Consider the following 72,089-nt stretch of genomic DNA (forward strand, 5'->3'; position numbering starts at 1 on the left):
CCATAGTGGACCTGACACATGACGACATAGTGAGCCACATAGAAATCCACCCCGCAATCCCCCCTCGACTCAAGGTAGTGTTTGTACTCAACTTCCTTGCCACAGGCACGTAGCAGCATACAGTGGGGCACATGCATGGCATACCACAGGCCATAACTTCACAGATACTCAAACAAGTGCTGGATGCCCTCCTGAAACACACAAGGGACTACATATCCCTACCCCGGACACCCCAGGAGATATTGGATACATGAGTTGCCTACCATGCACTGGCAGGCATGCCAAATTGCATGGGTGCCCTCGACTGCACCCACGTGGAATTGAACTGTCCACATGCAATGGAGGTGGGGTATTGCAACTGCAAGCAATACCGCTCCATTGACGCCCAGATGGTATGAAATGCCAGTAAAGATATCACACATTGTGGTGCCCAATACCCCCGAACAAGACATGACCCCCTGGTCCTGCGAAGCCCCACGCTACCACGCTAGATGGAGCTACATGCTGGACAACGTGCCTGACTGCTTGGTGAGTCACCTGATTGGGCCATGGCAGTGCATTGGTGCCATGATTGGGATGGATGAATACCCCAACTTGGTGGGAAAGGGTGGGGGTGCATACCACACCTGTGTGGGAATGTGGATGCCAGTGCACGATGTGCACCCCACAGAACACAGTGCCCCAAGGCAATCAACATGGCACATGACTGCCTAACCTCACAGCGATGCCAGAATGTACAAAACACAGCACTACTCGTCCGACAGGTAACTTGGCCCAATAACACAACACAAGCACCACTCATCGGCGGAACACACACACCGTAAGGGCATCCTGCACCATGCACTGCATATGCACTACCTCGCAGCCTCCTGCATCCCACCACACAAGACAGACGTCCCTGGGAGTGCATAGAAGTGAGCACAACAGGGATACCGCAGCGTGTCCCTGGTTCCGCACATCCATAGTAGTGGTGCAAGTCACCATGATACTGATCAGTACAGCAAGACGAGTATGCTACTGACTGCAGTCAACACCCCCTGCCACCAAATCACACAGAACCCAACACATCAATGAATTCAGGCCAACACTGCTGCACGCATATACAGTGCACGTGCAACAAGATGTGAGTGCACACCATAAGCCACCTTTAAGAAGCTACCCCCTCCACCATTCCATGGCACAGGAAACATAGCCGGGACAGTAATGGGGTTGATGCAACCAGGGACATGTGTGTATGGCCAGGAATCACCAGCTGCCATGCAAGACTGCTACAGTTCCCCACCATCAATGTACAAACACTTACCTTCATTCCCCTTCCATGCAGGTGATGGTGGCTACCCTTGGAAGCCGTGGCTCATGACCCCTATCCGCAACCCACAGAACAGGCATGAGGAGGACTACAATCGAGCCCATATCCGTACACGGGTGGCCATAGAGCAGACATTTGGCCTGTTGAAGGCACTATTTTGTTGCCACAGCCGTTCAGGTGGAGCACTCATCAACAGCCACGAGAAGGTGGCCAGGATCACCATGGCATGTGTAAAGCTGCAAAGTGCGTGAATCCGTCGGAACGTGCCACTGCACCCTGACCTGGAACTGCTACCACCAGATGATGATGAGGGGGTGGAGGAAGAAATGGCAGGACAGCATCACGGTGCAGGTGCACAGGAGGGATGTGCCGTGTGGCAATCATTGATTGGACAATATTTCTGACACTCAAGTCAGCTGAGGGTGTCAGGATGACAGGGCATCGGGCAGTGGTTGTGGGGATACATGTACACCATGCACTGTGAGTCATTAGAAGACGCATGCACATTGAACAATGTCCACTCTGATATTTTTATGCACAACCGGTGTATTGTATTTGTAGGTTCCAATGTGAACAACAAAACCTCCACCCTCACCCCCCTCCCCCCAACTCCCATACACACCCTCACCCCCCTCCCCCCAACTCCCATACACACCCTCACCCCCCTCCCCGCAACTCCCATACACACCCTCACCCCCCTCCCCCCAACTCCGCAACACTAGTCCCGTGTAGCACATTGAGTCCACATGTGCCAGCATTGCCTATTCATCCATGCTCCCAGGGCCTGGGGGGGCATGTTCCTGCGCCGCTGAGAACGCAGCGAGCGGCGCACCGGGCTTGCCTGTGGTATGCTAGAGGGGGTGTCCTCCTGCTGAGTCACATGGGTGGGATGTGCTGCCACAAGGGCGTCTGCAATGCGTCCAAGTGCCTCACACACACGGTTGGTGCCTTCCGTGAACACCTGACGCATTTGCCTGAGCTCCTCCAGTAACTCCAACCTGCCCTGGCGGTTCTCCTCATTGAAGTCAGTAATGAGGGCAGTGAGCTGTCCTGCATGTAGTGCATCCTGGGATGGCGTATCATCCCTGCAGGGGATTGGGGCAACATGCCCTGACAGGGCCTCAAATGGGGTACTGGGCACGGGATCTGCGCCTCCCGGTGCATCGCCACGTGCACTTCGGACTGGTGTGTCACCCTCCCCTGAGTCACTGCATGACACCTGGGGGACATTGGAGGGCTCGGGTGTGTGTACAGTGGGGTAGTACTCCTCCTCAGACGCACCACAAATTGACAAGGAGCTGTCCGCAATTTGCAGAGGGGCCGTGGCTGCCACCTCCCCAGAGATGCTGGAATCCTCTGACCCTGGTGTGGCGATGTTAGCAGGCGCAGATGCAGTGAGGGATGGGGGTTGTGCAACCTCAATGGGCCTTGAAGGAGCTGTGGTGGTTCGGTCCTTCCTGGCCGGTACGCGGTGGTCCCTGCCTTTGGCACTCGATGTGGTGGGATGGCTTTTCTCAGGCTGATCGCCCTCATGCTCACTGCCTGTGGGTGTAGAACAAAGGTACAAAATGAGTGGTTGTGTGAGACGGTAATGTAATTAATGGCAGCATTCACATTTCAGTCATTTTGGGTTGGTGGCATTTTGGCCGTTACTACATCACTGGATTTTACGCATGTGTTGGATATGTACGCAGGTGTTGGAGTCACTAATCCTGGCCAGGTCATGTGCAGTCTGACTCGCACACTGCCAAGCCTGCTGCACAGTGTGCTTATTGGGATGTGCTACTTACTGCACTGTGGTTGGTGGGCATTCTGTGGTGGCACTTGTCCCTTGGTGGCAGTTGTCTTGCCATTATCAGGATGGGTGGAGGGCAGTATGACAAGGTGCACTGGACGTGGCATGGAGGTGTATTCTGCATGTATTTGCCATTGGCGGTGTTGACTTTGGACACTCACCTCCATCAGCAGACGACGGAGCCCCACACTCCATTTCGCCGACGCCCTCGATTGCTTCTGTGCCAATCAATGCAGCGCATGTTTCCTCCCATGGCTCTAGTTTTGCTGGTGAACTTGGTCCACCTCCAGTTTGCAGTGCCTGGCTGCGATTGGCTGAGAGGATGCTCCGCACCCTCAGCCGCAAGTCGTCCCACCTCTTGCGGCAGTCCCTGGGGGTGCGAGGGGTGGTGCCTATCGCGCTCACCCTTTGGGCAAGTTCTGCCCATATGTTTTTTTGCGGGCCCCTGCCTCTCTGCGCATGTCGTTGCTGAACACGACATCTGCGTGCTCCTCCAGGTGGCCCACCAGGGCCTGCAGCTCCTCGGGGCTGAAGCGCTGCTTGCGGAGGCGGTCCGCCGACTTCTTGGGTGCTTTGGGGATAGCTGGCGGTTGTGTGGGCCTTTTCCGAGGTTCAGGTTCGTCCCAAGGGTGCTACCTGGACAGGATGGCAATGGATTGTGTTCTTAAAGATGGCCGCCGCGCTCCTTCCCGTTCCTGTGCGATGACGTAATTTCCGTATCCGTTATTTAGCGGTGACTGTAATTTACGGATACCGTAAATTACGGTCACCGCTAATTACGGTCGGCAAAGCTTCGACGGCGGTGTTGTTAAGTACGTCTCGCTTCATGCCGGTAAGGGATTTCACGAGCCCTTTAGCGGGATGCCGCCAGGGGATTTACCGGCATGGCGGAAAGCTCGTGCCCGCGAGGTCGGAATAGCCTGTAAATAGCGGCATGGTACCAGATCGGACTCGTTCTTTCCGCCATGCCGGTAAGAACTAATACTTACCTCCAACCTCGGAATGACCCCCATATACTTGAAAAACAACCCTAGCAAATGGGCCCCGTTCATTAGTCTAGTCTTCAAAGCAATAACAAACACAAAGACAATACCTTGATCCTGGACAACGGCGAAGGTGGTGCCAATCTTTAAAAAGGGAGATCATTACGACCCGAGTAACTATCGGCCGATAGCATTGTTGGATACAATCGGAAAACTCTACAGCTCACTTTTACAAAAAGGATTCCAAAAATGGGCAAAAAACTCCCCTAGTTGGGATCAATTTCAAGCAGGCTTCACAAAAAACATCAGAGCATCGGCAAACATCATGATTGTGAACATCATAATGAACAAAACGCGGGCGCAACGATCGAAGGTCTTTGTTGCATTTGTTGATCTAACACAGTCCTTCGACAAGATCGATCGCACCATGCTATGGTCCAAATTAGAAGCATGGAAATGCCCTAACCAAATCCTGGAACCAATCAAAGCCCTACACTGGGAAACCTCAATAAGAGTAAAGCTAAACCAACAGGGAGCACTATCGGAAGAAATTCGAATCAACCGAGGGGTGAAGCTGGGATGCCCGCTTGCGCCAGCACTTTTCACTGGGTTTCTTCGCGATTATAAGGACTCTGGGAAAGAGCTTAGAACATTTGCTCTGAAACTGGGAGACACAACAGTCTCAAGGCTGCTCTAAGCAGATGACATCATACTCCTTGACCAAACCCCTATTGGGCGGCAACATCAACTGAATAAACTTGCCAGCTATATTTCAAAAAACAACCTTGAAATAAAAATAGAAAAAACAAAAATCCCAATCCTAGAAAAAACAGCAAAAAAGAAGAAAACACACCGCTGGAATATGGAGAACATCTCAATTGAAGTCGTAAAAGACTTTACATTTTTAGGAGTGATGATAGACAGCACGGGAATGAGGCGAAAATGCAGACCTACCTGTGGGAAAAAACTAGGAAACTGGCAGCTCAGGTACGAGCCATGGATAGATAATTTGGATGCTTCTCAATGCTCCCGGTTATAAGATTCTATAAAGACAAAGTTGTCCCCTCCTTGATTTATGGAGGGGAAGCTTTCCTCACCATCCCATCGGGTCTCTGGGCAAAGCTGGAAGGGCATTTTTGGAGAGAAGTGATGTGCCTCCCAAAATCTACACCTATTGCGGGAATCAGAAGAGAACTAGGATTGTCTTCATTGAAAGCGTCAGTAGACGCTAATGAAATGTCGCTTTACAGAAAAGTAATTATGACAGAAGCCCCTAAGCACTACAAACTAATCAGTTAAGAAATCCAAAAGGGCCAATGCAAAGTACTATCAGCATGGGCAAAAGGAAAAGAAAACACATTGGAACAAATTGGCTGCACCAAAGAAGATTTACTCATAAACCCAACCAAAATCAAGAAGAAGATGGACGAACAAGATTGGATATACACGCAAGAACTAACAGCATCCAACAAACTTCTCGCCCATCTTCCGTGGTAAAGCAAAAAACTAAATGAAATCAACTCAGTCATTAGAAGATTCCCGGATCAAAGGCTTAAGCCAAACTTTCATAAGGGCAAGATTAAACCTCCTCCCCACAAGAGCAAGAAGAGGTAAAGCCAAGTCCGCCATCTGCAGATTGTGCAAAGAGCCCAGAAAAATCAAAACAGTGCGACATCTTCTTACTGAATGCCCGGAAACTGCTGCCTTGAGAAAGGCCTATTTAACTCCCCTCCTGAAGCAGTTTGAACTACGGGAGGAAGACGCCTGGTGGAACCGACTCATAAGCGGGAACAAAACAAGCTGGACGATCGCGACAGCCAAGATTCTCGAAGGGACGTTGGCGGAGTGCCTCCGATTAGAAAGCCAACTGACAAGATCCCAAGAAACAGAAACAGAAACTGAAGACAGGATCAATGATATGAAGGACAAATAGTCTTAAGGTTGTAAACAAAACACAAAACACAGAAACAAAGAGTTTTTCAACAACACTTTTGTAAAATCAATGAAAATTGATAAACACAAATACATTTTTTTTTTTCAAAAAAGCATATTCATTGAATGAATTTTGATGGTTTTCCAACTCAAACATACCTTTAAAATAGGTGTATGTTTGGGTTGGAAATTCAATGGGTTGAGGAAAGGGTTCATTTTTGAAAATGGGGGTTAGGGGTGAGGTTAGGGAAAGGGGATCCCTGGGAGTTGGGGGGGTTTGGGAGGACCCCCACCCCAATAAGCAATTAACACTACAAATTAGAGGGAGCTGTCCAGCACTGAAATACATTATACATATCAGCACTGGACAAGGGTCACATTTTTAAAATGGGGTTTGGGGGTGAGGTTAGGGTAAGGGGACCCATGGGAGTTGGGGGGACCCCCCAATGAACAATAAACAACACAAGTTAGAGGGAGCCTTGCAGTGCTGAAATACCTCATACATTTCAGCACTGGACAGCTTCCTCTGAGTAGTGTAGTGTGCAATTTCATTTCTTTTTTTAGGACTAGGAAGCTTTATTTTATTGGAAATATAAAAGTGCACACTACAGAAGTTAGATGGAGCTGTCCAGATTTCAGCACTGGACAGCAACATGTAACGTTTTAACATTATGCATGTTCTATTGACATTCCATGCAAATAATGTAAAGTGTATATATAACGAAACCCTATTCCATGAAAGGGTTTCGATGCATAAACACTTTGCACTTTATGTATGGTAATTCGATGGAAAATGTTTCAAAGAAAAGGATTCGATGGAACCAATCTTTGATGCAAAACTTTGAAGAAAAGACATGTAACCGTAATGTTTATGGGGCAGTGGCCCTTCTCTTTGATGCTTTGTCTGTTTATCGATACTCGCTTTCCCCATTTGGTCAGTTTTTGACTTCCTTAAATATATCGTCATGCCCTCTTCTCCCATGCTGATGTCCTCCAGGGGAAGCCTATCCCATGTTGCTGTGTTCTTTGCCCCTAACTCCCCAATCCTGAACGCCCCAAAGTATGCCAGGGCTAATGCTGCCCCGAGTAATGCCGCTTCATAGCTATCTGTGCATGATGTCTCAAGTGCAGACTTTAGGCATATCAATTTCCCAAAATGCAGGGGTCTCCTCGTGTCTGCTTTGCTTCCTTTGAACGTGGCCCATCCCTCGAGTGCATATCTTATTAATGGGTCTATCCCCCTTGCTACCTTTACTGCATATGACACTACCGCTAGGTGTGCTGCAACCCAACTTTTTCTTTTTCCTTGTGTGAATGCCCACTCAAAAAATGGGCACGTCTTGCTTTGTTATGTCAACCTCGTTCATTTATTCAATAATAGTTTTTACATATTTTAGATGCTTATCATACTGCTTACCCGTTTTCTGGGCCAAAGTGTTTCGGCAAGTTTCCTTATGACCTGGCCAGCCCTCTCTCTGGCTTTTCTTTACCTTTGCCAATGCCTTCTCTCTTTGAAGCATTATGCTTTGAGTCGTGGCTTCCTTCTTTTGTTAGCTTTCCAGCGTTGCCCACACTTCTTCCGATGTGGCCGTCTTTTGTCAATCTGCGTCTGGCCTCAGTTGCCTGAATTTCCCCCAATGCGCAAAATAGACAGGGCGTCAGCGACATCATTCACTTTGCCGGCGATATGCCTGGCCCTCAACACCATGTTATTCTTTAGTGCTTTCATAGTTATGGCCCTTAAAACATCCAACACCAGTGGGCATGACACGCTCCCTTTGTTGAGCACCTGTAGTACTGCAATACTATAGGACCAGATGGCCACCTCTTTGTTACTTAGTTCATTTCTCCAAACACATACTGCTATCCATATTGTAAATAGTTCCAGCAGCGTGATGTTCCTGGTCTATCCTAGGGCCTGCCAGCATTCTGGCCACTATTCGGAGCACCATTTAGTTCTCAGTATTGCACCAAAACCAAATTTGTCCCTCTTGGGTACTAGGCCCAAGGGTGAACAGATGAATTCCTGGAATGGTTTTCTCTTATACAGGTCTTCCATTCTACACTTTTTTTAATCTCTTTCTGTATTTTTTCATCTACCAGAACCGTGTTTTCCCATGCTGATTTTATGTTTTTTGGTATGTCCTGTGAGCCCTGCCCATTAAATGGGATGATGAAACCCTTTGAGGACCTGCCTCTTATTAGATTGGAGTCTCTTTGTCTGGGAAGGCCTGCAGTCACTTTCCCATTCTTTCTAACCTTAAAGGTGACCTTCCCATTGTGCCCTGCCCCTCATGGATGCTTACCCTTGTCCTGCCTTGAGCTGGATGTGGCCACTTTGGTGCATTTGGTGCTTCTGTGGTCACCGCTGCCCCTACCACACTGATGCCTGAATTTACAGTCCTTCTGCCAGCTGAATGAGACCCTTTTTTTTAATTTCAAGGAAATTGCGGGTGGCACCTGGGCAGTCCATGCCCCCCGCCGCCCTGTGTCATGGGTACCATGCGACACTTCCCTCTCTGTTGGCTGACAAACTGCTTTCCCTGAAAAGGCTGCTCCCTTTCCCGCTGCCCATTTTTCTTTTAGTATGTTAAAGATGTATATGTTAGAATCTTCCTCATCCCACCCAAGGTCTGGGCAACAATCCATTTGCATGCTAAATTAATGATCATTCTCCTACCATGCACCGCCCCCCCAAAGGATTTGTCGACTCTTAAAACCCTCTGTTCGTATGCTACCAGTGTTATTCTCTCTTCCGGATACTTTTGCATTATAATAGTGGATAAGATGTGGAATGCTGACATTCAATTCTCAAAGGTCTGCTCCACTGTCACTTTTTTGCTGACCCCCTTGCCCTCCACTTTCTTCTCGTCCCTACAAATGTCATAGCCGCTCTTCTGGTATTCCAATAGTGAAAAGATGTCTCTGAACTCCTTGCACCATATTTTATTCTAAACCTTTTCATCTATATGCCATGTCATTGGGCCTCATTACAAGTATGGAGGTAGCCTTGCCTGTAATACCGGCGGGCTACCTCCAAACTTGCAAAAAATTCCAGTACCTGTAAATGGTCAATTACCAGGGTATTCTGTCCCCGCTGGACCCGGTTATTGCCCATTCCTGGGTGCTGGAATTAAATATTCCCCATTCCCATAGGGCTCAATGGGAATGGGGAGGTCGGATGCAATGGTGCCGACATGCTGTGCTCGTGGCTGTCTTTCTGCCTGCCAGGTCTGACCTGGTGGGCAGAAAGGCACCCGCGAGCAGAACTCGTAGTTTGCCAGTCCGGAAACTATGGTACGGTCAAGCTTACGGGTAACGTAGTTCCCAGACGGGCAAACTTATAATGAGGCCCATTGTCTTTTTCGTACTCCTGTGCATGTCTTTCCCCAGTGATATTATCCCACATTTTTTCCTAAAAGGGCACCCCTACTGGCTGTCCAGGGCCTGGACAGGTACATTCCCAGTGCCAGTAAGCATAGTTTTGTCTGCCCCCAAAATCTGACCTAGGACTGGGATTACCACTTGCCTCTCGTTTGCTCCCTGTGTTTTCCCAATGCTGCACCCCCTTCTGGTATGCAGATTATCCATCAAATTTTTTTCCATCAATGGTTTTTCCATCAAATTTTTTACAACTAAAAAAAGTGCATTGAATAAATATTTTTTCCATATTTCTTTGTGGGGGTAATGGGTTAATTTTGTTTGGGGTGTGTTTTAAGGGTTAAAAACGGGGGGATGGGAGGGGGAGGGGACCCCCCCAGACCTCCCCAAAAAAACAATGCATTTGATGCACATTTTTTTTCATTGGAAACAATGTGATGATACTTACCTTCGATGGAAAAGATTTGATGGTAAGACCAGTAACCCACCTTCCTGAGTGCTCTTCCCCACTTTTCCCCCCTGTTTCTAACTTCGCCTGTTCCTACGACCTGGCCTGTCCTTCCCTCTGCACCCCCTTTTTTCCTCCCTTTACTTATCACACTCTTCCTTTGCACCCATTGTTTAAAGAGATCCGTCTCCTCGTCCCTGCTACTGTTGGTGCTCACCTCTGATTCGGACAAACCATGAGTGCTCTTTTTTCTCCCTTTCTTTTGTGCCCCTTTTTCATGAACATAACATTTTCATTATATGTTTTTCAAAGGCACTTTTCATAGTAATTGTGTTTTTCACTTTCTTGCTTTCCTTCCTTGGACCTGTGGGATGTATTGATCCACTAGGCTCTGCCCTGTGACATCCCTATTTGCTGGTGGCACCCGAATCAGCAAAATGGCCGCAAAAGCCCTATTTGCGCTAAACCTAAGGCAATTGCGCTCCACCACGCACAAAAAGATGGCTGCCAAACCTACCATGCATGTTGTCAATGGTGAAATGGAGACCGCACTCTGAAACATGTAATTGGGCTGTCCAACATGTAAAAGTGGAGCACAGATGAAAAGCAGTGCATGCTGAAAGAAATCCAAAATCTGATTTTAAATCTTTTCTTGATTGCTAAAAAATACAGAATACTGGTCCCAAACACACGCAAACATCCAATCTTCTTGCGAGGTGTCCCATGCTATGGAATACAAGGAATTATTGTGCATTTGCAATATGCAGGAAAGTTGGATTGGTCACAAAAACATCCACAGCCAGTTTGCCTGCCTGGGAAAGCTGTCAAAATCCGGGCGCAGTACCAGCGGCGGCCTGTGACTGATTCAAAAGCCTGTTTAAAACTATAAAAGTTGTACCACTAAGATCTCCTGTCTCAAATCTAAGTGGATTGTTATCAAGAGGAAACTAGGTTATCACTATTTAAACTTCATGATTTAGAGCCTAGAATCAGTGTTCTAGGTGTGTGTTTGAAAATTGTACGTTTATTTGCAACAAAGACAAATCTGACAAATTTACTTTTAAAGTAAGCCTGATTCAGCAAAAATACAAACACAGTTCCCCCAACAAAAGGCATCTCCTTTCTGCTTCCCACCAAAAGGCCAGGAAATCACATTCAGGTGTTGATGAAGAGGGAAGGCGATTTGGGCTGCTGCTCCTGGGAGAGACAAAGGTCCTTCCTGGGCTGAAAGGATATGCAGATTAAAGTGTCAACAGTGCTCTCTGCCAGAAGGAAGATGCAGGGATTGCTCTTGAGCTACAAGAACCAAGGGGGCGGAGAGAAACAGTTTTTTTGATTCACAAATGGACAAAAATCAGATTCCTAATAAAACTGATAACTTATTGTGGACAATTGTTAAAAATAAAGAAACCCCGGACTTCTGAATCTAAATTTTGGTGGCACATTTTAAGAGGTGCCAGAACTCTGTGCTATGTTCTGGTACATAACTGTAGAAATTGTGGTTTTATAGCAAATGCATTGATGTCAAAAATCTGAAACTTCACACACTTATGCCCTTATGCAATGTGCACATGTGTACCAAGGTTGGACAAAATATATATTGTATCCCGGACAAAAAGTGTGAAGATCTGTCAAATCCAGACCCAAGATCCTACAGAGACGGGGCTTGGATGAATACTTGCTCCACGAAATATGTAACCTAGATATGCTATTGCAATCAAGTTTGTAAAATTGTAAATATGTATTATATGAAAAGTAGATTTCATCTGCAAAAACAAAGGGGAGGTTTTTCCTGCCTCATAAACCACCTCATCATGATGACACACTGTTTAACTTTAACCAATGGACTACCTAGGAGGTGCACCTGGGATAAGTCAGCATACCCACCCCTTTAGTAAATGCATAAATAGAGACAGTTGAGGGCTCACAAGGACACACACACATTCTCTCACTAACCGATCGTGAGAGCACTTTGAAAGAGACATCCATATTTTAGACTCCAGACTCCAGAAACTTTGAAAGCAGAAAGGCCCATTTCCAAAGCTGAATCCTTCTCAGCTTGGCCTTTAAAAATCCAGAGACCAGATTTTACCCCAGACCTCTGAGGGAACCAAAGAACAGCCTGGCTGTGCTGTGCCGCTTTCCTGCTAAGAATTATTGCCAGAATCCAAAGATCCAACCCAGTAGAGCCGTGCTGTAACCAGATAGCTTGGAACCAGAACCAGAGCAGATCCAGTCCAGTCCCACCGTGCGGTGTCCAGAGCGCCTTGCTGATTGCAGACCAGAGCGCCTTGGGGTCCAGTCCGGTGTGCCCAGCAGAATTCCTGTCCAGAAATCTTGACTGACCTGAATCCCTGACGGTTCTGGTCAAAACCCATATAGTGAGTATCCTTAGAATAGGACTGTTACTAGAACATGTACTGTCCATAGTCCCTATCTAAATCAAATCCCTCTTATATCCAGAACTGTATTGTTAGAAATCCTCTTTCTCTTACCTGAACTCTCTCTTATCCTGTAGTCCTTTTGTAATAGTGGTGTTCAAATCATCTCTGCGCTGATATATTATCTGAAGAAAGGTGAGCGTCTCGGCAGGCAAAACCATCCAGAGATATCCTGGTCTGGTGGCCGTGCTGTTGGGTAGTTTGCATCTTCACAGTCTACCCCTACTGTAAAGAAACCTTGTTTGTAATTTTAAAAGCGCATTCTTGTTTTGTAATTTTGCCTCTTTCTAGAAAAAAACGACCTCCACAAAAACGTTCATAACTTCTTCACCGTGTATGCTAGAAACTAAGCTAACATCCTAAGCTTTCCAATGAACCCAAAACCGCATCTCAACTCCTTATAGTTTTTCCGCAATCGCGCTTACTGCACGCGGAAAAGTTTGCTGCAAATTTTTCATTTGGCTCAAATCTACAACATGTGAAATAGCTTTTGATTGCACCCGTCCTCAAAATTAAGTTTTCAACTTTCTTATTAATCTTAAATCATTGCTAGTGTTTGGCTGATACCATACAATGCGGTTCCCATTAGTATATGAATAATTTCAGTCAATTAAAACTATTTTCAGTGTTTTACCATTCATTCAAAGCCAACTTTAAACCCATTTTTGACAAGTTTGCAATCATCCCTGTTTCTCTCTCTGTGTTTGCTGGGGGGAAATTGGGATTGATATATTGTATTGATTTCTGCATTCCTGAAACCTGTTCTCTCTCCTTCTATCTCTTTATATTGCATATTGGGGGATTGAAGAGTGTGCATGGGGAAATATTAACCACATTGACATTTGATTGAACATACAAAGAAGGATTATTTCTGTGCTGCATTATTTTTCCAATCATTGCTCCTTGTGATTAAAGAGATTGTTAGTGTGACATCACCCATTGGTGATCATTGTATAATCATTAAAATAGTGTGATATTTATTGTGAATTACATAAATAAATATGTTTACCTTTGCAAACCAGCCTAATTCCTGGTTCAGTGTGACCAGGGGGGTTAAGAGAGAGGGGCGTGAAATAAGTTGTACATCGTTCAGAAATAAAAGAACTTATAGACACAAATAATTAATTAAGGGTTTCAGTTGTCCATCACTCGCTAGGCATTGACTTAGGTGAAGTGCCGGGTTGAAATCACTTAAACTCCTGTAAGTCAGAAAGGAAATTAATATTTCTAGAATGGCGACCTTGGTAGAAATCAATATGGCAAAATAACACCTTCTGCACAAATTATTCGTCAGGGGTGAATGGACAGAGCAGGATCAGAATGTGTGGTTGCAGGGAATTAAAGAACAGGCTACTCCAACAGGATTAAATACATTGCAAGATCAGGGTCCATTACATATGGCACTGAGTGAACTGTGTATGGCCCCTAAGGTAAAAGAAGAGCAAAGTAAGATTGCCAAAATAGCGGCATATCTGTACCTCCACATTGGAGCAATACAGGACAAATATGCCGGAAACCTAGATCTGGCAGACAAGCAACTACAAACATTAGAAAAAGCCAAAACTGATCTGGACTCTGCAGAGAAAAGGCTATAAAAGAGCCATGAATCAGAAAATGAAACCAGGCAGTACCTGATAAAAATAAAAGAAGATATGGATATCCTGCAGCAGGAGATGGTAGAACAGGATACCAAAGTGCTGGAGCTGCAGAAGGAGTGCCAAGAAAGTTTGGCCTCTCTACTGCAGAGCCACAGAAAGCTGGAACAGCAAATACATTTTAATAGAGCATGCACAGAGCAGGTAGTCATTGTGCAAAACTGCCTAGACCAAGAAAAAGAAGAGAATAATAAATTAATCCTCAAAGACCTGGACACCTAGGCAGAATTTGATGAGGAGAGCCAGAAAGCTGGTGCACTCCAAAGACAGAGGGACGACCTGGCTGCACAGAGGCATACTCTTGTTCAGGAAAGAGACACCTTAGGCCAGGAGGTCAGTTATTTAAAAGATAGGATGGAAGAAAATCACCTGGCCCTCCAGGGACAGGGTGAGCTCCAAACAGATTATACAAAACTGTTAGAGCACTCCAGGAGGATGGAAGATGCTCTGGCAAAGAGTGACCAGGCCAGTAAGGACAGGACTCCGGAGGTAACCCTCCTGCAGCAAAAAATTGGCCCAGTACTCTAACATGACACAGGAAGCACAGAAAGACAATGAGGCTCTCTGTGAGAAAAATGACAGGCTCCACAGACAGGTAGCTATGCAAGAACAACTGATAGAAACTAGCAAGGCCTTGATAGAGGAACAGAAAGGTCAGGTTCTTGCATGGCAACAGGGAGCAGGGGCTAAGAGAGATGAGGTCCGCTAGGAAAGGGAAACACCTGAGCATAACCTCAGAAACCCTAGTATCAGAGGCCTTCATCTCTTCCAATCCATTGCCACCCCCATGTCCACCGGCGCACATGAGCCAAGGGCCACGGGGATGGCAGACTTCAATCCGATGAGGAATATGGGGCTCATAGGTCAGCACCTCCCAGGAATGGATGGGTGGGCATCTGGGTATGGGTTCCCAAGTGCTGTAAAATTTAGTGGGAAACTCAAAGGGCCTCCTGAAATCCTCTGCCCAGCTAGGACAGTGGGGGTTGGGGTGCTTAGAAAACCCTGGGATCAAGGAGGAATCAGAAGACTCCTCTGAGCGCCACAGGACCCAAGAAACTAGGCCCCCACATTCTGCCAGCCATTCCCAAGCTCGCAGAATACGGGAGACCCTAGAAGACCAGATAGGCACCTCTGGTAGCAATGCCTCTGAGTCAGAGAAGGAGTGGACCAGGATGACCCGAACTAAGAAAGCCAACAAGGTCAAAAGGGCATTGCTCAAGGATCCCCTTAAACAGATAAAGGCCATTAGGAGCGTCATCACATCCTATCATAAGAACACAAAATATTCAGTTTGGGAGCACCTTGAGGTCTTTGAACAAATGATGGAAACTTTCCATTTGAAGGTCAGCCAAAGCTGTATTCAATATGTGAAATGGACCTTCTCTCACGAGTACTCCAGCTTCTTTGAGGGGCTGGAGGACCAGAATCATTCCAGATGGTCCACCTATAGGGCGGCCATCTTGAAACATTTTTCTGTGCACATGAATCCTCAGGAGGCTCGCAAAGCAGCCTATAACTTGCAATGTGGGGAAGATCAGGCCCCACAAGAATTTGATCAATAATTAAAGCAGGCCTTTGCGCAGACCACCAGAAGGGTGCGCACTGACAGCAAATAGTTTGTAAATACTTTCTTCCATGCTCTCCCCAAGTACATCATGACCCTAGTGAGAGACTTTCACGAGAAAAGATCACTAAACTGGGTCATTGCACAAGCCGCATGCATTTATGAGGTGCAAAAGCCAGTGGAAAACAAAAATAAACCTAAAAGCCCCAAAACAAGCAACACCCCTGCTGCTTCTAAAGTGGCACAGGTGAAGGTTGCCCCTATTTTAGATTTAGAGATGGGGGGTCCTAAAAACCTGCAAGCACAGAATCAAAGCAACCTCAAACCCAGAAGGCCCTTGGGCCAATCACAAACAGGGAGCCAGGGAGATAACCCCACAAATGGGACCCCTAACTCCCCTGACTACAGCAGCCAACGCTACAAGGGCAATATACCCATCCTGGGTTATGTTTGGACTCCTCCAGCCCAAGGGGGGGTGGGCGGGAATCCAACCAGACAGCGGCTAACCCAGGGAACTTCCCTCCCCACTTCCCCCAGGAGGGCAGTAATCCCCAAATACTGAACAGAACTTCTTCCCAAGGTACCTGCAAAATTTCAACCCCTAAAACAATCCATCCTTCTTTCCCCACTTTCCTGAACCCAGACAACCCAATTCGGGAGAGGGGAGGCCAAGGGTGGAGGGGTACCCAAATTTTCCTAACCCGGGGTATTTTGGTAGAAGGGATAGCTAAACTTCCCGGGATCAGCCCAGGGGCGACATGAGAACCCTGTATCAGCCTGAGCGGGTGTCACAACTAGAGCACCAGGTCCAAAACATGGCAGAGGATATGGGTTGCATGCTGAGGGCACAATAGAGCCCTCAGATGAGCATGGCGGCTCAGAATGACTCAAATCTAGGACCTGGTGCTCCAGAGCAATGATGGGTGAAGAACCCCAACAACCTTCGGTTCCCAGGGAGGAGGCACAAGGGAAAGGGGGGTGTAAGGCCTTGGAGGAAGCTTCCTTCCCCACTTGTAAAAAGCCCCTGGAAACCCAGGAACGGGAACCAAAATCTCCTGCCCCTGATAGTCTGCAACCCAAAGAGCAGAGGGAGGGGGGTAGGAGAAATAAAGAGCCCAAAAAGACCCATTTTGAGGAGGGGGTACAAATCTTGCAGTTTGAAGGAGAGGGGTCCTCAGACGATTCTGGGAAAAGGATCTTCTCCTTCAGAGATGGGGGAACTCCTCCCAAAGAAAAATGGGTCTCAAAAGGTCCAAATCCAGACTGGGTTGAGGTTGGGACTGAGTTAGCACCGCCCATCATCAGTACCCAGAATCATCTGCATAAATATCCCCTGGTCCAAACCCATCCTGGTGACTGCCTCCAAAAAGGGGGTGGGGGGCAGCCCAGATTCAGAACCAGGGGAACCCAAAACTTCCCCCTTATCTAGCTGTCACCATTTTCTTTCAGATTCCCAAGACTCCCAACAGAATCCTGCTCAAATCACCTTCCTGTCATTGTCCAAAACCAAAAAACTCACCCACCAGTTGTCCAAAAATGTACATTATCTTTGCCCCCTTGAGGAGAAGGAAGGAAGATTCTATGCCCCGGTCCAAATACAGGGGCAGTGTACAATTTTGGCACTGGTGGACACTGGATCCCAAGCTACCCTTCTGTCAAAAAGGGCCTTTGACCAACTGAATTCGGGAAGGGGGAAGAAATACCAAATTCCTCTCACTCCTCTTCCTGGACAACTTCAGAACTTCGACGGGAAGGAAATTCCCGTCGAGGGGATTGCGGATTTGGACATTAAAATTGGGCGACACAATGTGAAACACCCGGTCATAGTTGTAACTCCAGAGGGCACACCTTGTTTACTAGGGAATGACATCCTGCGTAGGTTGTCACCCCTAATAGATTGTGTAAACAAGGTCCTCTGGACCCAGACTAGCAGACCAATAAAATTGAACCAGAGTGTCAACCATGTTAGTTTAAACGGCACATGCCACATGGTTGAACAAAAATCTGACCAAATAGAATTTCACTTATAGAATAATCAAATCCCAGACGTGACAATAATAGCAGTAGGACAACAAACTGGTGATGGGGGGGGGGTCCTCTCTATTTCTGAAAATCCACCTTCCTTCCAGTCTAAGGTGGCAGTCCACACTGGAAGGAAACACTCTGAAATTCTTTACAAATTCACAATCGGGAAATCCCACTCCTGTAATCCAGAAAGATGAAAAATCAGCTCAAAGCCTGGCTGATATTGAGAACATTGGAGAGCAGTTGTTCATCCCTATTCAGTTAAATGAAGGAAAGGACTCTGTTCTCGCCCGGGTGTGTGTGAACAATGGTAAGAGCTTCATCAGCGAAGCCATGTTCCGCAAACTCCCAAAAGATCCAGCCATTCCCACATTTAAACTGTTAGACACATGGGGAATGGACCTGGAAACACCCAATTCCAAACATCTCCTGCCTAGCAGGTGTATGCTCAGAATCTCCATTGGCAACAAGAGCATAGTCCATAAATATTGGGTCGTGCGAGATGTCCCTGCTGCATTTTACTTAGGCAGTGACATTCTCAGTCACTTTGCCATTAGTATGGACAAAATAAACTTCAACGCTTGTTCCCGATTAGCAGGTAATCCCATGGGCTTTGAGGACCCAGAGTAAGCATTTAGGTCAGCTAAACTGCTGCCTTATGCAGTTGAAATTCAGATAGGAGAGGAAGTCACCATCCCAGAAAGGACCCGACAATTCTCACTGGAAGTGAAAGTTAAAAGAGGACAGAAATTGAAAAACCCTGACGCCTGAGATAGCAAAACCGGAAGTCTTTCCAGGCTTCAGGCAGATGGTTGAAGAGAGAGTCAACCTAGCTGATGCCTGTCAGACTCTGGAGTGGAAGCAACAATTGAAACAAGTTTTCTTAGATTTTCAAGATCTCTTTGCGGTGGACGCATATGACTGTGGTCGCACCAACATCCACACAACAACAATTCCCACAGACCCGGGCATGACTCCAGTGTTTGTGAAGCAATATCGCTTGCCTCTCGCATCAATGGAGTTCCTTACTGAAATAATTAAGAACCTTGAGTCCCGTGGGATAATTTGTCCAGTCCACTGCACCGTCAATAATCCGGTGCTGGGGATTTTGAAGCCAAACGGCCAGTGGAGACTCTGCATTGACCTTAGGGAGCTCAACAAACGGGTCCATATGTCCTGATGGCCTCTTGCCTACATTTACCAAGGACGGGCCCAGATCCAGGGGTCACAGGTATTCACTGCAATAGACCTGACCAATGGGTACTGGACTGTACCTGTCAGTACGAAGGAACAATACAAGCTGGCCTTTACCTTCAGGGGGCAGCAGTACACATGGACCCAGACTCCCTTCAATACATCAACTCCGGCAATTCATTTAATATATTTCTACACAAGGCTAAGCCCGACCTGGGTGAGAGGGATAACCTGCCCTATGTAGATGATGTTTTAGTCAAAAGCTCATCTGTGGAGGAACACATAGCGGAGATCTGTTATGTTCTGACACAGTTGAGGGCGGCCGGAGCAAAACTCTCCTTTCAAAAGGCACAGTGGTATACAACCCATGTCAATTTCTTGGGGCGTGAGATTACTCCTCAGCGTCTCTGTCCCCAGGAAAAGAAAGTGGAAGCACTCCAGAAATTAAAAGACCCCACAACTCTGCGGGAACTAAGGAGCCCCCTTGGACTAACTAATTACAGCAGAAAGTTCACTGAGGACTTCGCAGAGATCACAAGACCCCTGATCCGTCTTTTGAATGGGGGGGTCAAGTGGGAGTGGGGTCCAGAACAAGCCGAAGCAGTAAGACAACTCAAAAGAAGCCTCTCACAAGCACCTTGCCTAGCTTACCCTGTCAAAAACAAGGAGTTCTTCTTGGAGACAGGGTTCTCAAATACATGCTTGACTGCAGTATCATATCAAAATCATGACAAGGTCAATAAAGTAATCTCCTATGCGAGTAAAACTTTATCCTCTGTGGAAGGAAAATTCAACGATTGTGAGAAGGCACTCCTAGCAATGGTGTGAGCATTGAAGAATTACCGCCCGTTTATCCAGGGGGAACACATCATAGTGGAGACTCCACACCAGCCTCTGCAATATCTCCACAGTGACAGAATCCGGGACGGAAATGTGAGTAATTCCGGAATTACTTCCTGGATTCTATCAATGCAAGGCTTTCCTGTGGAGGTCAGATATGGCCAAAACAAGAAGAGTCCACTCGTGCCAGGTCTGGCGGACTTGCATGATTGTGCCAGAGAAAACTGTCTCGAGGACGAAAGTCTTAAAATCAAGGACAACATTGAGGCATACCTTAATTCCCCACACAAAGTCTTGGAAGAAGACAAGCGTGAGGGAATGCCCACTGTCTATGTGGATGGATGCTTTTACCATGTTGACAACAACCAGGAAAAATAACATCTGGCAGGCATAGGGAATGCATGGGTGTATGACGCCCCAGAACCCTCCGCTGGGTACAAGATTGGTCCCCAAAGTAGTCAAGTGGCAGAGCTGATGGCTGTGCATTAAGCCATCCTCACTGCTGTCCAACACCAACCCCACGAACTGGTAATAATCACAGATTCGGATTATGTACAGAACGGGTTCGTGGAGCACCTGGTTAACTGGAAAACCAGAGGCATGCTATGTGCTAATAATAAACCATTGAGACATGGAAAATTAATCCAAAATATTGATGATCTGGTCACCTCAAATGAGATGACCATCTACTGGAAAAAGATAGAGGGTCATTCTAAAGTAGAGGGACCAGACAAAACTGGAAATGACCTCGCTGATCAGCTGGCCAAAACTAGAACCATCCAAGGATATCTACTTGAGCTTGAGTCCTTGTTGGGGGAATTCCAGGTCGCTGATATCACTAGGTCCCAGACAAATGCTCACCACAATGAACTCTCGACTGCACAATGGAGTAAGGAGACCCCAGATGCTGATTTGATTACATCTCAAAAAGGGGATCCAATAATTGGTAAGTTTTATCAGCACATTGAGGACCCTGAGAACCTTCTCCTGACGGATACCGCTTACATTGTGAAAGAGGACCTCAGAGTGGTGATGAAATGTCCAAAAATGTTCTGAATCCAAGACGGTTTGTTGGTGAGGAGATCCCTAGCTGGCCATGATCAGTGGGTGGTCCCTACCTCATTCCGAAGCCTGATGCTAAGTCACGCCCATGATGCGGCCACAGCCTGTCATCGGGGGTTTCATACGACACTTGAAATCTTATGAGAGGTTGCGTACTGGCCACACATGGGGCAGGACCTTGACCAATACTTGAAGGGGTGTCTTGTGTGTGCACAATTTCAGCCAACATCCCTCACACACCGTGCGCCTCTCCAAAAGAGGAGGATGACACTGCCTTGGTCAGATTTACAAGTCAATTTTTTCGGGCCCGTGATTCGCTCCTCTAGGGGGAACAAGTACATATTGACCGTGACATGCTTGTTCACTAAATGGGTGGAATGTCTCCCGGCCCCAAATTGCAAGGCAGAAACAGCAGCTGCCCTGATGATCAACTACATCTTCTTGTGTTTTGGACTACCCCAAAGGATCGAGTCAGACCGAGGTAGCTACTTCACTAGCAAAGTAATGACAAAGATGTGGGAGATACTTGGGGTCAAAAGGAAACTACACATTGCCTACCGGATAGCCTCTAGTGGTGTAGTGGAGAGATACAACAAGACACCTGTGAGCATATTAAAAATGTTTGTGGCAGATTCTGGGCCAAGTTGGGACATTCGATTACCTCTTGTCCTGATGCCCATCAGATCAACCCTTCATCTGCAACAGAAATGTCACTGTTTGAGCTGATGACTGGACAAAGGATGGTGCTTCCCCAGCATCTGCTCTACAGAACCCAAGAGCAGACATTGATAAATGCCTCCACAACTCATGAGTATGTTGAAAATCTGAGAAAACACCTTCAACCTGCTTTTTCCTATGCTCAGCGAAATCTAGAAAGATCTGCAGACAGTATGAAGACCCACTATGACCTGAAGACTACTAGAAAAGAATAACAAGTAGGAGACCGGGTCTATTTATACAATTTCCAAAGGAACCAGGCCAAACAGCGCAAATTTTTGCCTAGCTGGAGGGGTCCTTTTGAAATCGTAGACAAAATCTCACCAGTCACCTACAAAATCTGGCAGTTTGGCAGACGGGGAAGATAAGTGGATCCATATCAACCAACTGAAGGGTTGCCATCCTAGGCACACCCTGCAGCAACTAGAGGAAACCTGGAAACCCAGAGGGGGACACTCCAGACCCCTAGAATTCCAACTAGAAAACTATTCCACCTGTTGAAAATGAGCAATAAATTGCAAGTAGAAAAGATTGTCCTGATATGTCAAATGTATGTATCTGCCCCACTACATAAATAGTGGTAGGGAAATGTCTACAAATATGCTCTGTTTTGTCATCCTAGGACTGAAACCATGAATACTAAAACCAAGGAGGACCACTCGGGGACCAGAAGGAAACACCCAAGGGGCCCGGGTTATCGCTCCATACACATCCATCTAGAACCGGCGATGAGAGGAGAACCTGTCGATCCATCACTGATGGGAGAAGCAGACACTATTTTCCACTTGGACCAAAATAAAAAGAAAATGGAACATCCCAATCTCGCGACTTCCCCTTGACGGGCGGTCAAGAGTCAACTCGCGAGGGGAGGCTTGTGGGATGTATTGACCCACTAGGCTGTGCCCTGCAACATCCCTGTGTGCTGGTTGCACCCGAATCAGCAAAATGGCCGCAAAAGCCCTATGCGCTAAAACTAAGGAAATTGCGCTCCACCAAGCACAAAAAGATGGCTGCCAAACCTACCATGCAAGTTGTCAGTGGTGGAATGGAGACCACACTCTGAAACATGTCATTGGGCTGTCGAACATGTAAAAGTGGATCACCAATGAAAATCAGTGCTTGCTGAAAGAAATCCGAAATCTGATTTTAAATCTTTTCTTGATTGCTAAAAAATACAGAATGCTGGTCTCAAACATCCGCAAACATCCAATCTTCTTGCAGGGTGTCCAATGCTATGGAATACAAGGAATTATTGTGCATTTGCAATATTCAGGAAAGTTTGATTAGTCACAAAAACATCCACATCCAGTTTGCCTGCCTGGGAAAGCTGTCAAAATCCAGGAGCAGTAGCAGCAGCCGCCTGTGACTGTTTCAAAAGCCTGTCTAAAACTATAAAAGTTGTACCACTAAGATCTCATGTCTCAAATCTAAGTGACTTGTTATCAAGAGCAAACTTGGTTGTCACTATTTAAACTTCATGATTTAGAGCCTAGAATCAGTGTTGTAGGTGTTAGTTTGAAAATTGTAAGTTTATTTGCAACAAAGAAAAATGTGACAAATTTACTTTTAAAGTAAGCCTGTTTAAAACTATAAAAGTTGTACCACTAAGATCTCATGTCTCAAATCTAAGTGACTGTTTATCAAGAGCAAACTAGGTTGTCACTATTGTAACTTCATGATTTAGAGCCTATAATCAGTGTTCTAGGTGTTTGTTTGAAAATTGTAAGTTTATTTGCAACAAAGAAAAATGTGACAAATGTACTTTTAAAGCAAGCCTGATTCCTGATTACCTTGTTACCAAAAGAGGGGTAGGATCGGAGGAATTGTAGCAATTATCGTCCCATTTCATTGCTAAATGTGGATGTGAAGCTATTTGCTAAGATCATGGCTAATAGATTGGAAAAATATATGGGGAAATTGATTCATACATTCCAAGTGGGATGTATTTGGTTATGATAATATCAGAACTTTGGTTGATATCATGAGTTTGAAACAGGAGGATCTATTGGATGCGGCCTTGATTTTTATGGATGCTGAGAAAGCGTTTGATAGAGTGAATTGGAGATTTTTGCAGTTTGCAATGGGGCAGATGGGATTTGGGAATACATTTCTAGGGATAATCAGTTGTCTTCAGAGTGGTGCCAAGGATAGGATTTGGGTAAATGGTGTTTTGTCTGAAGCTTTTGGGTTGACTAGGGGAACTAGGCAGGGATGCCCGTTGTCACCCTACTTGTTCAATCTTGCTTTGGAGCCATTGTTGGCATATATACGTGGGGAACGAAGAATTAGGGGCTTGGAATTTGGTAATGTGGAAGTTAAAGTCCTTTCCTATGCAGATGACATGGTGGTGGTTCTTGCGGATCCAGAGCGAGGTAGTGTGGTCTTGAAAGATATCTTTGATAGGATGAGTGGGTTATCGGGACATAAAATTAATTGGGACAAAACAGAGGTGTTTCCAATTGCTAGTACTTGTGTGCGTGGTTACTTTTTAGATTGGTGGTGTAAATGGACTACGTCCCATGTGAAGTATTTGGGTGTTTATCTGATTAAGGATGTCAAAAAAATGGTGGAATTTAATGTAGGTAAATTGGTGGCTGTCTTGAGTAAGGATATTAGAAGATGGGAACGTTTACCGATGGGGATTTGGGCTAAAGTCAACGCTATTAAGATGACTCTTTTGCCAAAGATACTTTATGTTGTGCAATCTTTGCCTCTGAAATTTTCAAAAAAGATGCTGGCTAGTATAGACTGTGTTCTTCAGAACTTTCTGTGGGGGGATAAAAAGAGACCTAAGATTCCTAAGTTTATTCTGACACATAGTACTAAAAATGGGGGTTTTGGGTATCCAGACTTGGAACGCTACTATAGAGGGTTTATTTTGAAAAAAGCTTCATATTATTTTTCTGTGGGGAATGGGCCAGAACCCTTGTGGGTGCCTATTGAAAGGCATAAATTGAATGGTTTTCCGTTGCATGCTGTTACCTCAATGGGATGTCTGCCAGGGAGGGGTAGTAGACTTTCGACTATTGCGGTGTCTAAAGAGGTTTTGGTGTGGTGGTTGAGTCTCTTTCAAGGGAACTTGTACTTACACTATGGAGCATCTATTTGGCTTAACCCGAGTTTACAATTTGCCAATAAATCCTTTTGTTGGAGAAGTTGGGTCTCGAAAGGGATTTTATGTATCAGAGATGTGGTGCGTGATGGCGTATATTGTCATTCGAGGAGTTGCAGAGGACGTTTCATTTGGCAGGGAGAGAACAAAATAGATTTGTGAAATTGAAAGCTCTGTTGAGTGAAAGTTTGGCAATGCTGTCAGGTTCTTTGGAAGTGGTATCGGTGGGTGTTCAGATTCTTATGTCATTGCCGCGAATAGTATGCACTTATACCGGCTTGATGCCGATATGTTCTAAGGATGTTGATGCTGATAGGAAAGCATTGGATAGGTGGAAACAGGAGTTGGGATGTGATATTACAGAAAAGGAGTGGGAATTTATGTGGAATGCAGGTTATAGGAGTAGGTTGGATCTCAGGTTGAGATTGATTCATTTGAAAGTGTTAGGGCATCTGTATTGGACTCCATTGCGTATGTATAAGTAGGGATTGACTGCTGATGACTTGTTTGGGGGTGTGGGATGGAGAAGGGAACGTTGATCCATATGTTATGGTATTGTCCTCGGATGTTAGAATTTTGGGTGGAGATATTAGATAGGCTGGAGGCGATTTTGTCCGTGCGTTTTCCCAGGATGCCTATACAGGTGTTGCTGTTGTCGGGTATGGGGCATTGTGCGGTTGCTCGTCAATATGGGCAATTGGTTGACAAGGCACTTGTGGTCGCAGTGAAACAAATACTAATGATGTGGAAGACGAGAAAGAAGCCCAGAGTAGAGAAATGGATTAATGATTTGTTGGTATTGTCAAACTTTGAGCGGGTGATGTTTGTGAGACAAGGAAAGGAAAATAAGTATCAAGATCTTTGGAAACCATTTATAGATCTATATGGTGAATGTATATCTGAGGATTAGTTGTTTCTATTGGATGCGACTATCTGATTTATTTATGTGTATCAGTTGAGGATTTCCCATGTTTTGTTTTTGTTGTTTTATGTAGTCTGTGTGTGGTCTTTATGTCTTTGTAATGTTCTATGTTGTGTTATTTATTCTTATTTATGTATTTATTTATTTATTTATTTATTAAGTTAATTGTAATATTTTGGATTAGGTATCTTATATTGCGATTGATACGAAATGTGTCTTGTATTATCAGAAATGTTTCAATTTTTATCCATGATTTGGACTTTGTTTTTGCTTCTGTACCTATGAAACACTGAATGTTATGTTTGATACTCTGTTTGAACTTTTGGTAATGTATATTTTGTTTATTGAAAATCTTGAAAATAAATAAATAATAATAAAAAAAAGCAAGCCTGATTCAGCAAAACTACAAACAAGCTTCCCCCAACAAAAGGCACCTCCCTTCTGCTTCCCACCAAAAGGCCAGGAAATAACATTCAGGTGTTGATGAAGAGGGAAGGAGATTTGGGATGCTGCTCCTGGGAGAGACAAAGGACCTTCCTGGGCTGAAAGGATATGAAGATTAAAGAGTCAACAGTGCTCTCTGCCAGAATGAAGAAGGTGGGGATTGCTCTTGAGCTACAAGAAACCAAGGGAGCACAGAGAGACAGTTTTGTTGATTCACAAATGGACAAAAATCAGATTCCTAATAAAACTGATAATTTATTGTGGACAATTGTTAAAAATATAGAAACCCCGGACTTCTGAATCTAAATTTTGGGGGCACATTTTAAGAGGTGCCAGAACTCTGTGCTATGTTCTGAGACATAACTGTAGAAATTGTGGTTTTATTGCAAATGCATTGATGTCAGACATTTGAAACTTCACACACTCATGCCCCTATAAAATGTGCACATGTGTACCAAGTTTGGACAAAATAGATATTGTATCCCGGACAAAAAGTGTGAAAATCTGTCGAATCCAGACCCAAGATCCTACAGAGACAGGGCTTGGATGAATACTTGTGCCACGAAATATGTGAGGTAGACATGCTATTGCTATCAAGTTTGTAAAATTGTACATATGTATTATATCAAAAGTAAATTTCATGTGCAAAAGCAAATAGGAGGTTTTTCTTGCCTCATAAACCACCTCATCATGATGACACTCGGTTTTCTTCTCCAATCAAGGGAGAGGAAAGACTTTAACCAATGGACTACCTAGGCGGTGCGCCTGGGATAAGTCAGCATACCCACTCTTTTACTAAACGCATACATGGAGACCGCTGAGGGCTCACAAGGACACAGACACATTCCCTCACCAACCGATTGCTAGCCGAGCACTTTGCAAGAGACATCCATATTCCAGACTCCAGACTCCAGAAATTTTGAAAGCAGAAAGGCCCATTTCCAAAGCTGAACCCTTCTCAGCTTGTCCTTTAAAAATCCAGAAACCAGATTTTACCCCAAACCTCGAAGGGGAACCAAAGAACAGCCTGGCTGTGCTGTGCTGCTTTCCTGCTTCAAATTATTGCCAGAATCCAAAGATCCAAACAAGTAGAGCCGTGCTGTGACCAGACAGCTTGGAACCAGAACCAGAGCAGATCCAGTCCAGTCCCACCGTGTGGTGTCCAGAGCGCCTTGCTGTTTGCAGACCAGAGCATCTTGCGGTCCAGTCCGGTGTGCCCAGCAGAATTCCTGACCAGAAATCTTGGCTGACCTGAATCCCTGACGGTTCTGTTCAAAACTCATGTAGTGAGTGTCCTTAGAATAGGACTGTTACTAGAACATGTACTGTCCATAGTCGTCCCTATCCAAATCAAATCTCTTTTATATCCAGAACTGAATTGTTAGAAATCCTCTTTCTCTTACCTGAACTCGATCTTATCCTATAGTCCTTTTGTAATAGTAGTGTTAAAATCATCTCTGCGCTGATATATTATCTGAAGAAAGGCGAGCGTCTCGGCAGGCAAAACCATCCCGAGATATCCTGGTCTGGTGGCCATGCTGTTGTGTAGTTTGCATCTTCATAGTCTACCCCTAGTGTCAAGAAACATTGTTTGTAATTTTAAAAGCGCATTCTTGTTTTGTAATTTTGCCTCTTTCTGGAAAAAAAACAACCTCCACAAAATTGTTCATAGCGTCTTCACCGTGTATGCTAGAAACAAAGCTAACATCCTAAGCTTTCCAATGAATCCAAAACCGCATCTCAACTCCTTATATTTTTTCCGTAATCGTGCTTACTGCGCACGGGAAAGTTTGCTGCAAATTTTTCGTTTGTCTCAAATCTACAACGTGTGAAATAGCTTTTCATTGCACCCGACCTCAAAATTAAGTTTTCAACTTGCTCATTAATCTTAAATCATTGCTAGTGTTTTTCTGATACCATACAAAGCGTGCTCCCATTAGTATTTGAATAGTTTCAGTGAATTAATACCATTTTCAGTGTTTTACCATTAATTCAAAGCCAACTTTAAACCCATTTTTGACAAGTTTGCAATCATCCCTGTTTCTCTCTCTGTGTTTGCTGGGGGGAAATTGGGATTGATATAGTGTATTGATTTATGCATTCCTGAAACCTGTTCTCTCTCCATCTATCTCTTTATATTGCATATTGGGGGATTGAAGAGTGTGCAGGGGGAAATATTAACCACATTGACATTTGATTGAACACACACAAAAGGATTATTTCTGTGCTGCATTACTTTTCCCATCATTGCTCCTTGTGATTAAAGAGATTGTTAGTGTGACATCATCCATTGGTGATCATTGTATAATCATTAAAATAGTGTGATGTATATTGTGAATTACATAAATAAATATTTTTACCTTTGCAAACCAGCCTGATTCTTGGTTCAGTGTGAGCGGGGGGGTTAAGAGAGAGGGGCGTGATAAAAGTGGTACATCGTTCAGAAATAAAAGAACTTATAGACACAAATAATTAATTAAGGATTTCAGATGTGCATCACACGCTAGGCATTGACTTAGGTAAAGTGCCGGGTTGCAATCACTTACAGACCCTCGTCTGCTGCTTTCTCTGCTGTCCTGGTGGGTGCTTCTCCTTTTCTCTCTTGTCCTCCGTGAAGGCTTTCATCTTCTGCTCCACCTGACTCGCTGTCACTGATCTCGTCAATTAGTAGTGTTGACATTTCCCTGTTCTGATCGTTGCCAAGTAATGTTTCTGTCACCCATTGTCCCCAAATTCTTTTTCTGATGCCTTTGTCCATGCGCACAGGTAATTTTCCCTTTGGTGCTGTTCTCCTGCCATTCCTGCAGATGCTCGATTGTGCCCAACCATAGCCACTGGTTTCTGTTGCTGGTATTACTGCTCACTGGCCTGTTCTAGCAACCATTGCCCCTGCTTTGTGGTCTGGTATTACATGTGTTTGATTGTAACCGTTGCCACTGCTGCTTGTGGCCGGTATTATCCCCGGCAGAAGGGGAGCATGCGCAAGTGGATCTCAGTTACCTGGCCTAAGCCCCGCCCATCCGGCACCTTCCAACTTGCCTCTCTTTTCCTCACTTAGCAAGACCCGCCCACCTGGTGCCTTCCTGGTTGCCGCTCTTTTCCCTACTTAAAGAGCCGTCCAACCTCTTTTCCTTTGCAGATGGTGAGCAGGTGCAAGCAGATCTCGGTCACCTGGCCTAAGCCCCGCCCATCTGACACTATCCAGGTTGCCTTTCTTTTCCCCACTTAGCAAGACCAGCCCACCTGGTGCCTTCCTGGTTGACACTCTTTTCCCTACTTAAGGGGCCCTCCAGCCTCTTTTCCTTTGCAGATGGGGAGCAAGTGTAAGTGGATCTAGGTCACCGGTGCTAAGCCCCACCCACCTGGTGCCTTCTAGGTTGCCGCTTTTTTCCCCCAATTAGCAAGCCCCACCCACCTAGTGCCTTCCTGGTTGCCGCTCTTTTCCCCACTTAAAGAGCCATCCAGCCTCTTTTCGTTTGCAGATGGGGAGCAGGTGCAAGCGGATATCGGTCACCTGGCCTAAGCCCCGCCCACCTGATTCCATCCAGGTTGCCTCTCTTTTCCCCACTTAGCACGACCAGCCCACCTGGTGCCTTCCTGGTTGACGCTCTTTTCCCTACTTAAGGAGCCATCCAGCCTCTTTTCCTTTGCAGATGGGGAGCAGGTGCAAGTGGGTCTAGGTCACCTGGCCTCAGCACCACCCACCTTCTATCTTCCTCTCTACTAGTGGTGTTTCCCAGGGGTCTAACCTCTCGCCCTGGCTTTTCAACCAATACCTGGCAACTCTTGCCCACTGCATTGCCATTTTCTGCTCAAACTTCCAGTGCTACGCTGACGATACTCAACTCATTTTCAGGCTTTCCTCGGCCACTTCCTCTCCCTCTCTCATCTCTGATTGCCTAACTGCCATTCGAGATTGGTGTACCGCCAATGATCTTTGTCTAAATGCCAGCAAGACGGAGATCCTCCTTATCGGCACACCTTCACCATCCTTTCCCCTCGCTCTCTGGTCAGCCTCCCTTGGCCCGCCTCCTACCCCCACCTGCAAGGCTAAGAACCTCAGGGTCATTTTTAACTCCACACTTTCCTTCTCCGTCCAAATCTCTGAGGTGTCTAAAAAGTCAAATTTCCTACTGCACCTCCTCAGAGGCAATCTGCCTTTCCTCTCCTTCCCCCAGAAGCTCACTGTCTCCCAAGCTCTTGTTCTCTCTAGGCTGGACTATTGTAACAGCCTCGTTGTAAATGTACCTGCCTCTACTCTCCGCCTTCTGCAACTAATCTAGAACAGGACTGCAAGACTTGTCCTTGGCCTCAAGTCCTGGGATCGTATCTCTCCAGCACTGAAATCTCTCCACTGGCTCCCAGTGGATGCTAGGATTAAATTCAAAACCCTCTGAATTGTCCACAAGGTTTTCTGGGGTATGGGTCCAAAATCCCTACAGCTATCCCTCCGCAAATACCTCCCCTCTCGAGCTCTTCGCTCTTCCACCTCTAACTCCCTCAGGGTCAGTTGTTTTTCAAAGAAACAAGCTGGGGGTAGATCTCTGTCTTCGGCTGGGGCCTCCGTCTGGAACAGCCTCCCTGCCACTCTAAAACTTGAGGAGAACCATCTCTGGTTCCGGAAGCTCCTCAAGACCTTCCTCTTTGTATCTGCCTTTGCTCCCGCTCTGCCCTGCTGAACTGCTCTCTTGGCACTGTGCACACGGCCACCCTCTGTCGTCTGGGCCCAGGTACCTGATCACCCTGCCACCCTCCTGCACTGCCTCCTGGCTACCCCTTGCACTGGGAACTGTATCTGAACACATACAGTTCCCTGCACCCCCATTTTCTTTTTTTTCCGCACTTATCATACTTACCCGGTCTGCTGCCTTAAACAAAGCACTTTCTGGCTGCACTACCACTATTTAGTGCCTCTATTATCAATTTCTTTTTATTTATTATTATTAATATGTTCTTCTCTGCTCCACACTTTCCACTCTCCCCCTTCCATGCACTTTTCCCCTTCCCCTTTCCCATGCACTTGCGCATTCTCAATGTCACTGGGCCTGGTAAGATTGTTTTTCTTCTCCCCTGTTCCCCTCCCTTGCCTTTTCATGCTCTGAAACACTTGTGTACGAGCGCAACATAAATAAATGATCATATCATATCATATCTTAGCCCTGCCTCTTCCTTCCTGCCCTTAACTCTTAGATGAAGGGCGTCTCTCGCCCGGATGTCCGAAGCGAAGGGCCGACGAAGAAGAAAAGGGCAATTCCTGTTTGGACCGTGAGTACCAGGTGGACCAGGGCCCGACCCCCTGCTCAGACAGTAAGAAATCATGCACCAACATGTGCTTAGTCCCTCTGTCCCCACAGGCCATCCCCACCCCCTCTGGTCGCCCTGCGATGATCCCTTGCGCCCCCCACCCTTCTTGCAACCAGGTATTGCTTGTTTGCTAGGTTCTTCTACTGTGCCCCCCCCCCTTCCAGCCTACTTCTGCAGCAGTCTGTCCTGATACATTCTGGTTTCACCATCACCGTCTTGTGGCCAATGCTGGATTTGACTTTTATGGACTTGTGTGTCACCCTTTCTCAACTCTCATGCTGGAGTTCCTTTGCATCTTGTACTCATGTTGGCCCTGAATCATGCTGTTCCCATCTTCATCTTGTATCCTGGCTTGCAACATTATGTGTTACTACTGACTTCTGCAATTGTATTCGCTCTCCCCTCTTGCTACTCCACTCTTTTTGACTGCTTACGTTCTGTTCTCTCCTCCTCTCCCTTTCTCCCTTTTCCTATCTCCTCCCCTCCTCCCCTTACTTTCTTCTATGCACTTACTCTATCAGAATTGTCCCTGGACCTAATATGATAGCAACCTCATCTGTCTCCTCCCCCCTCTCCTTACTTGTTTTTCCCCTCCCCTCGCCCCGCCAACAGTATCTGAAATGTTGTGAGGCCTAGCACGAGTGTTGCTTGTTTTGTTTCTCCCCTCCTTTTATGCACCCCTCTCACACACCTTTTATTTTTCTTTGGCTCTACCAGAAATGTCGTCAGGCCTAGTACGGTAGTCGCCTGTCTGTCTCCATTTCCTTCCCACTCTCCCCCTCCCTTCCTTATCTATGTCTTAGCTCTTGCACTATCTGAAATGTCGTCAGGCCGAGTACGGTAGTTAATTTCACATCCTTACTGTTCATGGCCTGTAAGAATGTCATTGTATATCCCCTTGTTCCCTCCCTTGCCTTGGAGCACTTTGAAACACATTTTGTATAGGCGCTATATAAACAAACTATCATATCATATCATATTGAGCTTGTGCAGAGAGATGCCCTGCTGCCCGCTTCCAGGGGTGGATGGGGTGCACGGGCTTCCTCTGACAAATGTGTTTACAGAGCGATCTGCTCTCTGCATCTGGCAGGTACCTGCTCTCTACCGCTCTCCTTTTTGACTGCCAGTTGCCCTTTCTGTCTTTTTTTTTTAAATCTGTTTTAAATCTTTTTTTAAAAATCTGTTTTAAATTGCCCCCAGGCTCCCTTCTCTCCGAGTACTTTGCAGGTTTACAGCGTTCCTCGCCTGGTCTCCTGTCGTGCAGCGTGATGTGCACCACCCCTTCTATACATGCTCTCCGTCGTCCTGCAACAATGTTGCAAATGTGCCTGGGCCTGCTGTGCTGTTCTCTGCCTTGCCACCGCCTATATAATCCCCTCGGTTTATGTGGCGTTGGGGCAGGGACGGTCTCTCGCTGTACCGCAGCCTGCGTCTTCTTTGTCCCCGGTTTCCTCTTCCTGTCTGTGTTCCTTGTAAAAGTCTGCTCGGATGGATTCCTCTGCCTGGGCTTTTTCCTTCCGTCTGGAACGCTGCTTCTCCTCCCACTTGCCCTTCAACCGATCTGGCTGGTAGGAAAAGACAGCACTTTGCAAATAAACCTTTATGTTTGTCCACAAACGAGGATCTTTCTTTCTCTGCCCCTTGTCACAAGCTTACCCGAGCTGGGTGTGCTTCTTTCAGTAGGGATCCCTACCTTCCTGACTACCCTGTGCATGTGCCCTTATTCCTTTGTCATGCCCCTGGGGGCCGGTCATACGCCTGCCCCCCTGCTGTAATTTATTGCACCTGTGTGCCTTCTCCCTTTGTTACCTCTGGCAACCTGTCTGCTGCCATTAGAGGGGCCTTGGGTGATGGCGCCATACGGCTGCCCTCCCCCCTGGAAGAGCAACCCGCTTCCCCTTGAACCTAACCCTCCCGGCCCTCTATGTTCCATCCCTTTTCAGCCAGTCAGGGGCTTGTGGCCTATTACCCTGCCCCCATTCTGGAAATTAAGGTGCAGTGTGCAAGACACATCTGCGGTCTAGAACAGGCGTTGACAGATGCAATAGTTTTAGACTTTGGAGAAGGAGGTTCTGCGTTTGGGCACTGCACTGCTAATAGCGCAGTTGCAGGGAAGCAGAGCTCCACTGGCGCCAGCCGGAATGGCTTACCACAGAGCAGATGCCGTAGAACATGTCAGGGCAACACAGGATCCAGCTGCACAGGACTGGCCTGCCAGTAAATAGTTTATGCGCAAAAAGGCCAGTGTGTTTCACATGGTATACAGTGTTTATATCGAATATTGTATATCGAATCCCACATATATCTAAACATATATCTTGAAAACATTTATATCGAATATATTTAGGGTGGGGTAAAGGGTTACATTTTTTGGGGAAACAGTTGGGATGGGTTTTTAGGGGTAGGAAACGGAGGTTTGGGGGGCCAACCCCCCGCCCTCCAAAAAAGAAAAAAAATGCCTTCAATATTAAGGTTTTCAAGATATATGTTTCGATATATGGGTATTCAGCATAACATATCTCGGTATAAAGATATGTAACCGTTTCACACTGCTAAGCGCTTTCTCAACGCAGCTTTGGCTTTTGCATTTTTACAAGCGTTCCTGTGTTCAGCACATATCCGATGCAGTGGAGGGTAGGGGGGCCTGTGGTGAAGAGTGCAGGCAAGGAGAGTTGAAAGCTTTCAGGTGATATGAATGATGTGATCATGAGCACTGAGGGATGCATGAGTGCGAGAGGGTGCATGCTATGAGAATGTGGTGCTGGATGAATGAACGCACATTTGAAGAAGGGTCTCTAAATAAGAATGCATGAATGTAGCAGAGTGTGAGGATGGAGAGACAGAACTGTGTGTGAGGAAGGGTGGTAGACTATCATTGTGTGTGGATGCAGGTACAGAATAGTAGGTGAGAATGGACAGTGGATGATCAGAGTGTGGGGATTGAGAGCCGGTACTGAGTGTGAGGATGAAAAGTGAATGATCAGTGTGTGGGGATTGAGAGCCAGAACTGAGTGTGAGGATGAACGGTGGTTGATCTTCTTGTGGGGATTGAGAGCCAGAACTGAGTGTGAGGATGAACGGTGAATGATCAGCTTGTGGGGATTGAGAGCCAGAACTGAGTGTGAGGATGAACGGTGAATGATCAGCTTTTGGGGATTGAGAGCCAGCACTGGGTGTGAGGATGAACGGTGAATGATCAGCTTTTGGGGATTGAGAGCCAGAACTGAGTGTGAGGATGAACAGTGAATGATCAGCTTGTGGGGATTGAGAGCCAGAACTGAGTGTGAGGATGAACGGTGGTTGATCAGCTTGTGGGGATTGAGAGCCAGAACTGAGTGTGAGGATGAACGGTGAATGATTAGCTTTTGGGGATTGAGAGCCAGAACTGAGTGTGAGGATGAACGGTGAATGATCAGCTTGTGGGGATTGAGAGCCAGAACTGAGTGTGAGGATGAACGGTGAATGATCAGCTTGTGGGGATTGAGAGCCAGAACTGAGTGTGAGGATGAACGGTGGTTGATCAGCTTGTGGGGATTCAGAGCCGGTACTGAGTGTGAGGATGAACAGTGAATGATCAGTGTGTGGGTATTGAGAGCCAGAAATGAGTGTGAGGATGAACGGTGGTTGATCAGATTGTGGGGATTGAGAGCCAGAACTGAGTGTGAGGATGAACGGTGAATGATCAGCTTTTGGGGATTGAGAGCCAGAACTGAGTGTGAGGATGAACGGTGGTTGATCTTCTTGTGGGGATTGAGAGCCAGAACTGAGTGTGAGGATGAACGGTGAATGATCAGCTTGTGGGGATTGAGAGCCAGAACTGAGTGTGAGGATGAACGGTGAATGATCAGCTTTTGGGGATTGAGAGCCAGCACTGAGTGTGAGGATGAACGGTGAATGATCAGCTTTTGGGGATTGAGAGCCAGAACTGAGTGTGAGGATGAACAGTGAATGATCAGCTTGTGGGGATTGAGAGCCAGAACTGAGTGTGAGGATGAACGGTGGTTGATCAGCTTGTGGGGATTGAGAGCCAGAACTGAGTGTGAGGATGAACGGTGAATGATCAGCTTTTGGGGATTGAGAGCCAGAACTGAGTGTGAGGATGAACGGTGAATGATCAGCTTGTGGGGATTGAGAGCCAGAACTGAGTGTGAGGATGAACGGTGAATGATCAGCTTGTGGGGATTGAGAGCCAGAACTGAGTGTGAGGATGAACGGTGGTTGATCAGCTTGTGGGGATTCAGAGCCGGTACTGAGTGTGAGGATGAACAGTGAATGATCAGTGTGTGGGTATTGAGAGCCAGAAATGAGTGTGAGGATGAACGGTGGTTGATCAGATTGTGGGGATTGAGAGCCAGAACTGAGTGTGAGGATGAACGGTGAATGATCAGCTTTTGGGGATTGAGAGCCAGAACTGAGTGTGAGGATGAACAGTGAATGATCATCTTGTGGGGATTGAGAGCCAGAACTGAGTGTGAGGATGAACGGTGAATGATCAGCTTGTGGGGATTGAGAGCCAGAACTGAGTGTGAGGATGAACGGTGGTTGATCAGCTTGTGGGGATTCAGAGCCGGTACTGAGTGTGAGGATGAACGGTGGTTGATCAGCTTGTGGGGATTGAGAGCCAGAACTGAGTGTGAGGATGAACGGTGAATGATCAGCTTGTGGGGATTGAGAGCCAGAACTGAGTGTGAGGATGAACGGTGGTTGATCAGCTTGTGGGGATTGAGAGCCAGAACTGAGTGTGAGGATGAACGGTGAATGATCAGCTTGTGGGGATTGAGAGCCAGAACTGAATGTGAGGATAAACGGTGGTTGATCAGCTTGTGGGGATTCAGAGCCGGTACTGAGTGTGAGGATGAACAGTGAATGATCAGTGTGTGGGTATTGAGAGCCAGAACTGAGTGTGAGGATGAACGGTGGTTGATCAGCTTGTGGGGATTGAGAGCCAGAACTGAGTGTGAGGATGAACGGTGAATGATCAGCTTGTGGGGATTGAGAGCCAGAACTGAGTGTGAGGATGAACGGTGGTTGATCAGCTTGTGGGGATTGAGAGCCAGAACTGAGTGTGAGGATGAACGGTGAATGATAAGTTTGTGGGGATTGAGAGCCAGAACTGAGTGTGAGGATGAACGGTGAATGATCAGCTTGTGGGGATTGAGAGCCAGAACTGAGTGTGAGGATGAACGGTGGTTGATCAGCTTGTGGGGATTCAGAGCCGGTACTGAGTGTGAGGATGAACAGTGAATGATCAGTGTGTGGGTATTGAGAGCCAGAAATGAGTGTGAGGATGAACGGTGGTTGATCAGCTTGTGGGGATTGAGAGCCAGAACTGAGTGTGAGGATGAACGGTGAATGATCAGCTTTTGGGGATTGAGAGCCAGAACTGAGTGTGAGGATGAACAGTGAATGATCAGCTTGTGGGGATTGAGAGCCAGAACTGAGTGTGAGGATGAACGGTGGTTGATCAGCTTGTGGGGATTCAGAGCCGGTACTGAGTGTGAGGATGAACGGTGGTTGATCAGCTTGTGGGGATTGAGAGCCAGAACTGAGTGTGAGGATGAACGGTGAATGATCAGCTTGTGGGGATTGAGAGCCAGAACTGAGTGTGAGGATGAACGGTGGTTGATCAGCTTGTGGGGATTGAGAGCCAGAACTGAGTGTGAGGATGAACGGTGAATGATCAGCTTGTGGGGATTGAGAGCCAGAACTGAGTGTGAGGATGAACGGTGGTTGATCAGCTTGTGGGGATTCAGAGCCGGTACTGAGTGTGAGGATGAACAGTGAATGATCAGTGTGTGGGTATTGAGAGCCAGAACTGAGTGTGAGGATGAACGGTGGTTGATCAGCTTGTGGGGATTGAGAGCCAGAACTGAGTGTGAGGATGAACGGTGAATGATCAGCTTGTGGGGATTGAGAGCCAGAACTGAGTGTGAGGATGAACGGTGGTTGATCAGCTTGTGGGGATTGAGAGCCAGAACTGAGTGTGAGGATGAACGGTGAATGATACGTTTGTGGGGATGGAGAGACAGAACTGAGTGTGAGGAGGAACAATGGATGATCTGTGTGTGGGGATCGAGAGACAGAACTGAGTGTGGGGATGAACGGTGAACAGTCAGTGAGTGGGGATGGAGAGACAGAACTGAGTGTGAGGATAAACAATGGTTGATCAGGGTGTGGGGATTAAGAACCAGAACTGAGTGTGAGGAGGAACAGTGGATGATCAGTGTGTGGGGATTGAGATCCAGAACTGAGTGTGAGGATGAACAGTGGATGATCAGTGTGTGGAAATGGAGAGACATAACTGAGTGTGAGGATGAATGTGAATGATCAGTGAGTTGGGATGGAGAGACAGAACTGAGTGTGAGGATGAACAGTGGATGATCAGTGTGTGGGGATGTAGAGACAAAACTGAGTGTGAGGATGAATGGTGGATGATCAGTGTGTGGGAAAGGAGAGTCAGAACTGAGTGTGAGGATGAACAGTGTATGATCAGTGTGTGGGTAAGGAGAGTCAGAACTGAGTGTGAGGATGAACAGTGGATGATCAGTGTGTGGGGACGTAGAGACAAAACTGAGTGTGAGGATGAATGGTGGATGATCAGTGTGTGGGAAAGGAGAGTCAGAACTGAGTGTGAGGATGAACGGTGGTTGATCAGCTTGTGGGGATTGAGAGCCAGAACTGAGTGTGAGGATGAACGGTGAATGATCAGCTTGTGGGGATTGAGAGCCAGAACTGAGTGTGAGGATGAACGGTGGTTGATCAGCTTGTGGGGATTGAGAGCCAGAACTGAGTGTGAGGATGAACGGTGAATGATAAGTTTGTGGGGATGGAGAGACAGAACTGAGTGTGAGGAGGAACAATGGATGATCTGTGTGTGGGGATCGAGAGACAGAACTGAGTGTGGGGATGAACGGTGAACAGTCAGTGAGTGGGGATGGAGAGACAGAACTGAGTGTGAGGATAAACAATGGTTGATCAGGGTGTGGGGATTAAGAACCAGAACTGAGTGTGAGGAGGAACAGTGGATGATCAGTGTGTGGGGATTGAGATCCAGAACTGAGTGTGAGGATGAACAGTGGATGATCAGTGTGTGGAAATGGAGAGACATAACTGAGTGCGAGGATGAATGTGAATGATCAGTGAGTTGGGATGGAGAGACAGAACTGAGTGTGAGGATGAACAGTGGATGATCAGTGTGTGGGGATGTAGAGACAAAACTGAGTGTGAGGATGAATGGTGGATGATCAGTGTGTGGGAAAGGAGAGTCAGAACTGAGTGTGAGGATGAACGGTGTATGATCAGTGTGTGGGGATGGAGAGACAGAACTGAGTAAGCATCAATGCTTAAATCAAAACTGAGGATGGGTGACTAATGGATAGGGATTAATTAATACATCTGAGAATGCGTGATGTGTGAATGTATGAGAGCATGAGGATGGAAAGTATTGTGTGACCCTGGGAAAGACTATTCTGTCATATGCTGAAACATCCAAATATTCAGTCCATCTGCAGTATCTAGCCTTTCAAACCATTATCACTGGTTCAGGCAAAATGTTCTGCGTGGTTCAGATTAAATTAGCATAAATCGGGTATACATAGGACATATATACTTTGATTTTGGATTCAGCACTATTAGGCAGGGGCAGGATGTTTCTGAAGCAATTGTGGGAATAGACTTCCGTTGAGGGAAAGTTAGCCAATGAAAATATGACAGGCCTTCTTTTTGTGTCTGACTGCTGACATCTCAGTTACAACTGTGGTGAATCCAATGGTGTCATAACTCCTTTTCCAGCATTGACCTCTCCCCATGTGTTCAGGGGATGGCAGCCACTACCTGATTCTGACCCTGGGGACAGCTATATAAGGGTGGTTCAAATGAGGGAAGATAACTCTCAGGGAAGTGACACGACATAATTGGACTAGACATGGTATACCCCCAGACATTTTATACCCTTTTTTGTTTGAGTATACCCCCTCTATTCCCCATGCCTTCATGGCATATTGCCATGACTCCCCTCACCTACCTTTCAAGGCTACTGACAATACTTCTTCTACTCTGTATACAAGTCATCAAAAACTGACTTCCCTGGCCCTCAATACAAAATGAATGAAACGAGGAAGCTGAGCCTAGTAATGAAGATCAAAGAGGGCCAAGAGCACAAGCTGCGCTCTAGTTGTTGCGAGGATTTACTTGATGCCCGCACATATAAACTACTGAACCAGCTGACAGGGAGATTCTTTGTTTGTGTTTACTGAGGGACCACTGGGCTGGGGCGAGGTCCGTGGAGTCAACCAGCTCGCAAAAGCTGCGGAGAGCAGACTGAAGGAGATGGTACATTGCAAGGATGCCAGAAGAGGAAGAAAGGCTTCAGAGCATTCACAGGTACCAAAATGCAGCCTCTATGTCGCTTGAGTACAGATACACCCAGAGCAGGCAAACGGGAACCGCCAGGGGCACAGAAGCCAAGGGGCAGAGGAGCAACGCATGTCACAGAGAGCCGGTGAGTCCACCAAAGGGAAGCAGGGGCACCGGGGCATTTAGTAAACCCTACCGAAGCAAATAAAGGTAAATGAAGCATATGAGAAAGAACGAAACAGTGAATATTTCTTAAGGAGACAGAATGGAAAAAATATGAGATTGTAAAGTTTTTAAATGTGTGCAATGGGTTCATATGAGAAATGTCCTGGCAGAAGAATCTACCAGGCAGATTCAACTTGCAAGTGTATTCATATAAGAAAAGCCTTGGCAGGAGAGTATACCAGGCAGATTCAAGTTTCAAGTGTATTCATATGAGAAAAGCCCTGGCAGGAGAGTATACCAGGCAGACTCAAGTTGCAAGTGTGCACATATAAGAAAGCCCTGGCAAGGTCAAGTCGAGCAGTGTGTAAAGTCTATCACATGAAGAAGCCTGATAAGGATACATTAGGAATAGACAATGACTGTGTTGAAATATATTAAAAAGGAGAAGAAACATGACCGGAGAGTACACCAGGTATCCTACCAAGATTCAGACTAACTGCCACGAAGTTTTGCATACCAAGTATCTTGTTGACTAAAAGGAACTTAAGGAATGAAATACTTACAAGTATAAAGCAGAGTGAAGTGAAATCCAGGGGAAGTGAACCATCCTTTGGCACTCCAAACTTTATCCTTCTGGAACTTTTGAAGGGCCTAGGGTCTCTAGGTTGTTTAGATGGCTATGTGTTACTTCCAGTGTGTGTCCAGTAAATCTAAATCTTATACTACTTGCCCTACACTGGCTTACTTTATTTTGTCTTGGGCAACAAAGCCTCTTCCAGGTGGCAAAGAAGTGGTTTGCTTTGTGTTGTGCTTTTGTTACTCCTCAGTTGCCTTCAAGCTTAAATGCCCAGGGCTAACAACAGCACCTTTACCATCATCACTAGAGTAAGTAGGCGGTTCCCTCCTATTCCTTTTACCTTGTTCAGCCAGAGTGGGTAACTGTCAACAGCATTGCCTGAAAGTGGTAATGGTGAGGAATGGTTGCTCGTGGCCTTTTCCTCGCTTTGATCACCATTTCCAAGTTCTCTAGAAGAAATGGCCTTTTCTGCGATTACAACTGGACCTGTTTGCTTCTTTTCCAGGGCTTACCCTCCTTCTGTGACGGTACCTTCCCAACACAGATTGTCTCCAGGCCTACAGCACTAGTCGCCTTCCTTTCAGCATGATTCAAATTGGATGATGCCTTCTCTCAGATTCAGCAGCATTTCCTTTTTCACTTCTGGTTCCAGTACATATAAGTGCACAAGTGCACCAGACAGTGTCTGCTGTCATTTTCATAAGAATTGGTCTGGTTTGATCCCACACTGAGCCACTCGGCTGGTGTGCTTGGTGGTGGGCACTTACTTGCCTACTTCAGCTTTGGAGGCCTTTTCCGTGCTGTGTGGCCCAGGGACATCAATTGGGGGGGTCTGTGTTCAATACCTAGATTACTTACCTGTAATCTTCATTACTCTTATTCCTATTCTTCCTCTGGGCCTAATTCACAGAAGCGTTTTATAATGGCACAATCCCATTGGAAAAAGGTCTGTGAATCAGCCACTCTGGATTCTGTAATATCACCTCATAGACTCCTCAAAGTGTTACAAGTTTGTCTTCTACCTTATTTTTCAATGTGATATTGACATTAAATTCAGAGGTGGCTTAATGCATTTTTCAGAAGGCTCCGCTATGGCGTACACACATTGTGCCTGATTATATCCATGACAGAAGAATGAATAACTGAAGGGATCCTTTCCCAGCTGCCACCCTTGAAGGAAGCCTAGTAAGTTACATATAAATGTAACAATAGTTCGGCCCTGGAAATCTCATCACAATGGACTGCATCTCCTTATATGTCAGGTGTATGGTTAGTTCCCTTTGCAGTTTACACAATGACATTCTCTGTATATCTCTCCCCATTTTAAATTTTGCATTTTGTTGTAGATCTTCACTGGGATTTCCATCAATGTGAGCTTGTCTGAGTCCATTTCAGCAAGAATCGGGTCACATCACTCCCAAAGGTTGCTCAATACTTTGTCATAATTATTTCTTAAAGATACATTACCATAGTCATATAGGGAACCCGATGGTGGAACCAATATTGCCTCCCCCTATGTTGTACTTTTGGGTTTAACCCTATTATACCATTACCTCACCATGGCATTTGAAGGTAGTACCCTTGTTAAAATGCGGTTGGTATCTAAAATATTATTGTCTGCTTCAGTACGTATTTGGTATATAAAAATGTTTCTGTTTCTGTTTGTTTTTTTTTTACCCTTGCATGCCACTTTCAGTAATGTCACCAGGGTTAAAGAGGACATAATTCAATCTGGGTCAAAGGTCAAATGACATCACTTCCTTTGATGTCACTTCCACTATCCCAGTCATTTTAGTGAATTGACGTTCCTGGTGTGGTTTCTCAGGAACTGGTCAACCTACATGGAAGAGAAGCAAAATTTGTATGTATACATGGACTGTATGCTTTCATCCAAGTTTGCTCTTATTTGAATTTTCAGAATTCAAGGGTTGGTTGAAAGAATGCAAACGTTATGATACATACATAATAAATGTATTTTATCAAATACCTGTGAATCTGATTGGGATGGTGCATCTTGCTAGAGCACTGGTTGCGAGTAAGCCAAATCGGACAAATTACTGATTGCTCCAATTTCATGAAAGTGTGTGCACTTTCCACTACTTACAAGTTTACAAAAATGCAAATGTTTGGAACATCTATGATAAATGTAATGCATCAAATACCTGTGAATCTGATTGGGATGGTGCATCTAGCTAGAGCACTGGTTGCGAGAAAGCCAAATCAGACAAATTACTGATTGCTCCAATTTCATGGAAGTGTGTGCACTTTCCACTACTTACAAGTTTACAAAAATGCAAATGTTTGGAACATCTATGATAGATGTAATGCATCAAATACCTGTGAATCTGATTGGGATGGTGCATCTTGCTAGAGCACTGGTTGCGAGTAAGCCAAATCGGACAAATTACTGATTGCTCCAATTTCATGGAAGTGTGTGCACTTTCCACTACTTTCAATTTTACATTATTTGACACAGTATTTGTTTTTATCATTCTCGCCGTTTAATATAGCAATCCTTGTATAGTCTTGTGACGTGTTCCGTGGGCCAGTGCAATGGTCCCATGTGATTCTTTACCACATAGATCTCAATCCTCAAATTTGATGAAAAATAGATTGACCAAAACTAATATTTATCAAAAATAATCAAGATAAATAAAAAAGCTGTCAAAATACATAATAATAATAATGGGAATAAAAATCATTAAAAACAGCAAAAAAAGAAAAAAGAAAATATTGGTAATACAAAATAAAGGTGATAATATCCCCAATTATGTGAAGCAACAAACCAATACAGAATATATTATAGAGTGGTGGTTGCCGTCTTACAGTTAAGGAGATGGCATTAAGTCATAGGAGATCTGAACATTTTATTGATAATAACGTTTTACTTGGTAAACGGATTTGGATGACATTTTTCAAACAAAAAATTTGTCACAGGCCCCTTTGAAAATGCTATTAGGAAAGCCAACTACCATTCATTTTCCCATAGAGAAAAAGTCCAAATTTAGTAATTTAGTAAAGCTAAAGCGCAAAAACCGCTAGGTGGATTTGGGCCAAATAAGAAATAATTTAGGCATGAGGCATTAGCTTAATTTCCAGGACAGGATTGGGGTAAATCCGTCCTGTAGTTTTAAAATATTTGATGGGGAGGGGGTGGCCCCTGCTCTCCAAAAAATTGCTATATCTCCCATGGTGCTTTACAGCAGAGTGGATTTTCAGAAACGAAAACCCGCCATCTTTTTTTTCCTCATTGTGAGCAATTACTCGGCTAATACCGGGGGAATGCAAACATTTATTAAAGTGCTCAATAAGCTATTTGTAGTGGGAAAAAGGTTGCAATTGCATCAGGCTAGAAATTAGGAGGGGACAAGAGGATACCATGTGAAATTGAAGAGTTGAAGGTGGCCTGGAGAAGCAGTTTCAGTTTGGAAATGTATTTATTCGGAATACCGGAGGAATCTCATGAGATTCCAACAGCAATAACGCAAGACACACTTGAAAAAGAAAATGCATCACATTAACCAAAGAGCGAAAGGAGGTAATGGGAGAGTGTCTGGGAGGGAAACAGCAGTTGAGGGGAAAAGGCATGGTGAGTGTTTGTGAGCGCAGTGATGAGTTTTTGAATTTTGAGCATTTCGCATTATCGGGGAAATACCGTGGGCATAGGTAGTTCATTGCATCTGTATGTGAAGTTCATTGTCATTATCAGGGTAATTACACAGATATCGGAAGAGAGGGAAAAATATTACACCTACAGTGAGCAAATCTACTAGGCCGGGGGTAAACAATCTCTCTGCCACTGCCCATGGCTGAAGGGCATGGCTAATGGCCCCCAAAGAAACCTATTGTTGCAACATGTAAAATGGGCATGGTTGAAGGCCATGGCTAGTGGCCCCCAAAGAAACCTCTTGGTGCAACATGTACAGTGGCCATGGCTAGTGGGCCCCAAAGAAACCTATTGGTGCATGGTGCCCAAAGAAACCTATTGATGCAACAAGTACAGTGACCAAGGCCTTCGGCCGTGGCCAATGGCCATGGCCAAAGGCCATGCGTAGTGGGCCCCAACAGAAAGTATTGGTGCAGCATTACAACGGCCAAGACCAAAGGCTATGGTTAGTGGACCCAAAGGAGCCTGTTGTTGAAACATGTACAGTGGCCATGTCTGAAGGCCATGGCTAGTGGGCCTCAGAGAAACCTACTGGGGAAACTAATAGTGCAGCCTGTACAGTGGCCAACATGTACAGTGGCCAAGCACAAAGGCAATGGGCCCAAAAGAAACATATTGGTGCATGGGGCCGTCCGAAACTAATTGGTGCAACAAAAACTGTGGCCAAGCCAAAGGCCATGGCTAGTGGGCCAAAACAAACTTATTGGTGCAACATGTACAGTGGTCACGGCGAAAGGCCATGGTTAGTGGGCCAAAACAAACGTATTGGTGCAACATGTACAGTGGTCACGGCGAAAGGCCATGGTTAGTGGGCCTCAAAAAAGCCTATTGGTGCAGCATCTACAGTGGCCACGGCCAAAGGCCATGGCTAGTGTGTCATTCATTTTCCAATTACCGTATGTCTCGCTGAGCTACGCCCTGTGCTCCTCATGGCACTGCACCATGCCAGGGCAATGCAATGTTCTATGGTGGCTTCCCTGGAACTTCGCTGATGCCCCAGGGCAGTTACAGCTCTTACACCAGCAGAGGTGTGCACGCACCCGGAATCACTAGATGCCTGGGCAGGCACATGATACGAGATGATGTAATCCGGAACCAGCTACACTGGCTTATTTAAACACCCTCAGGCTATGGCTCATTGCTTCTCAGCTGACTCAGTGAGTGGCATGTTCCTAGATTTACATCATACTTCTTGGAATTCTGTACAGTGATTCCTTTGGTTTTGGACTGCCCTATGATTGCCCTTTCGCATTTGGTGAACTGGAATTGGATACCTGAACTCTCTGGAACATGGACGTTGGACTTTGGCCATTGGAACTGTTTTGGAACTCCCCCTCAGTACTGGAACTTTGGATTCCTTCACCTCCCTTCCCTTTTCCCTACACGGGCCCTTGTGCCACCCGGGGAAAGCATTGCTTCTCTAGATGCTTCCGCGCTCGGTCCGGGCATAGCTTCTTCCTACCATCTACTACCTCCTTCCTACCCTCCAGTAAACCACAGGTAGCAATCATTTGGGGGCAGGGCTGTTGATTCTTGTTCCTGTATCTGCTGTTTGATAACACTGTCTTCTTGGTTTTCAGCTACCGAGTGCCAGGCGGTGCTGTCCTTTTGCCTATTGGTTGACCAGAGAGTTCAACACCCTTTTCTCTGGCTGATCCATAGGTAAGAAGGCCCCTTAGCTCACCTGGGAAATCATTCACGACAGACTGAGAAGCCGTCTAACCCTCCTGAACTAACATGGACGCAGATAAGGACCTGGTGGCTGCACTGGTGCTGGCCAAAACAATGCTCAGTGTGGACATGATGTCTGCCAATGCGGGTATTCACCAGAGTCTGGAGGCGATTCAGGTCAGACGTCATTCCCTTCCCCCTGATGCAGAGTTTGCGGATGCTGCAGTTATCGTTCCTCCACAGCCAGTGAGTGCAAGGCAGAGGTTCCTCAGGTCCCTGTATGTGTATTAACACCCTTTGTGTTTGCTCCTCTGGAACCTTTTCCAGGGGATCCACAGAAATTCCAGAATTTTCGGAACCAGTGCTAGTAGCACTTCCTCTGTAGGCCTATGCCTTTGCCGGATTGGATTCCACCACAAAAGCTGCTTTTTCGTTTTCACATCTAGGAGGCACAGCAGCAACTTGGGTTAATCCCTTGATGGGAGGCAACAGACCATGATCTTTTATACACTCTTCAAGACCCAGGCTCGTGACATAGAACTCTTGAAGTTGGCTCAAGGCAAGACAGGACTGCCAGATGATATCACCTGATTTAATCAACAAGCCACACAGATGGCTTGGTAGTATAACAATAGGTGTCCTGCCCTATTGTTTTTGACATGCATTAATCTTGCATTGTCTATTGTTTATACGGGACTTTAATTCCAAAAAACCTTTCTAGAACAATTATTGTAATAGACATATGTCAAGGATTATATGACAATTTGTAGTCCTTCATGAGGCCTTATCGAGCAATTTTGTGACCTGTTTTATTTCTTTTTTAATTTTTTGATTTAATTATTGGCCATCTCCATAGATGATGCTTCTGATATGATATGATGTGGTATTATAACGTGCCTATACACAAGTGTTTCAAGGCATGCTATAAATGTTTCTGGCACTTTCTCATACATAATACCATTGATAGAACAACATTTAGGGCCTCATTACAAGTGAGACGGTAAGGGTTAATGATGCCGGCAAACGTGCCAGCGCTGTTAACCCCGTACCGCCTCATTACGAGGATCCCTCGCTGGAACCGCTCTGGTCAGACCAGACGTCCTTTGCGGGCCCATTGTAAGCATAATCCCCATTCCCATTGAGCCCTATGGGGGCTGAAATGGGAATGGGGGAGGTCCGGTGCGGTTTTCCTGAATGGGGAAATACAGAGCACTCCAAAGTCGGACTGGCCCAGTATTTCCCCATTCAGGGACCACAGACCCGGACCTGAGTTTGGAGGCAGCCATGCCTTTATTAAGGGCATGGCTACCTCCAAACTCGTATTGAGGCCCTTAGATATCAACCTACAGTACTGACATTCGTGAAGTGCATTTGTGAGAAAACAGTGGAAATAGATGTGACTCATAGCAAATTCTAATATAGTTAATCATTAAAATAATTCATTTTCGTCAAGAGCATGGGCCTCTTTCCGAGTACGGCGCTAACCAATGGCGCTATTAACGCCTTGGTTGACGCTGTACCCGGACCGGCAGCGCCTTGGTGGATGGCGGAATCACCGCCCCATTCCAAGGTTGGCGGGGTGGTAATTCCCCATTCACCAAGGCTCTTCCCCATTCCCAAATGAGCCCCCATAGGGCTCAATGGGAATGGGGAAGATGCAAATAACGGTGACCGTTCATTACGGTCACCGTTATTGGCTTGGAGGCCCCTTTTCGCCCTCGACTTTAACACCTGCTCAAAGCAGGCGTTAAGGGCGAGGGCGCAGAGGAAACTCGGAGTATGGCGGTAAGGAATTACCGCCACCGGTCTCATTACCGGTGGCCGCTATCCCTTACCGCCATACTCGGAATGAGGCCCCATGTCTTGACCAATCCTTGGTCTACGTCACTAAAGATAGTATAGAACTTGATTGTATGGTGAAGAGTTCTAGTTGATCCTGCACCATGGACGTTTCGGCTGGTGGTGTGAATGCCTTCGACTGGGCCTTCAAATTAGAGAGCTTGGGTGTGTCCTCTTGTGTCGATGGCTGGGTTCCGTTGAGGGCAAGGGGGACTTGGATCCCTGCTATTGGCCATTTTTTGTTGGGCACTGGTGTTTCTTTCCACAGTGCATGGTGTTTGTATCTGTTTGGCGAAGAGATGCATGGGTGATGTGTGTTCTCACATCTGTTGGTATTTGAGCAGGCACAGGCTCTAGGTGTGTCGCTTGAAACCCGTTTGATTTTTGTGCTTCAAGGTAGGGAGTTCAGTGGTCGAAGTGAGCGGGAGCGGTTGGGAGCCGTGCTCCTCTACTTTTTTTAATTGAGTTTTACTGTTCCTATACTTTTATTTTAAAAAGAAACCGTTCGGAATGTTTCGTTTTAAAATAAAAGTATAGGAAGAAGTTGAAACTTGCACTTTCAGTGCACTACACTGAATATTCCCTTAAACAAAAGGTGCATGTATTTGGGAGTCTACATTGTGTGTGGGAGGGGGTGTGGTGATGGGGATTGTGGGGATTGGGAGCAGGCCAGCAGGGAGTATAGTTCCACTATTTCTTTTTGCACACTTCGATCACAGAGGGAGCTGTACAGTCCACATCCTGCTGTGCCTCACCTGAGTGCTCGGAAGTCTCCGTAACGCTGCAGATATCTGCATCTGCAGCGCGCCGGCACATCCAGACATTGTTTGATAGTTAAATGCGCATGCAGGGAAGTGTGTCTGCTGGGTCTGAAAACAAAATGGCTGCAGCATTCTACAATGGCCTCAGTGATGGTCTAAAAGATGCTTTAGCTGCGGTCCTAGAGATACTGACCCGGTTGACTTGGTCCTGCAAGTTGATGCTAGAAGGGCAAAACAGAAAGGAGAGACACAGAGAGCCCCTGCCTCCCTGTCAGCAAATGCACATAACTCCAGACAACGCCCCTGAATCCATGCAAATAGGTGGCATACATGGGCCTATGATGCTCACTGAAAAAGAGCAAAGGAGTTCCACTCCACCAATGCACGGATTGGTGCATGTGTTGTGTTTTCCTGCCTGCACGGACCCCAGGCCCACCTTTCAAGTACTCGCTGAGAGTGCAGACCTACACGTGAACCTCCCACAGCCATCCAATCCTGTTTCTGGCCATATACCATTTTAATTTCACCCTCCTTTGCTGCCTGCTCCACAGGGCTTTTTTTCCCCCATTTTCCCACCACCCATCCAGCTGGGACTCAATACCGCCACCCTCAGCCCACCTTCCTACCCTCAGAGCATGGATTAGTCTGTGTGCCCCTTTTTTAATACAACTCCTAGGTCAGCCCCGGGCCGACCACCCATCGGCTAAGGCCCAGCTCCCTACCAAGCTGCTCCACTCCGTGTTTACCTTGCTCGCCTGGGATGCCTGACACAGCCAACCTACAGCCACTGATAAGGTAAATTTGGTGTGGGCGGGGAGTACAGCCATTATTGTACTTCAGTAAAACCCAACTACTCTTATTACCTAACTATTTTATACATACCTGCATCTAGCCTAGTGTGTAACTGGTTGCCATTGCACTGCTCAAGTTTAATCTACGTAGTCTTTCATTATCCAAGTGAGTTTTAAATACTATTTGCATTTTCCACACTACTGTGTATTCTGAATGTAAGTGCATTTCCCCCAATATTGTTTATCTTGAATCTAGGTGTTTATTCCTCACTGCTGTGTATTCTGAATATAGGTGCTTTTTCCCCACTGATATATATTCTGAATCTAGGTGTTTTTTCCCACTACTATCTATTTCAAATCTGGGTGCATTTCCACACTACTCTGTATCTTGAATCTATGTGCATTTTCCCACTGCTGTGTATTCTGAATCTAGGTGCTCGTTTCTTCCCCCACTACTGTGTATTCGGAATCTGGGTGTAATTTCCTCACGATTGTTTGCTTTGAATATAGATGCATTTTCCCCATTACTGTGTAACTCGAATCTAGGTGCATTTTCCCAACTACTGTGTATTCTTCACAGAATCCAACAACCTTCTTGACCCAACCCAAACTGGCTTCAGACCTCTCTGAGGAATTGAGTCCTACTTTGTGTCAGTTTGGGATGACTTTAAAAGAACAGCGGATGCAGAAGGATGTGCAGTGCTCATCCTACTTGACCTATCTGCCGTATTCAATACCATTGGCCACACCATACTCACAATCAAGCTGCACTCCCTAGAAATTAAGGACTCCACCCTAACATGGATCTGCTCCTTCATTTAGAATCGCTCCCAGATCATGCTCCTCCCACCTTTCTCCTCCCTCTCTCACCCAGTTCAAAAGGGGTACTGCAGGGAACCTCCCTATTCACCCTCCTCTTCAATGTCTACCTCAGCCCTCTCCAAGCACACTTATCCGATCCAATAACCCCATCTGTTACAACTATGCTGACGACACCCAGATCATCCTCAAGATCCCAAAATCACAAGCAACTGCCCACCTGACCTTTCCTCCTGTCTTTTGGATATCGGCCTCTGCATGACACCAATTACCTCCTCCTCAACCATGGCAAAACTAAAATTGTTGAATGCAGCAAATCTGCTCTCCTACCACATCGAATGCCATGGCCACACTCCCTAGGACTCACCCCCAGCAACTTCCACTTCTGTAAAAAACCTTGGATGCATGCCGGACTCAAACTTATCCCTCTCCCAACACATATACTCTGTGTCCAGAACCTGCTTCTTCCACCTGTGCATCCCCAAGTGAATCTTCCTGTACCTCACCTACCCACACCGAATCTCTGCTATTCTTGTTACCATCCTATTCGGCTGAGATTGTGCAGACTGCCTCTATCTTGGGAGCCTGGCATTTGAGCTCAGGAAACCTCAAAGAATCCTAAACGCTGCCCCCCGTCTCCTCATTGGCCTCTCACCAAGAGAACATATCAGCCCTCCTCTCAGAGTGCAACACTGGCTCCCCATCGGTCGACAGACTACCATTAAACCCACGTGCATCACTCACGGGGCCTCATCATGAGTTGGGCAGTATCCCGGCAGTATTACTGCCGGTATTCCACCTGGGCAAATAGCACTACCACCAACCGGTCCTGCGGTATTACCGCTGGATCACGGGTTCAGCATAGCGGTATCTCCCCATTCCCCATTGGGTCCATTGGACCCAATGGGGCATTTTTGCCGCAATTACTGCACGCTAACACCGCCAGCAGAAATTGTGCCAAAAATGTGCATTTTTTCAGTGTATTTATCTTCAGCTCAGAGCAGGGGGTTGTCAGGTGTATTGACCCATGTTCGAGTTATTATGCTGCAACATTTGGTGCTGTGGGCTTAGAAAATCCAAGATGGCCGAAAAGCCCACATTAGAGCCAGAATCCAGGAAAACCGGCAGTTTTGAACACACCAAAATTGTTGCCTGACCTGCCACCCACCAGTGCGAGCATGAATGGCCAGAAGCACCATGAGTGAAACGTGGTCCCAAAGGAAAAACAGCAGTGCCTGTTAGCTCAAAAAGCGCTTTGAAATCACCTTTGTTTCTCTGAATGCAAGCTCAAAATGCATATTTCAAACATTGCAAGATAGTTAATACAGGAGACCATTGCCAGACCCTATCCTTTGGCTGCACACAGAGCAAAATCAGTGCAAAGGAATATGGTGCTGTTCAAAATCCGCTTTAATTAATGTCAAAAATTTCTAAAATCTTGGGCATGAAACCATCAAACAAAAATCCAACTTCTGGTAGGGTGTTCTACAGTACTCTACTGCCAAATCCACATCAATACAATGTTAGCAAGTATCATATGCCATCAAGTAAAATCCTCTTTTTGAAATGCATTAATTCAAGACAGCTGCCAAAAAAATGGGTGCAGTACCGGTGCTTGACACTGACCAGCGCTAGCGATCTAAACTCTGACAGAAGACCTGTATTTCAGGAGCTGAAAAGGAACCTGAGTCAGCTGGGACGTCAAAGCCTTGCTGGTCAATGAGAATTCTTCACACCTACTGTTCCCAGGCCCTCTACCAGAAGGCAGTCTGATTTAATTAAAAGTTCAAGAGGCCTCTGTCCATGGGAAACCTTCTGCTGCCCCACCAAAAGGAGATCACACCTCTCTGATTGAATCAGGGAGGGGTACCTGGGACTGCAGGGAAACATAACAATGAACTTCCCTTGGCTCAAAGCAATTGTTAAATCAGGGGGTCGTAAATGGCTTCCTCTTGGAAGGAACTGAGAGGGACACTGCCTCTTTGAGCCAGCTGAGCTTGGAGGCGGGGACGAACAAGGAATTCCCCCATGTGCTTTGGGACCTAAACACGCCCATCTGCGCCAGAGCATAATTTTAAGAAGATGGATAATTCATAGTATGGAATTGTCAAAAGTATATAAATGATATCATTATTCCTGTGATTTTTCTGTGCACATTTTAAGAGGTGTTAGGACTCTGTACGATGTTCTGAGACCGAACCCCGCGATTTATTAATATTACAGACACTGTGGTTATCTCAGAAAATTGAAAACTTATTGTAATGTGCTCAGGGAGGGGTTGCAGGTCTGTGTAAAATTTGATGCCGAACCGACCATGCCAAAACCCACTAAAATCGCAAAATATTGTTGTTTCTGAACCCAAGCTCGCAGGAACATGGGGCTTGAACAGAGAACTGTCTTAAATTCATCTGTGATGTGTACATGTATTATTAACCACTTGTGTATCTGGGAAACATGTTTGATTATGAAAAATTGGGTTCTAATTAAAAGCAAAGGGGTGTTTCTTCAATAAATTGTAAAAGGGTAGCATCACTCTGACTCACAACTCAGTTATCCAGTTAAAGGACAGAAAATCCTCTAACCTATCAGGATCCTTAGAGGGTTGGGCATAGAAAGTTAGCCTTCCCACCCACTTTCAAAAGACATAAAAAGAACCATTGAAACCCAGGTAGGGACTGCTCGTTCCACTTTCTTGCGAAGCACTTTGCCGGACCAGACAATATCCAGAAGGACCATATCCAGAACTTAGACTCCAGATTCCAGAACTTTGAAGCAGAAGGCCTACTGCAAGCTAAAAGTTTTCTCAGCTGGCCTTACAATCTTGCAAACTGATTTTACCCCAGACTTCCAAGGGGCACATCAGAATAAAACAGCCCGGCTGTGCTGTTTCTGCTTCTTTGCCAAGAACATTTGCCAGAACCAGACCTAGAGAGCAGTGCTGTATCTAGAACCGCAGACCAGACCAGACCACTGTGCAGTGCCAATAACTTTTGCCAGAACCAGAGATCCAGACCAGCAGAGCAGAGCTGACCCAGATAGCTGTGACTTCAGAACCACCCGCCAGAAGTCCAGTCTAAACCTGTTGACCAGATCTTGACGGCCTATTTCAAATTTATAGTGTGAGTATCCAGCCAGAACTGTGCCAAACCAATCTCTAAGTTTAAAATAATCTAATTCAAACCATTTCCACCTACCTAGAACTGCATCATAGAAATCGTGTGTCCATTCTGTGATTTCAAACCTCTGAAAGTGTCATTTGTCATTCTGAATCGTTACTTAATTTCTGAAAATCTACCTCCACTAAATGAACCGCATGTCCTAGAAGCGAGATTTAACTTTCATTTTAAAGCTAAGAACTTAAGCTTTCCAACAAGCCCAAAACCTGGACTTTCTATTCATTATAGTTTATCCATAATCGCGATCGGCGCACTCAGAAAAAGTGCAGCAAATTGCAAACTAGCTCAATTTCACCACTTGTAAAAAATAGCTGTCATTTGCTTGCAACTGCTGAAATTCGTTTTCAATCTGATAATCATTCCTGAATAATTGCTAGTGTTGACCTGAACTAATTCAAAGTAGCTGTCACCTACCATGAATCTCCCATAGAGAATAAATCAATTTTAGCATATTTTTTCACTTCATTGCAAATCACATTTAAAAGTATTTTTGCCTGTGTAAAAGCATACCGGTTGCTCTAAGCTTGCTAGGAGGGAACTGGAATTTGTATTGCATTTGATTGTATTCCTGAAAACTGTGTGCTCTCCTTCCATCTCCTTATATTGCATTGGGGGGAGTGAATTGTGACAAGGAAAAGTGATCATATTATCTCTTGTTGAAACCATATCAGTTTATTTCTTTGCTGCATTCTTTCCATCATTGCTTTTTTTTGAAACCATAAAAGTATTCTCTGCTACCTTATCCTTTCTATACTAACTCCTCACTGATTGAAAAGAGTGTGCAATTGTAACATTCCCCATTGTTGATTAACATTATATTCATCAGTGTGCTATCAAATATTAATGTATTCATAAAAGTGTGATAGATATATATATTGTTTAATTATTCAAATAATTTTTTTAATTTGCAAAACAATCCTACTTCTTGGCTCAGTGAGGTCAGCAGAATTCTAAGAGAGGGGCGTTATACAAGGGTTTATTATCCAGATTTATGAACTTGTCATAAAAATATATAAATAAGGGCTTCCCTTGGGCATCCCAGACTAGGCATTGACTTAGTTGGAGTGCTGAATTAGAGTCACTAACAGGGTAATGCTGCCAGACTCGTGATACGGCCAGCCCTTAAATGCAGCAGTAATAACATTGCCGCCGCATTTAAGGGCTACTGCCGAACGCGTGGTGAGGCCTACCATGTCCTCCACAGCTCCAAACCCAAATTCATCCAGGATAAACTCATACGCAATCAGCCACCAAAATCCTCAGCTCTTCTCCTTGTTATCCCCATTTCAACTACATCATATTGCGAGGATCCTCTTACTCCATTCAAGCCCCTGTGGTCTGGAACTTGCTTCCTCTTCACATCTGCCACATTGATAACCACCTCTCTTTCAGAAGGGCACTCAAAACTTGGCTATTCCCTACTATTACCTGGAATCCTCTTGTTCACCTCATTGCAATCACTATAGCCCTTTTCTCAAGCATCAGCCTCACTGTCTCCAAAACACCAACAAGCGGATGCCTACTATTGTCGCAGTGGCCTGCCTAACACACATCATCTTACGCATATCAATCACTGAAATCCTCTCATACACAAACCCACTGGTGAATGCCAGCTGTTATGGTGGTCAGCCCTGCTACCTCAACCCAAGTCCATGCTTTGCACACAATCAAACATCAGTCTAGGAGCATTTACGCCTTACAATGTTTAGCCCGCCCATGATGCTCAAAGATATAGGTTGGTAACCCTCATCCACTTATAACTATTTGTGTTAGCCTTTATAATGCACAGCAGTTATAGAGAGGTATCCCACTTAGTAGACTCCTTTTGTTAGGGTATGGAGAATTTGGAAGACATGTAGTAAGACCATAAAGATATCCGACCTCTTGCGCTTAGAGAATCCCTTTATCCTAGTTTCTGGTAGCCAGTCTGTACCACCTAGAAGATGTTCTACGACAACCAGTCGATTGCACTTGGTATTAACGCTAGGGTAGCCTGTCCATAAAGCATTGAACAATCTACGAAGATTGGACACAGCAACATCAAAGATAAGGTCTATCTGAGCTGAAGGGATGTGTAAATGCACCACTTAGGTGGACATCTGTCACAGGCACATCTCTTCATCCACATACTCATCCTTCATCCTTTAGAATGCAGATATGACTATGACAAATTAGGTCTAGCTGACCACATAACCGTTTCGCACTGAAACTCCAGACTTGCCTTAACACCTCTGGCATTAGGATACAGCGACAACCTACAACAAATTTCAGTCTAGCTGGGTACATATCAAGTATCTTTCTCTAGCGCTCTGACGTGACCTTCCTCACCATCCATCCACATGCCTGACCTCTCGGGTTGCTTACTGGAGTCTAGTCAGCCCCCCTAAGTCCTAATTTTGGCCAAATGCACACATGCATCTTAAGCCTCCAATGAGAACTTCCCCTATATCTGGACTTTGGTCCCTGAGGGCGTTCCTACCACAAAGCACTTTGAGGCCATACGAATGGGAAAAGGCACTATATAAAGGACTACAATACAATACAATGCCTGTTTCTACTGTGGGGAATTGGGACATTATGCCAAGGAGGGTCCCAAAAGAATAAACAAAATGCCTGCTTTTCAGAAGGCTCATACTTAGAGAGAGGGGCATGGATTAGCCTAGTGTATGACAAAACCCCGCAATGTGGACACTGCTGTCCCATCCACTTACCTGTTTGCGAAGGCCTGCCTCACTGTACCTGGACTAGGGGGTACTTCAGTCGTGGTTTTGGTCGATTCCGGGGCTACATGGACAGTGCAACATGGACAGTGGCCAAGGCAAAATGGGTTTCTTTGGGGCCCACTAGCCATGGCCTTGATTCAAATTGGATGATGCCTTTGCTCAGATTCAGTACCATTTCTTTGTTTACTACTGGTTCCAGTACATATAAGTGCACAATTTACAGAATTCAAGGTTTAGTTGAAAAAATGCAAACGTTATGGAGCATACATGATACATGTATCTAATCAGATACCTGTGAATCTGATTGGGATGGTGGATCTTGTTATAACACTGGTTGCATGAAAGCCACATTGGACGCATTACTGATTTCTCCAATTTCATGAAAGTGTGGGCACTTTCCACTACTTTCAGGTTTAAATTATTTGGCACAGTATTTTTTTCCTCATTCTCACCTTAATCTAGCAATCGTTGTTTAAACCTGTGACATGTTCCTCCAGCCCATGCAATCCTCACATGTGATCCTTTACCACATACCACCAACAAACAATGAGGCACTCCAAGCCAAAATATACACTTGGTCGTGCTTGGAAAGAACATGTATATATATAGAGAAACTAAGAGACCGAGGTATTAGATCTTGTTTAGGTAACAGGACAAAACTAAATCATAAATGAAGCACTAATCAAAGAATACCACTGGGAAAGTGCAAACCAAATCATAAAACAGGAGATGAAAAAATTCAATTCACGTCCTAAATTTGATAGAAAATATTTATTTTATTTAATAAAGTGTATCATAAGAATTCTAAAAACTCCTAATGTATGATAGAACATTGAAGTCATAAAATAAAATTCATGAAAAAAGTTAATACATGATTGTCGAAACAATTACTCAAAACAATAAGCAACACAACCAGACCCATACAATTCACCAATCACTCCATTCATACTAAACTCATGCATATCTACAATTCATACCACAAAACCAATGGTGAAAAACATAGACTACACATAAACACAAATGAACTTATTACACATTATATTAAAGCACCATGTTCAAATTCTAGTAAGTGGCAAGCACTGTATTGCTAGAATATCGTTAGAGTGTCCAAATTTTAGAGACCTTCAAAAAGTCATATTAATTGACAATTTTGGCCACTTCAAGGGTGGACAATTCAGAAAACCGACATGTTTCTTTCCATCTTCCTAGTTAAATTAATTATGTGGAAATTCATCAGGGTGACTTAAGAACTGGAGTCGTCAATGATCGATGGTGCTGGAGTGTTGCGAAGCTCAATATGATATGATATGATATGATATGGTATTTGTAACGCGCCTATACACAAGTGTTTCAAGGCGCGACGAGGCAGGGAGGGAGGGAAACAAGGGGAAGACAGACAAACGATCCTACTAGGCCAGGTGTCATTCAGATCGCGCAAGTGCAGAGGTAAGGGGAAAAGGAGAAAGTGCAGGGGGAGGAGGTGGGGGGAAAGTGCAGTACAAGGTAAGTAGCGTAATAAAAATAAATAATAAATGATAAATAAAAAGGGCCAGCTGGTGGCAAGTGCGAGGTAAGTGCAGAGCAAGTGCTGGGAAGTGCTGGGAAGGGGGCTGTATGGATACAGTGACAGTCCCACAGTGCAGGGGGAGCCAGGGAGGCAGTGCAAGTGGAGAGTGGCTGGGCCCTGGACCGAGGTCATTGAGAGTGGCCCAGATGCAGGTTTAGTGCAGAATTCAGTGGGGAGTTAAGAAGGTTTAGCAGGGGAGAGGGAGAGAGAAGGCAGAAGCGAAGAGGAAGGTTTTGAGGTGCTTCCGGAACCGGAGATGGTTCTCCTCAAGTTTCAGGGAGGCAGGAAGGCTGTTCCAGAGGGAGGCCCCTGCTGCAGAGAGAGATCTACCCCCAGCTCGTTGCTTAGAGAAGCGGCTGACCATGAGGGAGTTGGAGACGGATGAGCGAAGGGCTCGTGAAGGAAGATATTTAGGAAGAGAGAGTTGAAGGTATTTAGGCCCCAGGCCCCAGAAGGCCTTGTGGACAATGCAGAGGGTTTTGAACTTAATCCTTGCAGCCACTGGGAGCCAGTGAAGAGATTTCAGTCCTGGAGAGATACGGTCCCTGGGCTTGAGGCCAAGGACAAGTCTCGCAGTTCTGTTCTGGATAAGTTGCAGAGGGCGGAGAGTGGAGGCAGGCAGATTAAGATAGAGGCTGTTGCAGTAGTCCAGCCTTGAGAGAACCAGGGCTCGGGAGACAGTGAGCTTCAATAGGCCAGTCTCGTCCTGACACCTTAACAAAGAATGGGAGGGACAAAGATTACTCATCTCAAATTGAGTAATTTGGGGAGTACAGTATAAATCTGTAACATACTCTATCAGTGAGCGTGAATACAAGGTCACTTTACCTGTTGAAAATACCAACGGGGGGTCGCAAACAGCTAATGAAAGGACCAACAGGGTATAGTGACTAAATATATTAGATACCAACCCTATGTACAGTGCAAGAGAGTGAATACAAGAAAATGAACTATCTAATATGGCAATCTAGAGAACCACCAAGCAAACCACATCTAGTTGGTAATTCTAAGGCAGTAAACCCAGGGTACCCCTTGGTAGCCATAACTGCTCAAAGCTCAAGAAAAATGATAGTAATACTAGTAACAGAGATGATCTGGAATACTATAATGAATGCCAATAGCATAAATCGGTAGCTCTGGGACTAAGGTCAAAGTAACATTTAATCTGCCATTTACCAAACGTGGCATACACCCCAATAGTTGGTTCAAACCATTAAGACCAAGCGCAATGTAACCAAGCAGAGATAATGGAAAAGAATGCCCTATGGAAATAAAGCATAAAATAGAATATGACAAATGCCAGATCAAAAAACAAGTATCTGGACTCACAGAGTATATCTAGTCATATAGAGGCTAATAGGGGGTTAAATAAAGAAAAACCTTTACCACATACTCCCAAGTCTCTCAGAGGCACCCATGGGTGGGACCAAAAGAAACCTATGGGTGCAACTTGTACAGTGGCCACAGCCAAAGGCTGCGTACACTGGCCGCAGCCGAAGGCCATGGCTATTGGACACCAAATAAACCTATTGGTGCAACAGGGACAGTGGCCAAGTCCGAAGGCCATGGCTATTGTTCCGCAAATAAACCTATTGGTCTAAGATGTACAGTGGCCAAGGCTGAAGGCCATGGTCACTGCCAATGGCAGATGTCCTCGACTAGTGGGTGCCAAAGAAACCTATTTTTGCAGTTTGTACAGTCGGCACGGTCAAAGGTCATGGGTAATGCGCCACAAAGAAACCTATTGGTGCAACAGGTACAGTGGCCAAGGCTGAAGGCTGTTGCCACTGGTCATCAGCGGTGGACAGGCCACACAGGCATTCGTCCACTGGCCGATTCAATTTCAACTTGTTGTGGCTGGTTTTACAAAAATGAAACTGACACGAATTTGAAAAACAAACAGACTCTTTGGGCCTCATTACGAGGTGGGCGCAAAGGGATTACCGGCACCGGCAAGGACACCGGTGCCGGTAATCCCTTTGCGCCCTATTCGAGGTCCCTTAGCGGGAGCCGCAAAGGGATCAGGGAGCAAATAATGGTACCGCAAATTACGGTACCGCTATTAGCTCCCTCCCCATTTCCATTGAGCCCTATGGGGCTCAAATGGGAATGGGGATTGCCTTTTTCAATGGGGACTTACCGGTCCCTCCATGGTCGGAATGGACCGGTAAGTCCCCATTGAACCAGGTCGGAGTCGGACCCGAGTATGGAGGCAGCCATGCCACAAATAGCGGCATGGTTACCTCCAAACTCAGAATGAGGCCCTTTATGTCCGTAGTATGGGCCTCGTTATGACCCGTGCGGTAACCATGGCGCATGGTTGCAGCCGATATTTTACCGATTCCGCCATGGTGAATGGCGGAATTACAGCCCCATTCCAAGGTTGGCGGGGTGGTAATTCCCTATTCACCATTGGCCCTTCCCCATTCCCATTTTTGCCCCCATAGGGCTCAATGGAAATGGGGAAGGCAGTACCGTAATTACCTCCAAGGTCCCTCTGCGGTTCCAATCCTTAACGGCTGGTAAAACCAGCCGTTAAGGTAGAGACCCGCAAAGGGACCTCGTAATTAGGCAGTAAGGAGTTAACAGCGCCGCCACCTTTTACGGTGCCATTAACCCCTTACCGCCTGGGTCGTAATGAGGCCCTATGTGTTTTTAAGTGCTCACCTTCGCTGTCCCAGCTGGTGAAGTAGAGCTGCACTGTTCGCTCCCTTCTCTTTTATTGTGTGTGTACTAGTTACATTTTAACTCTTGACTTGAAACAGCAAAGGCACCAGGCCTACTTTGAGCATCCGCGCTGCCCCCGCCGCCGCGCCATTATCAACTGCCGGCTGTCAGGCAAGCGCAGCTTTATGGAACATGTTTATTTCACAGCGTCCACCACACGTGAGGTGAGCTGCCGGCTGCTCATGCAGGCTGCTGGGTGTGACCACAGGCAGTGGATCTTGCTGGAGTCAAGGCGAGGGAGAACCTACTCCAGGAGGCAGTTGTGCACACAGCTGTGATGGACTGAGCAGGCTGAGAGAGAGCGTGACTATATCAGTCTGACTCCTGTCCAGGTAGTGACCAGTCAACAAGAACACATGTAAGTAAAGAAGGGACGAGGGTCTGTTCAGCCAGGCATGACAGTGCCCAGTAGTTGGGGGCACTGCACTCTTGAATTTGAAGTAAAGTAATAACTACTAGTCTACTAGAGAGGGAGAGAGCCGAGACCCTCGAGTGAGTCACGAGCTGAGCTTTGAGCACCTCTGATGCAGTGACAGTGAGGCGATTGGTTCTGGACGGGTCTTGGGCACTGCAGTTGCCATTTTGAAAAAAGACAAACAGTAAACAAAACTTCAAAGTTTTACGTTTTGATCATCGTTCGTTTTTCTTGTCTTACTGTCAGTGTCGGAGACTTGTCACTAGTAGCCTGAGAGACAGGGGAAACAAGGCGAGGGTCCCAGGCTACCAACCCCTGCCCTGGCTGCTGGATAATGCCTACGGCTTGCTGCTGTGAATGAAGCGCTCTGTGTGGGGGAAGGCACGCTTTGAAGCACTGTATTGTTGCATTGTGTGAGCTCCACTGATGCGGTAAGTAGAGTGTCTGGGGAATGCAGTCACCCAGCCCTGGCTTTGATGAAAAAAGATGAACGAATGGGCATCAAAAATTAAAAGTTGTAATGATCGTTTGTTCGTCATTCTTTTCTACTACTACTAGTCTATAAGAAAAGGCAGGTGAAGGACTCAAGTGAGCTCTGATGCGGGGGGAGGGGAAATTGAGGTCAAATTGTTGCTTCGCAGTGGAGGTTTTGACCACTCCAGCACAGCACAGGGATGTCTATTCTGCTGTACATTTCAATATGAAAAATGAAGCAGCAGCATTGTCTGAACATGTCGGCGTACAGCACACTGGCCTTACGTTGCTCTCTGGCGATTGGCTGCTCCTCTGGGTACTTGGCTGCGTTCGCCATTTGCAGTCAGCCTATTTCATTTTATGCGGCGATCACCCTTCTGGGCACGTGTGCCCTTTTCTCTGATGGTTACGAATGATTACAGCGCTTGCACATCAGTATTGCTCTTTTGCCAGCCCTTTGCAGTTGAGACTCTCATTGTTTCTTCTACTTTATCATATATATCGTCACTGCTTTTTGGCTGGGCCTCTAACATTACAGTATTGCAACCTCTTTGACTTCTCAATGATCAGTGATTCAGTTCTGAGCTGAGACGTTCCCCTCCGGTGGGCTCATGACAGGTGGGGAGCAGGGGGTTAAGGGCTACTTTCCTTTGTGACTGGCAATGAAGGTGTTGAGGCTGAGTGACTGTGTGCTTATCATCCAACTCCGACACACACATTCCTCCCACCGACACACACGTATTGCAATGTTTGTCTGTATTTGTTGTGCCTTTTTGATGTGTAGAAACATGTTAGACTCCAGACAAAACCATGTTGAACTTTAGGGGCCTCATTACACGGATGGCGGAGAACCATGGCGCTTTTAGCGCCATGGTTCATGCCGGTAAAATACCGGCACCGCCTTGGTGGAAAGGGGAATTACCGCCCCATTCCAAGGTTGGCGGGGCGGTAATTCCCCCTTCCACCATTGCCCTTCCCCATTCCCATTTTTGCCCCATAGGGCATAATGGGAATGGGGAAGGCGCTAGCTCCCTGGGTCCCTTTGCGGGTTGGTTTTTAACGCCTGCAAAAAGCAGGCGTTAAATTCCCCAACCCGCAAAGGGACCTCGTAGTAAGACGGTAAGGATTTACCGGTAAAATACCGGTACCGGTAAACCCTTACCGCCATCCGTGTAATGAGGCCCTATGTGTCTATCTGTAGACAGCGGGACTCTCTGTATCACTGGCATCTCCTCCATCTTCTAGGAGATTTTCGGTTGTATACAAATTGTTTGCGTCACAATTACTTGAATGACAATTGACCTTTTCACAATTGACCGAATTGTGAAGGTCAATTGTTACATCTGTGCGGGGGTAATCCGCCCGCAACCCCCCAACCAACACAACACCCCCCACCAAAACCCATATATATATATATATATATATATATATATATATATATATAAATATATATATGGTCAATTGTGAAAAGGTCATTTTGGACCCTTGAAATTAGGTCAATTGTTAATTCGAACAATTGTGTTCGAACAATTTGGGTAATACCATATTTTCACCATCCATTTTTCTACCTCCCTCTTTGTCTATCTTAATCGTGTATGATCTGGAGCCCTCACTCTCGACTATACACACAGGCGCTTGTGTGTATTATGAAATGCACTGCGAGATGCGAGAATGATTTGAACAGTGTAGTGTGTTTGTGTGTGTGCATGTGTGTGTGTGTGTGTTTGTGTGTGTGCGTGGTGTGCGTGGGTTGCATGCATTTGTGTGTGTGCAGAGGCTGACGGATGAAGATATGCACCTGAATCAGGTGGGAACCCTTCTTTTTAGCCACAGAACTGGATAATAACTGCACGCTTGTTTCTGAGGTGTTATGCTGCTGTTTTCACTATCCTCTTGGGAACCAAAGGTGCATTATTAATGACCTGCTACTTGTTATTGTTATGTGCCCTAATCTGTTTTCCCAGCACAGGAATGCATGTCTTCTCTAAGCAATCCATAGAACGCACATTAGAGAATTTGAGGCCAGCCCAGTCAGTGACTGGAATGCCTGCACCTGCAGATATGGCCAGTGCAGCACTGCTCTGTGTGTGTCGTCGTTGCAAGTGCTCTCTAATAAGAATGAGTGACCAGTGAGGTGATATTATTTGGCTAGGAACACACACTTTGAGTGGCACAAAACTAGGATCTGAATTGAGAAAAGACAGCAAGCTTCATCAAGAAGGCAAGGTCACTTCTCCAATATCTGATACCCCATCACGCTTTTCTGCCCTTGAACGCTGAGGCATCAACCAGCACATCATGCATCCCGCACCACATCGCTCTGCGCTGCCCTGTTTACCAACCTATGGGGAATATACAAGAAATAAAAAAAACACAAATTCCCATCCGTCCGTTTCTAACATAGGTAAGCAATGCATGCCTCGAGCCTCTAGCATAGCATATCCTGTAAAGTCACGAATTTCCATGATGCACGGGTGAGGGACACGTTTTTTGGCCGTGCCCGGGCCTATTTCCTATCCCAGTCCGACTCTGTTGACAACACCCACGTTAATAGGTGGTTAAGAGCATTGATTTTCTAGAGGCCCCGTAAGGCCCACACTTAGCAAGAAAGCTGCTTTGTCTTGGGGTGGAGGGCCGATAATTCTCTTCAGCCGCCGCCGACGCAGGTGGTAATGCTACAGTACCGCAACACTGTTTCTCCTGCCATTCACAGAACTAAATGTTGCTATGGCCACCCACGGAATCAGCGAATCACAGCCTAGGAACACACTTTCCTAGACAATGGGCCTCATTACAAGATAGCTGGTCCGGATTTTACGGTGCCGGTAAAACCATACCAGCACAGTTTCCGGACCAGCTAACTACGAGTTCTGCGGCCGGTGGTGTTACACCCACCAGATCTGACCTTCGGGTGTAATGCCACCGGCCGCAGATGCTCGTGGAAACACTGGCACCATTACCACATGGTGCCAGTGTTTCCACTGCCCCCATATGTGGAGTAACGGAATGCCGGCTCTGGAATTACTGGATCACTGGATCTGTAATGCCCCGGTAATTCCGGCAAGCCCAGAGCCGGTAATTCATTCCAGGTCTGGCTGCAACCTGCCGGTTTTTCCGGCCCGGTTACCGTCGGACTTGGAATGAATGCCGAATGACTCCAATTCCGAGCTATTTCATCACCTCCTCCAAGCACCGTTGTCTGACAGGGAGCCAACCTCAGGAATTCACCTGCTTAACATAACCTTGTGCACCTTTTAGGACTTTTCTGGTGGATAATCAGGGCGCTGCGGCCATCTTGGCTGACACCAACCTGAAACACCCAATGAAATTCTTTCCAAAATGCATTTCAATTGTTTTAATGATAACACAGTTCTCAGGAGACCTGTGGGGTGAGGCAAGGTCGCCGCATTGTGATGGGCAACCACTGGTCCCGGAAAGAAATGGAAACTGTACTATTTCTGGTGCGGTCCGGGCCGACTGTTAAAAAAAGACAAACTGCCCTCCACCCTTTGAATATGTTAAAAATGATTAGCTGAGAAATTGTCTTGCTACATAGAAATAGATTTTCTTTTAATTTCTGTCTTTGCAGGTAAATTCTTATTTTTTTAATGAATACTTTCACTTAAAAAAGGTCATATGCATTGCCTTTGCGAATGTTATTGTCAAGTATCATGAACCTTTATTTCGCATAACACTGCAAGTGTGTAACAGCAGGATGGATAAACCAACAACTAGAAGGCAATATCACGTGATTAATATGCAGCCGTTTCTTTTACTGTCCCTTTCATCAAGGCCTTCGGATGCGTCACTGCATAAGAGGGCACGCTACACACATAACCACCAATGTAGGGAGAGTCAATCACAACTCTTCAACACACTTTTTTAGTATGCATTGCTTGTTGTCATTCTTTCTGCTTAATATTATTACTGTCTGATGTGTTTTTTGAACTTTTTATAGGATCAAATGTGAAAAGTGATTTATTTATTTATTTTTGAGTTGTACAATGCACTCACAAGCAGGGGTGGCACATCAGAGCACCTGGGAAAAAACAAAACAGGACATGAAGTACAATTCAAAGGTGTGACATGTATACAAAGCTATAGAAAGGATGGGTTGAGGTTGCACATGCAAGTAGACTGCTTCCTTACAGTCAGTATCAGAGATCTGAGCAGACAGTTGGGTGACATTGCGCAGTTGGTGCTTTTGCTAAGACAGAAATTCTGGTGCTAGCAGGTTGCTCATATCACAACGAGCAGCAAACAGGTGGACGCAGGAACAAGTCAGACAAGCTTTTGCATCGCTACGGCAGGCAAACTCGAGGTTACCAGGTAATGGCTAATTGCGGCCACGAGACATAAGTGCAAGTTGTAAGGTATGAGTGCGGTGGAGTCGAGCGGCAGAGTCATTGGGGGAGGAAGTTTACTTGGTTTATCTAAGCAGGCATAGCTGAGTGAGAACGTCTGCGCGTGGAGCCAGGTTTTGACATGCCTTCAACTGCTTGAGGTGTCACTAAACACGTTGACAACTTACACCGTGGGCATGATTCATGCACAGCATGTACTACACTAACACCTGCACAGGGAACGCACAAACGGCCTGAGAAACCATCCCCATTCCCAGTTTAGTTAAGGTTAGTACAGTGACAACTTCAGGGTTCCTGCTACCCTAGGCTCAACTAAGTGCATTCACCACCCACCCAACTTTACTCCACCTCTTTGCCAGGCTCTGCACTGTCACCCGGTTCCACCCCTTGAAGAGACGGTACAGCATTGGCCAAACAACCCCCTTCACCACCATCCTGCCCGAGTTTGGTTAATAATAGCATCCCCTGGAATCCAACGCCATTAAAAGATGGTAAAAACCACAAGTTCAATTTGGAAAATCTGTTTGGGCATAAACACTGCAGTGGAGTAAAGACAATTGGAGAAGGTGCTTGAAGCCTTTGGCTGTGCATTCTCACGGTGGAGTAATGGATAAGGGCGACCCTGAACATTCACGTGGGAAGCAACAGCATTACTCGTAGCTGTGCAGTACAGGCTATGTTTATAACAAATTAAGTAGTTACGATGTTACTGTTTGTGCTATCACCCAAAATGTGCAACTACCCAAGAGTGAAAGTGAGTAATGGGTCGGGCTTTCCAGCACAACATTACCTTTCTGGGTGTGGTTTAGGCTAAAGGGATTACTGGCATGCCTTTGTAGTAATTTAAAGTTTTTCTTAACTCCTTAAAATTGGCTATAGTTTGCAATACATATACACATTTTCAGACGTGTGGGTTATATATATAGATGTCCTGCTCTCATTCCAGCTATTGATTCACTGTAAAGGTCTTAGCTTAAGTTTAACATCCATAGCCTGTGCTGATTCATGTAAAGGTTACTTATAAACATAACTCTTCTGCATTGTGTGGTGTACTTTACACGTGCCCTCCTGGCAGAACTGAAAGTGCAGCTGAATGCCATCAAAATCCAGCAGGACTGCAATGTGCCTCATTAGCACTGGGCAGTTTCCCTGAAAAAGGCTGAACTTAAAATCTCGGCAGGACACCCTTTTGTGCATCATTTCACAGGCTTCTTTATGCAATTTCACATCGACAACAAAGACAAATGCAAATTGCTGAATATTCTCTAAACATTTGATGTCAAATAAATGTACTTTACAAAATTTACAATCTTGCTGTTTGCTTTTAAATCACTGTTTCACATTCCGAATTGTGGCGCGCTGTGTTGTGACATAATATGTTTTGTCTTCCGGGTTCTGTGTAAAGTCACTTGGTACTGCAGAGAACTGGGCGCGTTTGATGACGCACCCTGTAACATCACGGAAAGTGGCGGGGAATATGAATGCTTTGATAATATCAGGCTTAGGGGCGGGAGATATGATTTAGTGTCACAAAAGCAAGTAAGCCAGGTCAATAGCGCCAGTCATAGGATTATCACATAATGTCGGCGCACACCAGCCGGATTTATCGTTTCTTTAGTGGACAAAAAATCGGTTGACGCCCATAGGAAATTGTACTATTAGCGGACAAAAGGAGTGGTCTTAAAACACTTTCACCCTGACAACGAACAATACAAACAACGTTCTCAGAACACCCCCATTTTGTGTAATTGCAACCATTTCGGGACACCGCGAGTGTTCTTAGAACACATTCAACTAGACAGATTACAATACGGACAGCGTCCTGAGGACACCCCCAGTTTGTGTATTTACGAACAATTAAGTACACCGCGAATGTTCATAGCTCATTTTTACCTTCCTTGCGAACAAAAATGACACATACTCCGTCCTCTAAACACCCCACCATTTAGTTTATTTACAAAATGTCAGAACAGCCGTGTTCTCCGCGGACAAATCGAACGCAACAAAAACGTCTAGCACATGCAAAAACAAAACATTGAACCTATCTCATACTCCCCCACCCTCCCCAAACACTCTTACACACCAACACACGGCACTAAATACAATTTTTTATCCACGTTTCGCCGCGGTCGACGGCGAATACAAGATGGCGGGCGCCACAGAAAATCTGATGCGCTCCACGTCCCTCGCCGTCCAATCTGCGAACACGTTGCATGTCCGCGGACATGACGCAAGGCCATGGGCCAATCGGGGTGCTGTCCGCGGAGCGAACAGGTAAGTCCTTCCGCAAAGCGAACACAGATATCACTAATTTTTTTGCCTCACATTTTGGTCATTTTTAAAAAAAACTACTGGACGGATTTACACCAAATTTGCAAAAGCACGCTTTCGGGACCAGGCCGCCACTCCTGCCACAAATTTGGTGTAAATCCGTCCAGCGGTTCGGGCTGTAGCCGTGCGCAAAGTTTTTTCCCATTCAGTTTATGGGAAAACCAAAGTTTTGGGACCCCCCCTATAACTTTTCACCCCCTGGACGAATCCTCGCCAAACTTTGCAAAAAAATTCATAGTGGGCCATATACTTTTTTTGCAAAGTTTGGTCCAGGGGGAGCGAAGTTATAAGCCACCCAAAAAGTGCTCTTCCTATGGAAACAGCAACTTAACCATAACTACAAAGCCACTACCGTGGCTGTGTAATATATATATATATATATAGAGAGAGAGAGAGAGAGAGGGAGAGAGCGAGAGAGAGAGAATGTGTGTGTGTGTGTGTATGTGTGTGTGTCTGGGCGCGAGAGAAAAAACTCCAGTGAGAATATGGTATCACACTAATAAAGCTAATGAGGTTCTGTATTCTTTACCTTTCAAGGAGCATTTTGGGAATATAACAATGACCACAAATCTTTATATCTGTCATATATATATCTGTGTGGGTAGTCTGATGTAATCACGCAGCACCTTATGGATGCTGGGTTTGGCACAAATGTCCATCCCCCCACCCACCACATGAAAATCACCCCAATAATAAAGCTTTTGTTAATGTCAAGCCTACACACAGGTATGCACAGCAAAGCCTTCAGCTCTTCAAGTGCATGACTGTTAATTACTTATGTTAATTTGGGATTGTCTTCCTTCTTCCATGATTCCAAGCCGGTACGATAGCTCAGCAGGTTTAGCGCTCGCAGCTGCTATCTGGGCGTGATCTGCAGGTGGCAGGTTAGAATCCCAGCAAGGCCAACTCAGCCTTTCATCCTTCCAAGGTCGACAAATGAGTACCATTTTCAGTTGGTTGATATTGTATGTAAATATGTGCTCTGTAAAGCACTTTGGTTTAAGGCACTATATAAATAAACACATCATTATCATTTACTCCTGCACAAAAGAGCAGAAAAGCCCTGGGTCTGGCATTCTGGGAAAGGAAAATTAGTACAATCAGAATTGGAAAATCAAAATGTAAGTTTAATTTACAAGAAATGACAGTGAGAATTGTAAATAAAGAGATATAAAATTGCTGTAGCTTCAGTGGCAACCTTCTGCACTAGGCGGTTACATGTGATAAAGTCGCGAGGTAGGCAACTTTACTTTCTGCCCCCTAAAATTCTTTCCCTAGTGTTTGATTGTCTGCAACCTAACCATTCCTTCCATGACTTCTTGCTTTTGCCACTTCACCCCCTGGTTACACATCACTGGAGCACCCTAGCTTCCGAAATGTAGGGCATTTCGACAGCAATTGGCCTCTAGATTTCCTTCAACATATGTCTCCTCTTTCAGGATGAAGCTCCAGATTCTTATAGCAGGGATAGTTGGGGAGACCAAAGAGGATGCTGGCACAGTAGTCCAGAGTGGTTAAAAGATTCTTGGTGGTGTTGAAAGGAAGGAGGTGCCTGATTTTCCTAATATTTAGGAGGCTGAGTCGAGCTGCTGTTCCAGTTTTGGAGATAAAAGTAGAGCCTTGCATACACGGCAAGTGTAACATCCACACACAGCAAAGCGGCTGGTGCAAGTCTTAGTGTCTTTGCAATCTCCTCACAGTTGAAGTCCTCCGTAGTGCTCCTGGGTGCTTATCAGTGAGGTTAAGGCCACTCACTACTCTTCAATGATAGCAACAGCAGCTAACTGTAGAAACGCCCTATTCAATGTCGTTAGAACTTGCTGGAAACCACTAGCCCAGCTAGTGATCCTTGATTCTATCCAACAATGTAACTTCTTCATTGACAATATAAATATAATTCTGGAATATATATCAATGTCACAAAAACTGTACAAAAAAGGGCTGCAAGCCCCTCTACCGAGAACGAACATGGCCAAATAATCTGTTCTATGGGAAGGTGCCCACTCTGGAGGGTCTACAACCACGTTTTAGCTCACAGTACCTTTCACGGAAGACAAATGTCCATTTGCATATCAGTTTAGTCCTGCCCAGGGGCAGTCTAGCACTGAAATGCTAAGCAATTCCCTTCTGAACAAGAGCACCAACAGCACCCCCAGACATGTGTTTCGGCCTAGTCGTGCCTCATCAGTGAGGTGAAGCTGTGTCTCTCTAAGCACAGTGAGCAAGGGGTCCTTGTCCGGATTACACTGTGTAAATTAGGGTGAAACCTAAAGTTCCTAGAAATGCACAAAATATTCTGGGAGCCCCTCTAGAGAGAACAAACATGGCCAAATAACTTGTTCTATGGGAAGGTGTCCACTTGGGAGGGTCTACAACCACGTTTTAGCTCACTGTACCTTTCACAAAGGAGGAATACCCATTTGCATATCAGTCTTTGTCCCGCCCACAAACGCAGTCGCACCACAACCCACATCATTCTGGATCACGTCCATGAAGCAAAGTCAGTGAAGCAAACCACTGGCCGTCTCCATCCTCCTCATGCCTGATGACATTACCAAATTCTCAGCTCACTTCAACTTACTTTGTAGAAGGACAACATCCTACCCATTGCATCATGGAATCTATAGGGGTCACAAATCCCACCTCCCTGCTCATTATTGTGAATGCCTCCCTACAACAGGGCATCTTTCCCGACTCTCTGAAAACATGATTATTGTGTCACTACTCTAAAAATATTATATTACTATTATTATTATTAGAGTATTTCTTGACCTAGCTTTGGGAAGCAACAAAGCGCTTTACAATCATGGAGGGTCGAAGGAGGTTAGGGAGCATAAAAGCAAGGAGTGAGGATCTAACAACAGGGGAGGAAGGGCAATAGTCAGCAATGGATCTACAAGTAACCAGTGGAGGAAACAGTCGAGATCAGATCACCCAGTCTCAGGAAAGGTGGGGTGTGGACAGTGGATGCATCTAGGTGTTAGGGAGGAGCCATTCCTCAAAGAGGAGAGCCTTGAGCTCTTAAACCCACACAATTTCTCAAACTACTGCCACACAGCCTTTTGATAATTGGTAAAAACCACGGGCATGGCAGTAGCCAACCAGATCCTTCATAGGATTACTAGGGGTATCAGTGCAGTTCCTGACACAAATGTAGCACAAAATAGCAACAAATACATGGTATTGATGAAGCCATAAAGCATGTGGGAAAAGGAAGCATCTGCCTTCTGATCTCTGCTGCGTCCGGCATGGTAGGTCACACCCTGTCGATGAAAGTTCTACCAGACAGAATGTGATTCATTGGCATTGTCCTTAGATACTTCTCTAATAGGGAATCATCAGTTCAAATGGTTGCCATCATCTCCGAGATAATCACTCTATAAATGGAGCTGCGAGGATCTCTCGTCTATCACCCAGGAATATCAGTGGGCCCGTATTCAAATGATGCTCAGCCATATCTTAAAGCACCTTAGGAAAAGACTCTCAACCAGGATAACAAGCACATGCGTGAAGCCCACCCTGACTCAGGCAGTGCTTGTCCTTCAAGGCCACACCGTGAAGCATAGGGCCATCCGAGGGTGGGTATATGATTGGAAATGAGTGGGATTCTCACCTCAACCTCAACTGGTCCCATCAATAAAATCGCTTGCGCTCATCCTCGACAGTGATCTGTCCTTACGGCAACATATTGAGTCTGAATCCCCGTCCACCTGGTAACAGCTAGCTCTTCCCTAGAAAATCAAATTGTTTCTCTTTCAATCGGACCTCTGACCATAGTTCGAGCTTCTTGTGATTTCACACATGCCATCCTCTCTGGGGTCGCTGCCTCACACATTATCACCTGGCAGAAGGATACAGAGAGTTAGTAGGGGAAGTAACATCTAAGGTTGTTTATTTTTTTAAAGGTAGGGCCATATGACATGCTAGTAGACCTTGTAAAGTACCTGTGAACAGAGAAAGAGTTTAAGGTGAACTCCTGATTGACATATAATGTCCTCTCAACTCCAGCAGCCGTACAAATATTGATCTGTGCCTGGTCTCCACATGCCGGAACAAGGTGCAGGGTATTGTGCAATGCTTCTAGACCCTGGCAGAATTATCTTGCCCCAAACACATAGTGGACTAAATGGCAAATGCACTTTGGTCTCGGGAATGTCCTGGGATTTCTGCAAGCGTGGAGAGTCTGGCTCTAGCTGTGGTCCCATTGGACCCTCAAACAGACCCTTTCACACCGAAGTAATACCCTTCTATGAAGAAGTGCCATGAGTGGTGAGACCTGCGGCCAGAGAGATGACGGGGAAAGTCATTTCGATAGCTCTGCAAAGTGGACCCTTGCTAGGATGACACTAACAGTTTCTGACACTAAATCCACGCTGTTGCCTAAAAATAATTTTCATTCTAATACTTAGTATTTGCAAAAAAACAGCAAGTATTTGGCCTGACCACAAAAAGATGGAGCACTGCGTTGCAGCCACTGCATTTGATCTCATCCTGCCTCAAAAGACTTAAAAGCCTTTCCTCCACAAGCAACAAGTATTT

The sequence above is a fragment of the Ambystoma mexicanum genome, chromosome 12 (genome assembly GCF_040938575.1).
Source record: "Ambystoma mexicanum isolate Mex_15411 chromosome 12, UKY_AmexF1_1, whole genome shotgun sequence".
Lineage (NCBI taxonomy): Eukaryota > Metazoa > Chordata > Amphibia > Caudata > Ambystomatidae > Ambystoma > Ambystoma mexicanum.